This window comes from Salvelinus sp. IW2-2015, linkage group LG17, assembly GCF_002910315.2.
Source record: "Salvelinus sp. IW2-2015 linkage group LG17, ASM291031v2, whole genome shotgun sequence".
In the NCBI taxonomy this organism is placed as follows: domain Eukaryota; kingdom Metazoa; phylum Chordata; class Actinopteri; order Salmoniformes; family Salmonidae; genus Salvelinus; species Salvelinus sp. IW2-2015.
This window is the reverse complement of record NC_036857.1, coordinates 15282525-15345745: the sequence shown is the minus strand read 5'-3', so window position 1 is coordinate 15345745 and position 63221 is coordinate 15282525. Positions and strand designations below refer to the sequence as shown.

General features: G+C 43.0%; 2 pseudogenes; one reads left to right on the top strand and one right to left on the bottom strand.

The window, feature by feature from the left end:
• Positions 1-7100: 7100 nt before the first annotated feature.
• Positions 7101-40253, top strand: LOC111977159 (polyhomeotic-like protein 2; annotated as a pseudogene).
• A 10217-nt stretch (positions 40254-50470) lies between these two features.
• Positions 50471-54110, bottom strand: LOC111976896 (putative beta-lactamase-like 1; annotated as a pseudogene).
• Positions 54111-63221: the final 9111 nt, after the last annotated feature.

The following is a 63221-nucleotide window of genomic DNA, read 5'->3' as shown; positions in this document are numbered from 1 at the left end:
CAGAAAGATTGAGATCAAACATAATACTTTGGCTAGCTCAATATCTTTTTTTTAACTACAGACTGGGAACAGGAACGTTTTCATAAATAAACTCAGCAAAAAAGGAAATGTCCTCTCACTGTCAACTGTGGGAAAGAAGGAGGCAGAGAGGAATGAGTCAAAGGTAGACGTGGGGAGGTTAAAGTCACCCAGAACTGTGAGAGGTGAGCCATCCTCAGGAAAGGAACTTATCARGGCGTCAAGCTCATTGATGAACTCTCCAAGGGAACCTGGRGGGCGATAAATGATAAGGATGTTAAGCTTGAAAGGGCTGGTAACTGTGACAGCATGGAATTCAAAGGAGGCGATAGACAGATGGGTCAGGGGAGAAAGAGAGAATGTCCACTTGGGAGAGATGAGGAACCCAGTGCCACCACCCCGCTGACCAGAAGCTCTCGGGGTGTGCGAGAACACGTGGGCAGACGAGGAGAGAGCAGTAGGAGTAGCAGTGTTATCTGTGGTAATCAATACAATGAAAACTTTACAAACAACTCCTGAATATGGGAACACAGATAGAAAACCACTCAAATGAAATGTACATTTTAGGTATATTGCAATATATGTATTCTTACACAGATTATTTTGTTAGCAATTTAATTTTAATTCTCCCAGTAAAACTGACATATATTTTCATTTACATTTTAGGCATGTAGTAGACACTCTTATCCAGAACGACTTAGCGCATTCATCTGAGACAAGCACATATTGTAACGGATTTCCTCTTCGTCTGAGGAGGAGTAGCAAGGATCGGACCAATGTGCAGCGTGGTAAGTGTCCATAATGAGATATTTAATAACTCAACAGAACACTGAACAAAATAACAAAAGTACAAACAAACAACCGAAACAGTCCCGTATGGTACTAACACAGGAAACAACCACCCACAAAACACAAAAGAAAACAGGCTACCTAAATATGGCTCCCAATCAGAGACAACGACTGACACCTGCCTCTGATTGAGATCCATACTAGGCCAAACACATAGAAATATAACAACAGAACAAAACATAGAAAAACAACATAGAATTCCCACCCCAACTCACGCCCTGACCAACTAAAATAAAGACATAAAAAAGTAACTAAGGTCAGAACGTGACACATATCACTGTCATAGTAAGTACATTTTTCCTCAATACTGTAAAGCAGGGGTTTTAAACTTTTCTTGCCCAGGAACCCCCGCTCAGGCAAACCGGTGACCCAGGGATCTCCATCATATGTTAGCAAAAAACTTTTTCAGATGTCTTGTCTTATCAGATTAATTAGAATGGCAAGAATAATATTAAAGCAAATTTCCTGAAATTCTACACATCTTGCCATGCGGCGGAGTGAACATTTGGCAATTTTATAGCTAATTCCCTGCAAATCTACACATTTTGAAGGTCCCCAAGAATACAGCGGCCTCCATCATTCTTAAATGGAAGAAGTTTGGAACCACCAAGACTCTTCCTAGAGCTGGCCACCCGGCCAAACTGAGCAATCGCGGGAGAAGGGCCTTGGTCAGGAAGGTGACCAAGAACACGATGGTCAGTCTGACAGAGCTCTAGAGTTCCTCTGTGGAGATGCGAGAAACCTTCCAGAAGGACAACCATCTCTGCAGCACTCCACCAATCAGGCCTTAATGGTAGAGTGGCCAGACGGAAGCCACTCCTCAGTAAAAGGCACATGACAGCCCACCTGAAGTTTGCCAAAAGGCACCTTAAGACTCTCAGACCATGAGAAACAAGATTCTTTGGTCTGATGAAATCAAGATTGAACTCTTTGGCCTGAATGCCAAGCGTCACGTCTGGAGGAAACCTGGCACCATACCTACGGTGAAGCATGGTGGTGGCAGCAACATGCTGTGGGGATGTTTTTCAGTGGCAGGGACTGGGAGACTAGTCAGTAATGAGGGAAAGATTAACGGAGCAAAGTACAGAGAGATCCTTGATGAAAACCTGCTCCAGAGTGCTCAGGACCTCAGACTGGGGCGAATGTTCACCATCCAACAGGACAACGACCCTAAGCACACAGCCAAGACAATGCAGGAGTGGCTTCGGGACAAGACAACGCAGGAGTGGCCCAGTCAGAGCCCGTACTTGAGCCTGACCGAACATCTCTGGAGAGACCTGAAAATAGCCGTGCAGCAACATTCCCCATCAAACCTGATAGAGCTTGAGAGGATCTGCAGAGAGAATTGGAGAAACTCCCCAAATACAGGTGTGCCAAGCTTGTAGCGTCATACCCAAGAAGACTCGAGGCTGTAATCGCTGCCAAAGGTGCTTCAACAAAGTACTAASTAAAGGGTCTGAATACTTATGTAAATGTGATATTTTTATTTATTTATATATATATATATATAAAGTTGCACAAATTTCTAAAATCCTGTTTTTGCTTAGTCATTATGGGGTATTGTGTGTAGATTAATGAGGGGAAAAAACGATTTAATACATTTTAGAATAAGGCTGTAACCTAACAAAATATGCAAAAAGTCAAGGGGTCTGAATACTTTCTGAAGTACACATACACATACATACAGTGGGGCAAAAAAGTATTTAGTCAGCCACCAATTGTGCAAGTTCTCCCACTTAAAAAGATGAGAGAGGCCTGTAATTTTCATCATAGGTACACTTCAACTATGACAGACAAAATTAGGGAAAAAAATCCAGAAAATCACATTGTAGGATTTTTAATGAATTTATTTGCAAATTATGGTGGAAAATAAGTATTTGGGTCACCTACAAACAAGCAAGATTTCTGGCTCTCACAGACCTGTAACTTCTTCTTTAAGAGGTTCCTCTGTCCTCCACTCGTTACCTGATTAATGCAACCTGTTTAACTTGTTCACAGTATAAAAGGACACTGTCCACAACCTCAAACAGTCACACTCCAAACTCCACTATGGCCAAGACCAAAGAGCTGTCAAAGGACACCAGAAAACAAAATTGTAGATCTGCACCAGGCTGGAAGACTGAATCTGCAATAGGTAAGCAGCTTGTTTTGAAGAAATCAACTGTCGGAGCAATTATTAGGAAACGGAAGACATACAAGACCACTGATAATCTCCCTCGCATCTGGGCTCCACGCAAGATCTCACCCCGTGTGGGTCTCAAAATGAATCCATAAGAACGGTGAGCAAAAATCCCAGAACCACACGGGACCTAAGTGAATGACCTGCAGAGAGCTGGGACCAAAGTAACAAAGTCTATACCATCAGTAACACACTACGCCGCCAGGGACTCAAAATCCTGCAGTGCCAGACGTGTCCCCTGCTTAAGCCAGTACATGTCCAGGCCCGTCTGAAGTTTGCTAGAGAGCATTGGGAGATCCAGAAGAAGATGGGAGAAATTTCATATGGTCAGATTAAACCAAAAAATAACTTTTTGGTAAAAACTCAACGCTCGTCGTGTTGGAGGACAAAGAATGCTGAGTTGCATCCCAAAGAACACCATACCTACTGGTGAAGCATGGGGTGGAAACATCATGCTTGGGGGCTGTTTTTCTGCAAAGGACCAGGACGACTGATCCGTGGTAAAGCGAGAAGAATGAAATGGGGCCACTGAAATCGTGAGATTTTGGAGTGAAAACCATCCTTCCATCAGCAAGGGCATTGAAGATGAAACGTGGCTGGGTTTTTCAAGCATGACAATGATCCCAAACACACCGCCCGGGCAATGAAGGAGTGGCTTCTAAGAAGCATTTCAGGTTCACTGGAGTGGCTAGCCAGCTCCCAGATCTTCAACCCCATTAGAAAAACTTGGGAGGGAGTGAAAGTCCGTGTGGCCAGCAACAGCCCCCCAAAACATTCACTGCTCTAGAGGAGTCTGCATGGAGGAATGGGCCAAAATACCAGCAACAGATGTGTGAAAACCTTGGTGAAGACTTAAGGAAAACGTTTGACCTCTGTCATTGCCAACAAAGGGTATATAACAAAGTATTGAGATAAACTTTTGTTATTGACCAAATACTTATTTTCCACCACAATTTRMAAATAAATTATTTAAAAATCCTACAATGTGATTTTCAGGATTTYTTTTMTTGTTTTGTCTGTCATATTTGAAGTGTACCTATGATGAAAATTACAGGCCTCTCCATTCTTTTTAAGTGGGAGAACTTGCACAATTGGTGGATGACTAAATACYTTTTTGCCCCACTGTACACATACACACACACACACACACAATTATGTCGTACTATATTTGTAAGGACTTCTTGGGGACCAACAAATGATTCCCATTCAAAATCCTATTTTCCCTAACCCTCAACCTAACCTCAACCTGTAACCCTAAACCTAACCCTAATTCTTCTGAGGACTTCTGGTACTCACAAGTATCGTAAAACGTGAACAATTTTTAGGTCCTTCTTCTGACACCGCCTTGTATAGAGGTCATGGAAGGCAGGGAGCTCAGCCCCAGTGATGTACTGGGCCATATTCACCACCCTCTGTAGCGCCGTGCGGTCGAAAGCCAAGCAGCTGCTATACCAAGCTCTGATATAGCCAGTCAAGATGCTCTCAGTGGTGCAGCTGTAGAACGTTTTGAGGATATGCGGGCCCATGACAAATCTTTTTTTGCCTCCCGAGGGGGAAGAGTCATTGTCGTGCTCGCTTCACAACTGTGTTGGTGTGTTTGGTCCATGATAGATTCATAGTGATCTGGGCCCCGAGAAATTTGAAGCTCTCAACCCACTCCACTACAGCCCCGTCAATGTGAATGATTGCGTGTTTGGCCCTCCATTTCCTGTAGTCCACGATCAGCTCCTTTGTCTTGCTGACATTGAGAGAGAGGTTGTTGTCCTGGCACGTGTCGCTGACCTCCTCCCTGTAGGCTGTTTCATTGTCGTTGGTGATCAGGCCAACCGCTGTTGTGTCTTAAGAAAACATAATGATGGTGTTGGAGTTGTGCCCGGCCACACAGTTATGGGTGAACGGGGAGTACAGGAGGGGACTAAGCTCGCACCCTTGAGAAGCCCTGTGTTGAGGGTCAGCGTGGCGGATGTGTTGTTGCCTACCCTACAGCCCGTCAGGAAGTCCAGGATCGAGTTGCAGAGGGAGGTGTTTAATCCCAAGGTCCGTAGCTTGTTGATGAGCTTGGAGGGCCCTATGGTGTTGAACGCTGAGCTGTAGTCAATGAACAGCATTCTCACGTAGGTGATCCGTTTGTCCAGGTGGGAAAGGGCAGTGGAGTGCAATAGAGATTGCATTATCTGTGGATCTGTTGGGGTGGTATATGAATTGGAGTGGGTCCAGGGTGTCTGGGATGATGGCAATGATATGTGCCATGACTAGCCTTTCAAAGCATTTCATGGCTGCAGATGTGGGTGTTGCGGAGCAATAGTCATTTAGACTGGTTACCTTGGTGTTCTTGGGCACAGGGACTGTGGTTATCTGCTTGAAACATATAGGTATTACAGACTGGGCCAGAGAGAGTTTGAAAATGTCAGTGAAGACACTTGCCAGCTGGTCAACGCATGCTCAAAATAATGGAGCTGGAGGGAATAGCAGACATTTTACGGGCTCCTGACCAATTGGGCTATTTATTTATTTCATTTTTTTGCGCTGATCTTAAGTTTTTCTATACATCGGCAGGAAAGAACAGCAGCATCGGGTAAGCTCAGTGGTGGTGGTGTGTGTCTCTTTGTTAACAACAGCTGGTGTGCGATCTCGAGGTTTTGCTCCCCTGACTCAGAATACCTCATGATAAGCAGTAGACCATACTATTTGCCAAGAGATCTTTCATCTATATTAGTCGGAGCTGTCTATTTACCACCACAAACTGATGCTGCCACTAAGACCACACTCAACGAGCCGTATAGGGCCATAAGCAAACAAGAAAATGCTCACCCAGAGGCAGCACTCCAAGCGGCCGGTGATTTTAATGCAGGAAAACTGAAATCCGTCGTACCTCATTTCTACCAGCATGTCACCTGTGCAACTGGACATGAATTAGTGAAATAAACGTACGGTATGTCTAATTAAAGCAGAGGTCTCCCAGCTGATCAGCACATGCTCTGAGTACGAGTCTAGGTAATCCGTCTGGCCCTGCAGTCTTGTGAGTGTTAACCTGTTTAAATGTCTTACATCGGTGAAAAAACTGTAGTTCACCTTTACTCCACACAAAGAGAAGAATAAAAAGCTCCCCCTCCATTTGGCAGATCTGACCATAAAGCTCTATCCTCCTGATTCCTACTTACAAGCAAAAACTCAAACAGGAATTACCAGTGACACGCTCATATATGCATATATGGTAGTTCTTTCGCTAGCACAGACTGGAATATGTTCCGGTATTCATCCGATGGCATTGAGGAGTTCACTACATCAGTCAACGGCTTCATTAATAAGTGCATCGACGACGTTGTCCCTGCGGTGATTGTACGTACAGTACATATCCAGAAGCCATGGATTACAGGAAACATCCGCACTGAGCTAAAAGCTAGAGATGCCGCTTTCAAGAAGCGGGACACTAATCCGGACGCTTATAGGAAATCCCGCTACTCCCTTTGACGAACCACCTAAGAGGCAAAGCGTCAATACATGGATTACAAAGGGAAAACCAGCTGCGAGCTGCCCAGTGACGCGAGCCTACCAGCTGAGCTAAATGCCTTCTATGCTTGCTTCGAGGCAGGCAACACTGAACCATGCATGAGAGCACCAGCTGTTCCGGATGACTGTGTGATCACACTCTCCGTAGCCAATATGAGTAAGACCTTTAAACATTCACAAGGCTGCAGGGCCAGACAGATTACTCAGAGCATGTGCTAACCAGCTGGGAGACCTCTGCTTTTGTGGAGGGTTCATTAGATGTACCATACGTGTATTTCACAAATTCATGTCCATGGCCTCTGTTTCACTGGGTGTGTTTGTATGTGTGTGATGTACAAGGATACAACCGTGTGTTTGTAGGTGCCGTACGGCATGCACAACGTGTGTGTGTGTAAGCATCTGTGTGTGTGTACTCATGCAGGTGGATGTATTTGTCACACATCAGTAGATGTTCTGCCTGACGCACTCCTATTTGGCAGCCGTATGGTTGCACCCCCCGCTATGCAGTCGCCGTGGATTGTGAGAAATGGAGGCGGAGGGCGCCATGCCAAATGAGGCCCAGGGCCCGGTGGCCGCTAGCGCCAGGAGCAGCAGTACGACTCCCAGTAACACCAGTGTCACCACCAGCCTGGTCACCACGAGCAGCACTGGGAGGCCAACACTACCCTACATCTCTGTCTATACTGGGATCCCAGACAGACAGACTCTTCAGGTACACTAGTAGCCTACGCATGTTTTTTTTCTATCTCTCAAAATCCTGTGCAGTATGGTGGTAGTTCAACCTTTGTCTGGTAGTTGCTGTTGTTTTCTTCACCATTGCAGCTTGTGAATTTGGATGTTTTGTTGCATCACAACATCAACAAAAATAGGATTGTGGAATAAAGTGACTTTTCAAACATGTAATGCTGCCAATGTCTTCAGAAAGCAATACTGTTGTAATAGGTGGTGGAGTTTGTAAAATGTTATGAAATGGTTTTGAAATGGATTTGATCCTCAGCCCTGCTCAGTGGTGCAGATCAATCTGAATTTGCCAGGTCTTTAGTAGCCATCTAGTAGCCAGTTTAAGACCTAAGTCTTAAGATCAGGGGTAGGAAGCGAACTAATTTTCCATTCGTTTCGTTCTGAAAAGAACGCTTATTTTTTGCGTTCTGTTCCGACCAGCAAAATAAAGTTCGAATCCCAAACAATTACCGGTTTATATAGTATATATATTTTAAACCTCTGAAATCATTATTGTTTTTGCATTAAGCTCAACATTAAATTACTTCACCAATCATGCAGTGCTGATAGAGCAGCTTGCTATGGAGCGGGCAAAGTATAGTTCAGTGAGTTGTTTAGTTGGGTGATGGAAAGACAAGTGTAGGGCATGAGATGCAACAGAAAATTTTCTGGTGTGGAGAAGAGCGAGAGATGGTGGAGGAGGAGGGTTGGCTTGAAGCGCTGGGAATCTTGTGATGACATACATTATCTGAATTAGGCCCACAGAATTATACCTACGGAGGAGCGGCTTCTTTGGAAGAACTTTGAATGTCTTTGACTTCAGAGTTGGCTTAACGCTGGTCCAGAGCTAGCTAGCAAGCTAAGAAGCATGTGTGTACAAAGCGGCACCAGAATTAAAAACACGTCTTACGTTTTTGTAGTTAATAAATCCAATGTGAAATGTGCTAACTATAGTATCCATAATTAGCACTGAAAAAGTTAATCCATCCTTCTCTAATTAAAAATCTCTTTCCCTATCTTCTGAATCACATTTGTAATGTCAGTAGGTTACAGCTATGCTTTGGAGGGGAGGGGCAGGTAGCATACATGCACACACACTGGCAAAGATTTGCAGCTGTCAGGCAGACGCTGGAAGAGGTTTCTGATTGACAAAGGGAGGGCTTTGCATAGGCGCTTTGTTATATTTTATGTGGGACTGGAAAAAAAAGCGAGGAACGTACAAGAACGTTATTAAGCATCGCTTGGAACCGGTTTAGGGAACAGAACTAAAAACTGGAAAAGAAAGACTTTTTTCAAGGAATAGAATCAGAACCGTTAAAAAAAAGAACATGGGAACAGGTTAAGATAATAATAATAATCATCATCATCATCATCATCATCATCATCCTTATCATAATAGCTTTGTGTACAGCGCTTTTCAGGTAAAAGTGTTTCACATAATAAAACAATAAAACATATATAAAAGTACTACAAAAAAACTAACAGGAGGAGGAAGGAGAACTAAAAGGAGAACTAAAATCATACATTGAAATCGTACATTAAAAGCATCTTTCTAAAAGTGTGTCTTCATCAGGGATTTTAAAAGAGGCACTGAAGCTGCAATCCTGATATCCTCTGGTAGACCATTCCAAAGTCTAGGGGCCCTAATTGCAAATTCCCAGTCTACTTTAGTTTTCAACCTAGACTTTGGAATGGTCAACCTTTCCCTGCCAGAAGATCTCAGGCTGCGTCCTGGCTCGTAGAGAGATAAAAATCAGAGATATAGGATGGGGCTAAACCAAGACTTAAACGTGATTAGTACAATTTTAAAATCTATTTTAAACATGACTGGTAGCCAGTGGAGAGAAGCTAAAATAGGTGTGATATGGTTACATTTTATGGTGCCTGTTAAAAGCCTAGCTGCAGCTTTTTTTAACTAACTGTAGATGATTGAGTGATTTCTGACTGAGACATGTATGCAAAGAGTTACCGTAATCTAAGTGTGAGCAAATAAAAGCATGTATAACTTTCTCTAGATCAGTGACTGAAATAAAATACTTGACTTTAGCTATATATACAGTACCAGTCAATGGTTTGGACACAACTACTCATTCAAAGGTTTTTCTTTATTCTTACTATTTTCTACGTTGTAGAATAATAGTGAAGACATCAAAACTATGAAATAACACATATGGAATAATGTAGTAACCAAAAAAGTGTTAAACAAATCAAAATATATTTTAGATTTGAGATTCTTCTCCACCCTTTACCTTGATGACAGCTTTGCACCCTCTTGGCATTCTCTCAACCAGCTTCATGAGGAATGCTTTTCCAACCGTCCTGAAGGAGTTCCCACATATGCTCAGCACTTGTTGGTTGCTTTTCCTTCACTCTGCGGTCCAACTCATCCCAAACCATCTCAACTGGGTTGAGGTCGGGTGATTGTGGAGGCCAGGTCATCTGATGCTGCTGTCCTTCTTGGTCATATAGCCCTTACACAGCCTGGAGGTGTGATGGTTTTTGCAACTGCACTTGAAATATGAAAAGTTCTTGAAATTTTCCGAATTGAATTCATGTCTTAAAGTAACGATGGACTGTCATTTCTCTTTGCTTATTTGAGCTGTTCTTGCCATATTATGGACTTGGTCTTTTACCAAATAAGGATATCTTCTGTATAACACATAATTCTTTTTTTTACTACATGATTCCATATGTGTTTTTCCATAGTTTTGATATCATCACTATTATTCTACAATGTAGAAATAGTAAAAATAAATAAAAACCCTTGAATGAGTAGGTGTGTCTAAACTTTTGACTGGTACTGTATGTATATATATATATAAACTCAACTGCATTTATTTTCAGCAAACTTATCCAAGATGGCATAGCAGTGGGGATGTCTGTTTTGATTGTCTTGTCCCGTCCCTTGTATACATCGTTTTTCTAAGTATATACTTAGTAATTATTTGTATTATTTTTTAAATCTCATTTTCCATCTACGGACTGAACATACTCTCCTGCTAGCCAGCTAACTAGCTACTAGCTAGTAGTCAGTTAGCCGCTGCTAGCGGTCATCACCGTTAACCCGGACTGGCTGCCTCAGCCCAGGCAACTCCTGCCAGCCTGCACAGCGCGATATCTACCCAGAGCATATCGGACTGCTTTTCTCTACCACATCTCCGGATTCCTACTGCAAGGTCTGAATCTTTACTCCGTCTAATGTCTCTGTCCCGAAGCAAGCACCAGTTAGGCTGGAGCTAGCCTCGAACTAGGCCCATCTCCTGGCTAGCCGAAGAGATTCCATCAAGCAATCCCTGAGCTTCAATTACCTCTTTTGCCAATTGGCCTGGACCCTTTGCTGCCGCCACGGAGCCCCGCCGATCCATCATGACTGGTCTACCAACGTAACCGTCCGAGGGGGTTTCTGTCCCGAAGCAAGCACCAGTTAGCCTGGAGCTAGCCTGGAGCTAGGCCCTTCTCCCGGCTAGCCGAAGAATTACACCAGATAATTCCTGGCCGTCAATACCTCTTCTGCCAATTGGCCTGGGCCCTTTGCTGCCGAAACGGAGCACCGCCGATCCATCACGACTGGTCTGCCAACGTAACCGTCCGAGGGGGTTTCAACAGACTCTCCTGTTGCGACCTTCCCCTGAGGCCCATCTGCTAGCCTGCTGCTAGCCCCGGGCCTGCTAGCTGTCTGAATCGCCGTGTCTCCAGCCCGCCTAGCTACTCACTAGACCCCATGATCACTCAGCTACATATGCCTTGTCCATTGCTGTTTTGGTTAGTGATTATTGTCTTGTTTCACTGTAGAGCCTCCAGCCCCGCTCAATATGCCTTAGCTAACCCTTTTGTTCCAGCTCCCACATATGCATTGACCTCACCTGGTTTAAATGGTGTCTCTAGAGACAATACATCGCTCATCGTCTGAGATCCCCAAAGAATGGAAAGCTGCTGCGATCATCCCCCTCTTCAAAGGGGGAGACACTCTAGACCCAAACTGTTACAGACCTATATCTATCCTACCCTGCCTTTCTAAGGTCTTCGAAAGCCAAGTTAACAAACAGATCACCGACCATTTAGAATCCCACCGTAACTTCTCCGCTATGCAATCTGGTTTCCGAGCTGGTCATGGGTGCACCTCAGCCACGCTCAAGGTCCTAAACGATATCATAACCGCCATCGATAAGAGACAATACTGTGCAGCTGTATTCATCGACCTGGCCAAGGCTTTCAACTCTGTCAATCACCACATTCTTATCGGCAGACTCAATAGCCTTGGCTTCTCAAATGACTGCCTCGCCTGGCTCACCAACTACTTCTCAGACAGAGTTCAGTGTGTCAAATCGGATAGCCTGTTGTCCGGACTTCTGGCAGTCTCTATGGGGGTGCCACAGGGTTCAATTCTCGGGCCGACTCTTTTCTCTGTATACATCAATGATGTCGCTCTTGCTGTTGATGATTCTCTGATCCACCTCTACGCAGATGACACCATTCTGTATACATCTGGCCCTTCTTTGGACACCACTTAACCTCCAGACGAGCTTCAATGCCATACAACTCTTCTTCCGTGTCCTCCAACTGCTCTTAAATGCAAGTAAAACTAAATGCATGCTCTTCAACCGATCGCTGCCCGCACCTGCCAGCCCGCCCAGCATCACTACTCTGGACGGTTCTGACTTAGAATATGTGGACAACTACAAATACCTAGGAGTCTGGTTAGACTGTAAACTCTCCTTCCAGACTCATATTAAGCATCTCCAATCCAAAATTAAATCTAGAATCTGCTTCCTATCTCGCAACAAGGCCTCCTTCACTCATGCCGCCAAACATACCCTCGTAAAACTGACTATCCTAAAATAGCCCCCAACACTCTACTAAGCAAACTGGATGCAGTCTATCACAGTGCCATGCATATTATTACCAAAGCCCCACCACTGCGACCTGTATGCTCTCGTTGGCTGGCCCTCACTACATATCCGTCGCCAAACCCACTGGCTCCAGGTCATCTATAAGTCTTTGCTAGCTAAAGTCCCGCCTTATCTCAGCTCACTGGTCACCATAGCAACACCCACCCGTAGCACGTGCTCCAGCAGGTATATTGCACTGGTCATCCCCAAAGCCAACACTTCCTTTGGCTGCCTTTCCTTCCAGTTCTCTGCTGCCTATGACTGGAACGAATTGCAAAAATCACTGAAGCTGGAGTCTTATAACTCCCTCTCTAACTTTAAGCATCAGCTGTCTGAGCAGCTTACTGGTCACTGTACCTGTACACAGCCAATCTGTAAATAGCACACCCGACTACCTCATCCCCATATTATTACTTACCCACTTGCTCTTTTGCACCCCAGTATCTATACTTGCACATCTATCACTCCAGTATTAATGCTAAATTGTAATTATTTTTGCCTCTCGGGCATATTTATTGCCTACCTCCCGACTCTTCTACATTTGCACAGACTTTACATAGATTTCTCACCTTTTTTATTTTGTGTTATTGACTGTACGTTTGTTTATGTGTAACTCTGTGTTGTTGTTTTTGTCGCACTGCTTTGCTTTATCTTGGCCAGGTCGCAGTTGTAAAAGAGAACTTGTTCTCAACTGGCCTACCTGGTAAATAAAGGTGAAATAAAATTAATTAATTAATTAAAAAACTTAACATGTGTGAATATTTGTATGAACATAACATGATTCAACAACTGAGACCTAAACTGAACAAGTTCCACAGACATGACTAACAGAAAAGGAATAATGTGTCCCTGAACAAAGGGGGGGTCAAAATCAAAAGTAACAGTAACAGTCAGTATCTGGTGTGGCCACCAGCTGCATTAAGTACTGCAGTGCATCTCCTCCTCATGGACTGCACCAGATTTGCCAGTTCTTGCTGTGAGATATTACCCCACTCTTCCACCAAGGCACCTGGAAGTTCCAGGACATTTCAGGGGGGAATGGCCCTAGCCCTCACCCACCGATCCAACAGGACCCAGATGTGCTCAATGGGATTGAGATCCGGGCTCTTCGCTGGCCATGGCAGACATTCCTCTCTTGTAGGAAATCACGCACAGAACGAGCAGTATGGCTGGTGACACTGTCATGCTGGAGGGTCATGTCAGGGTGAGCCTGCAGGAAGGGTACCACATGAGGGAGGAGGATGTCTTCCCTGTAATGCACAGCGTTGAGATTGCCTGCAATGACAACAAGCTCAGTCCGATGATGCTGTGACACACCGCCCCAGACCATGACGGACCTTCCACCTCCAAATCGATCCCGCTGCAGAGTATAGGCCTCGATGTAACGCTCATTCCTTCGACGATAAACGCAAAGAGGACAAGTACATTAGAGTGTCTAGTTTGAGAAACAGACGCCTCACAAGTCCTCAACTGCTTCATTAAATAGTACCTGCAAAACACCAGTCTCAATGACAACTGTGAAGAGGTGACTCCGGGATGCTGGCCTTCTAGGCAGAGTTCCTCTGTCCAGTGTCTGTGTTCTTTTTCCCATCTTAATCTTTTCTTTTTATTGGCCAGTCTGAGATATGTCTTTTTCTTTGCAACTCTGCCTAGAAGGACAGCATCCCAGAGTCACCTCTTCACAGTTGACATTGAGACTGGTGTTTTGCAGGTACTATTTAATGAAGCTGCCAGTTGAGGACTCATATCTCTATGTTTATTATCCATCTTTCATATAATTTTGTTATTTAGCAGACGCTCTTATCCAGTGCGACTTACAGGAGCAATTAGGTTTAAGTGCCTTGCTCAAGGGGCCATCAACAGATTTTCCATCTAGTCGGCTCTGGGATTTGAACTAGTGACCTATTGTTTACTGGCCCAATGCTCTTAATCCCTAAGCTATCTGCCACACTGTTCCTCTTTCCCAACTAGAACTGACTTTGCTGATAACTTCTTTATTGAGGAGTAATGTACTTACTACGACTGTGATATGTGCTAAATGTAATGTAAAATCCTGCCTCCATATTTATTTTGCTCCTTCTCCCTCTCTTTCGTTTTTTCTTTCTCTCCCCTCATTCTTTATCTGTCATTATTTCTTTCTGTTTATCTCGCTCTCTCTTTCTATCCCTCTCTCTTTGCAGGTGATGCAACAGGCGCATCATAGACAGCCCAGTACTTGCAGCAGATGTACGCAGTCCAGCAGCAACACTTCATGTTACAGACAGCAGCCCTCCAACAGCAGCAGCAACTGAGCAACGCTCAGCTCCAAAGTCTAGTCGCTGTGCAGCAGGTGTTTGTGTGTGTGTCTGTCTGTATTTGTTGGAGCGTTAGTTGTTAAGAAGTTGATTAGAAATCGGGTGCATATTAATGACCTTAATAATAGGGGGTGCCCTTTGAGCCAAACAAACCTATTCAAAAACAAATCAAATCAAATTTTATTTGTCACATACACATGGTTAGCAGATGTTAATGCGAGTGTAGCGAAACAGTGTCATTTATAGCATTTATGGTTTTAAGGGACATTTCAAAACAAGGCATAGGTGGTGTGCGCTATTGACTTGCTAGCTGACAGACTGCCAAAAATACTTCTCCACGCTGCCTTCCTTCCCTCCATTTTTACCTGCGATGGCGATGCTTCCTGTGGGCTAATGTGGGGCTAATGTGTGGATGGATGGAGAGCCCTCTGTGCCTCTCTCTCTCTCTCTCTCTCTGAGAATGCCCCCAGGCTTCCTGAGCTTTGACAGTGATGAATGTATGTATACCTGGGAGACTACAAGGCATATATCAGTGTCAAGGGACTCACAGCACACAGCATACGTCATATACAGTACCTTGTCAGAAAGAATGGGTTTTGTTTTGTTTGGGGAAATGAGGGAAGGTCCAGAAACAGGAATACAAAGGTCGGCCATTTCCTAAACACACAGAGATGATAGCTCTCGCAGTATGTCCAAGTAAACACATCAGTTGAATGGAGTCAATGTCCTTGCCTGTGTCTCTGTCTCTGTCTCGCTATCCTGGGGTTCAAGGCATCGACTTTTGTTTAGAAATCTGTGAAAAATGACAGTGACATAGAAATGGACCTCAATAGGATGACATTGAATTGAGAGTATATCTTAAAAGCACAGGAGACWGCTGAGGGAGGACGGCTCATACTAATGGCTGGAATGGAGTAAATGGAATGGTATCAACCACATGGAAAACATGTGTTTGATGTGTGCGATACCATTCCAGTTATTTCATTCCAGCCATTTCTATGAGGTCGTCCTCCCCATTAACATTTTACTGCAGTGGGCTAAATTAGGGTCACAGTTTCTTGGTAGTCTTAAACAAATCTACTTTGAAACAAAAGTATACATCTCACACACATGGTTATGGGCTTAAAAAAGAGGAAACCTTTACCATGTCGGATATAGAGTTGAAATGTATTACATTTAGCATTTGCATCTCAACATTACACTTTATATATATCACAGAAGACTGAAATCTAACAAAATCGTTTGATTTTCAGCACTTCTTTTATTTGTATGTTTATTAATTATGAAATTATGAAAAATATGAATAACGTTACAGACATGAGGCCACTAGAGGGCAATATGGTCATTTGACTGAAGGAAAGGGCTACGGTGCCGCCGGCCGCCTGTGCCCAGTAGGGATGGTTAATAGTTAACCTCTCTGATCAGTGGTCAGTGAATCGCGTATCTATCCTCCTAACAACATTGATTAAAACAATGAACAGTCCAGCATTGACAGTAGTCATTATAGCAGTAACACTTCACAGCGGTATAATGCTTTATAACTTGCTATAAGCATGTATGAGCCCCATTACAGCTATAGCTAAAGAGAACTAGTGGTTGCTCACAACTAGCCAAGTTAAGACTCCCCTATAGTTTCCCCCAACATAACATGAATTGGTTCTCCATCAGTATGAGGCCTGGCTGGTCAACATGGGCTCTTGATGGCTGACGTGTTAGTCCCTCCCTGGTGGCACACTCATCTTACATCTTATGAAGGTCTTTACACTCCATTAGAGAAGCGTGGGCTACACTTGGAGGCTAACACTGTCCATTACTCTGGCCTGTATTGGATTTTCCCTACGTAGTGGCAAATATATGTAATAAAGTAAGTAGAGCCATTCAGAGCCAGAATAGTCCATAGAGCATTAGCCCGTGTCCTGTTTCTGTGGCCTGAGGCAGCTTACAAGTACACTCTCTGGACAGGACGCTAATCTATAGCATGGCCTACTTATAAGGGACAACATCAATGAATGTTTAGTATATTGCAGGGTGGCACAAAGTATCTATTGATGGATTTGATATTGGAACCATTTAATTTCCTACATTTCCCAGGCTACCATAGTGGCAGGACGACAGCGCTACAATCTGAATGGGAACCCTTCTTATATATAGGGCATGTTCATGAGGGGGCAATCTTACAAAACGTTCATCACATTAACATATTGTGCTGAAGAAATATGTTTGGAATTGTGTTAGTATAGTCATAACAGTACACTTCCTTCCTTCTCTCCCAGGTAAACCTGGCCACGCCTCCAGCAGCAGCCCAGCTAATCAGCAGAGCCCAAAATGTTAGCTCTGTCCCCACATGTATCCTCCAGCAGGCCATGCTCCTGGGCAATGCCTCCAGTACCGCCCTCACCACCAGCCAAGCTCAGATGTATCTGCGGACTCAGATGGTAAGGAAATGGCACACATGCACACACACTCCACATTTCTCATTCCTATTTCACCTAGGTCAATAGTCATCTCCTCTCCACATGACTAGATGGGCACCCTTCATCTGAATAGTGATGGAAAGTTTGGATATGGCTTTATTTTCTGAAAACTTTCCTTCCTCCGTCTACTCCATCTAGTTTATGTTTTCCATATGATTCAATATGATGTTTTCCTTCATGTGGCCAGGGTATAGAACTGTGGCACAGCAGAGGCTAATTTAGGTGGAAAACAAAACTCAAGACTTGAGTGTCAGTCATATTTTTCCTGGTAGAAATACTGAGGTTCCTCGTATGATTTTTGGAGTAAGGTTTTTTTTTGACAACGTTGCGATCTGAAACCATCAAGCGCCACTGAGTTGCTATCCATCTTAGATCAGAGTAACACAATAGGTACAATGCTGCACATGACTGGCTTTATTCAAAATCAAATTGCTGCCATGGAAGAAAATGCCTTAGCCATGTAGTACATGGAGTGCGAGATCCAGTTGAAAGAGCTTTGTTACTGTTGTTATTTTTTGTCTTAGCACAGTGGGATAACACAACCTTGGCTGAGGGCTTAGCTGGTCCTGATTTGGAGCAGTGTTAGTGCCAATATTTGTTGTTCTTTGTCCCTCCAGCTCATCTTCACCCCAACTGCAGCTGTTGCCACTATCCAATCAGAGGCCTCCGTACAGTTCGCCATCAACCAACAGTCTAATAGTGCACAGGTAATATTCACCCCACAACATGGACATCCATGTGCACTCACAACCTCAATGAGCACACATACTGTATGCACAGACACAGGCACACACATTATCACACAACACACATCCTCACCACACACATACCATGGACACTATATTGTCATTCTAAATCCCCTGATTCCCACAGGTGCAGAACCTTGCCATCTGTAGCCAGCAGGAGGCTCCCCCCTCCTCCTCTCAGCTCCAGGGCCTGTATCTCAAACAGATGTCTGGAGAGGCCCAGCTCTCCCTGGCTGGCCAGCTCAGGAGTCTCACCCTAGGGCCACAGGGAGCCCAGCTAGGGCCCCTGTAGGCCCCTTCAGAGGGCGGGCAGAAGTGTGAGGGCCACATGGAGCTGAGTGCCCACCTGGTGAGCGTGAGACGCAGTTTGACGGCTGTCAGCAGTCAACCCAGGTAGATAACATTCAAAGCACCCTGGTCATGACTTCCATGCTCAAAGGCATTATTAGGTTAGCATAACAGAGAAGCATAGGTTTTCATAAACATGATAACTGTAGTGCATGTAGCTGCAGCCAGAGCTGCTATTTCTGTGCCATGCTGAACATATTTGGAGAAGTGTTAAGCAACATGAGTGTCCACATTCAAAAGTGAATCATTCTGTTGTTGATTTTTTACTTTTGTGATATAGACATCGAATTTCACACCCAGTTAGCGCAAGTCTAAAGACGTGTTCTTTCATCATTTTGTCAAAAGGCACTGTTTTGCCTCTGTTTTCGATAAAAATGCATGCCACGATAGTTGCGCTACTGTTTTGCTAAAAATCGTTTGGTGGTATTTCCTTTTGATTTAGTTGCGTTTGGTGGGTTCTTTTGACAGGCTCAATTGGTTCATGTACGGAACATTGTGTGCTGGATTCTATTATTTATTGATGTGTTTAAAACCAAAAGTAGACTGCGGTCTGGACCCAAAGTCGTAATATTGAATTGGATGCAAAACAGCCTGCCCGCAGCTAGACAGTGGTATGTGAATATTGGTCTGAAGGTGTTCACTTAAAGGTGCACTCTCAAACTTTTGGATAATTTCAGCCAGTTGTTTTGAAAGTGGTGCTCACAAGGAAAAAATGGTCCACAAAAATTGTAAAATTGTGTACTTTGTTATCCATTACGTATGATATGCTACAATTTGTATGATACATTATGAATCCAATTCGTACGATATGTTACGAACTTAAAGGGGAATTTCACTCTGGGGGAATCTGGCCTTGTTTTCATCATGTCTGGGGCATTTATTTGTAGGACAGTGAAATGTGTTACACACATAATTGCCCAAGAGGAAGGTATGTCTGGGCTTCGTGCACTGATGATGGCTTCAGGTGTATTGATGGGGGGGAGGGGATGAGATCTAAAAATAAATGTAGTCCTGCTTTATGGCATTTCGCGAAGGCTCTATATTATACTAATTGCACTATACTTTTTTGTGCATGTAGATATGATTGTCCTTGTTCGATAGAGCCATTGGACGTCTTTCAGCGATATTCTGATTCATTGCTAAATATACAAGCAGACCATTTTTCCCCCAGTCTCTGAAAGCCTACAACTTGTGTTGGGCGGTGCTTCGTGGTCTGGCCCCCATCCCTCCCCCAAGGCGGGCCTTTTTGAAAAGGAGGCGGACACTAACAACAAAATCGTTTGGGCAAAACTGAAAGAACTGACCAGACGCAATGGCTTCAAGTGGTTCCTCTTATCAATACGAATTCGACCATGGAGCATTTTTTTATAGGGATGCACGATATATTGGTGAACATATCGGAATCGGACGATATTAGCTAAAAATGACAACATCGGTATCGGCCGATGTCTAGTTTAACGCCGTTGTGAAAAACCGATGTCAAAGCTGACATGCATACATATATAACGTAGGTACATGACGTTATGACGCCACGTAAAATTTTGCGCTGCACCTGCAACACAGTATTCCTAACCTAGCCCACAATGTCTGCTGTGTGGATCGAGCAGTCAACAAGTCGAGCAGTCATTTGAAAGAGTAAGAACATTTCAGTGAGACAACAAAGACAAAATCCATTAATGCCAAGATAATGGAATTCATTGCCCTTGACAATCAACCGTTCTGTCGTGGGTGATGGCTTTCGCGACTGGTTAAGCACCGGTACACACTAGATACCAAGTGCGCTATTGTTCAGATTTTGCCCTGCCGGAGTTACAGTAATAGCTCACTGCTATTAGCTTCACGACATACTATGGAACGCCATTTGGGTCTTTGTGTATCAAAAAAGATACATGTCAAATAACACTATTTGACAATAACACTATTTGACGTGTTAAATTCGCTTTTAATTTGACACATCAAATAACAGTTATATGATAGATTGTTGGGTGTTTTGAATTTGCACGTGCAAGCCAAGCCCCACCACTACTATCAGTAGCACTGTCAAAGCTGTACAAAAAAGTCTGCAAACAAGCAAACTCCGGCCACAAACAATGTGTTTACAATACCGCGTTGGTAACGAAGCATTATTTGTTTGACCACAACTTCTGGGGTAGCTAGCTAGCTTTAGCTTGGTACCTAGCTAGCACCAATACAACCAATCTGAAAACAATAGTTTTCAGTAGAAACTGAGTAGAAACTGCAGTCATTTTCACTAATCTTAGCAATGATTTAGGAATCCTTTTGAGTAAGTATTAGCTAGGTAGCCACTTGTTGTTTGACAATTGAAATGTAACTTTAGTTCATGACAAATAAATAGCTAGGCAGCTACTTAACCCTGTTGTCCAAAGCTAACGTTATAAGCAACCAGCTAGCTTCATCTGGCTAGTGAGGAGTGACCTGACCGGGTTATGTGTTGTGAAGCTAGCCACAATAAGGATTAGGCACAATAGTGGAATTGCGGTTTGCCTTCAAAATAAAAGTACCTCTTTGAAAGTGATGCAGAAGGTTACAATTGGTGGAATCATGCCATATTTAGACTGGATAATGTTAAACAAGGTTGGAATGTGAAGCAATGAAATGGGGTATCAGTATACTCGGTGACACCCACAGAACACAACTGTGAAAAGCTTGCGCAAATATTAGCGTTGTAACTCTTATCGCGGGACTGTGACTGTGTGAAATCACCTCCCCAGTCAGCCTATTGTGTGTATTGACATTCATATTGCACTGTACAGCATTACCTAAGGATTGGGAATCAATGAAATGGGGTAACAGTCTACTCAAAACCCAAGATATTTTTTTCCCAACGTCCTCCTCAGAGTTATCAGGCTTCAAAACATCCACGCAGTATTGTTTTTCCTCTGTAATACTGTTCAATATACAGAGTAGGTTGACAATAAATGTGGCTCAATTCACAGTTGTTTCAGAGTCCCGCAATAAGAGCAACGCTGCTAATGATCTCTGGGTGTCACTGAGTAGACTGATACCCTATGTCATTGATCCAAAATCCATAGGTAAGGCTGTACAGTGAAATAAGTATGCCCCCAATGCAATTCTAAAGTATAATACATCCAGTGTGATTTCAACAGATTTTTGTCAAATTAACAAATGATTGCTTTTTGTTGATTTTTATATAACAACATTCCAACTTCGTTTAGCATGATCTATTCAATTATGTGAGTGGTGATCCTAACTGACCTAATACAGGGAATTTTTATTAGGATTAAATGTCAAGAATTGTGAAAAACTGAGTTTAAATGTATTTGGCTAAGGTGTATGTAAACTTCCGACTTCAACTGTATATCAAATCAGTTCTCTAGGTTTAATTATTACGTGATTAAACTAATCATGTAAACATTAACTAGGAAGTCGGGGCACCACGGAAAATGTTGATTACAAAGTTATAATTTTCAGAGTGTAACTCTTCAGATATTTTAATATCTGATCAATTAGTCTTCTATTAATGAATTCTGAATCGTTACCCTATTAGTCTCATTCCAAACGTCAGAAAATTCATGGTTATCTGCACAAACCTTAGTTTCCATAATGAATCAGCAATATACAAATTGGCTTAATTATTTATTTACTAACTAACTAAATAATCACACAGAATTACATAACAAACAAACAGTAGGTATTGGTTACGAACAATGATAGAAAAGTCCCTAGTGGGTTAAGCTGATATGACGGCTTGGTAGTCAAAGGAAAGGGGTGGGGACTGAGAAAGAGCGGAAAAAAACTAATGGATTCATTGCACACAGTCTCTAATTATATTAATTGAAATGCTAATCCTTTGCACATGAACGGCCGCTCATTCGAGAATAATTGCAATGTATCTATATTTACGCTTGTATCTCGTTGTTGTCTTCTCTGTTGGAATCCTCGATCATCCTGTAGGGTTCATCAGAGTCTCTGGTTAACTTTCCCAGAAGTCACAATGGCTTTCGTGGTTGTAGGTGGTTGGAATGGATACTTCAGAGTACCAATCGGAAATGTTCCAATAGATAGATGCTTCGGCGGTTGTCGGTATTCTTGTTCTAGATTTACGTAATTTCTAGCTGCAGACTAGTAATTTACGTCTAAGATTTTCTCTTATTCTGTAGCGATCGATAGTCTCAGAGTTTATCCATTCCAAACTACAGCTGTATGGTCTCCGATCTTGTAGTTTTAAACCATTTCACACGTAGCTTCAGCTACATGTTTTCTAGTCTAATGTGAATTTCATCAGGAGTGGGTTTTATACACTTCAGTAGAAAAGGCCGGTTCCATGACGCCTCCGTAATCAAATCAAATCAAAGTTTATTTGTCACTTGCGCCGAATACAACAGGTGTAGACCTTACAGTGAAATGCTTATTTACAGGCTCTAACCAATAGTGCGAAAAAAAGGTGTGTGTGTGTGTGTGTGTGTGTGTGTGTGTGTGTGTGTGTGTGTGTGCTTGTGTGTGCTGTGTGTGCTGTGTGTGTGTGTGTGTGTGTGTGTGTGTGTGTGTGTGTGTGTGGTTGTGTGTGTGTAGGTAAGTAAAGAAATAAAACAACAGTAAAAAGACATTGAAAATAAGAGTAGGCAAGGCTTTATACAGTCACCGGTTAGTCAGGCTTATTGAGGTAGTATGTACATGTAGGTATGGTTAAAGCAGTGCTTCTCAATTATTTTCTGTTAACGCCCCTAGGAAGAAGTAAACATTTCGCGCCTCCAACTCTGCCGCGACTGTAAATAGTATCATTGTCTATAAAATTATTATAAGTACACCCTCTGCATACATTGCTTATCTATTAACATTAAAGAAAACAGAAAAAAGAAAGAAATATAGATCAACTTAAAAAAGAATAACTTTAATTAACATTGTTTTTTAGTCTGTAACAGAAAAGACTTAAAGAGCATAAATTTGCCTGAAATTAAACAAAATCAAGCCTTATTTAAACTGTAAACATTTTTTGACCATTTGATACTGAAAAATAAAATATAATCAATAAATAATAATAAATTCAAATTGATCAGCAACATTAACTCAGGAGCACAATATATGAAACACTTTGACCTATAAAACAAAAATGAATAAAACAATTTGTGCTGATTTTTTAAAATCAAAATGAGGAAGTCAGGATTAATGGCTACAATGAGCACGTTTTGCAGAGCACAGCTTTTCGAAGCGGGGTTTGAAGCATGATACTGCAACTCTCAGCTCCTGCTCAATGTTTAGCTGGGACCTGTACTTGGTCTTCAGTGCAGCAACAGCAGAGAAGCCAGTCTCACAAAGATAAGATGTTGCAAAAGGAAGAAGAATACCCATGGCCCTCTGCCCTAAGAGTGGATACTGCCTCTACACTCAGCCAGAATTCACTCAGTGTCTGTGATGTGAACCTCAGTCTCAATGTGGAGTCAGACGTCATATCAATGAACTGGTCCTCCTCTGCAGAGCTGAAACCAGTTGGAGCTGGTGCATTGAAAGGATCTCTCACCCAGTCATATTGGGAACTGTTTTCAGGGAACTACTTTTTAAAGAATCCCATCAGTGATGAAATATGCTCCTTAATATATGGAATCACCGAGGTGGCATCATAGTCAGTAGTGTCAACAAATTCATGCAGGTTCTCGAATGAATCAGTATTTTCTTCATCAAGTCGCCTGCCCCACATTGCAAGCTTTCGAGTGAAAGAGCTGATCTTGTCTGTGACCTGAGGGAGGTGTTTATCTTTCCCTTGAAGCTATAGATTTAGTTAATTTAGCTTTCCAAATATGTCACTCAGGTAAGCCAGTTTTGCCAGGAAGTTCTCATCACAAAATTTTTCTGCGAGGTCATACTTGTGCTCCTGCTCCGAAAACATTCTTATCTGCTCTCTGAGCTCAAAAACTCTGGACAAGACGTTTCCTCGTGACAGCCACCTTGCTTCACTGTGAAACAGCACAGCTTGATGTTCAGCTCCCATCTCCTCACAGATAGCAGAGAAGACTCTTGTTTTTAGTGGTCTGGTCTTTATAAAATTGACTACACCTACAATGTCAGTCATAACCTCACTTAATTCAGAGGAAAGGTTCCTTGATGCCATTGCTTCTCTGTGTATAACACAGTGTGTCCACTCAGCATTAGGTGAGGCCTTCTTGATGAGTGCCCAAAGTCCTTTTCTCATCCCTGTCATGGTCTGTGCACCATCACTGCAAACACCAATGCAGTTCTCCCACTTTAGCCCATTCTCAGTCAGGAAGCAGCCCAGCATTTTGAATAGCTCTTCAGCTGTGGCTCTGTCTCTGACATATTTACAAAAAGGTAGATCCTCACACAGTAGAGTTTATCAACCAGCTGTTCTTTAAGATCGTTAGCAATGTCATTTATACGTCTGGCGACAGTGTCATTGGACAGAGGGATAGTTTTTTATTTTTGCAGCACTTGTGTCATCCAGCATGACAGAGACCATGTCTAATGCTGCAGGCAGTATCAGCTCCTCTGCTATGGAGTGTGGTTTTTTGCACTGAGCAATTTGGTAAGCCACCTTATATGATGCTAACAGTGCTCGCTGGTTTACTGAAGTAGCATTCACAAAGCGGGACGATTGTTGGCAATATTCGGCACGTTTTCGCTGAAAAAACTCAAGCGACTTATCAGCGTGATTGGGGTGTAATGTCTTTAAGTGACGCCTTAATTTATTTGGCTTCATGCTGTCCGCTGCCAAAATTTTTAGACACAGTAAACATACCGGTCTTTCCTCGTCTCCCACCGTAGTCACAGAGAAGCCAAGCGCTATGTACGCGTCGTCATATTTCATCGTCTTAGCTTTCGGGAGACTTACGTTTGTCTCATTATCTCCGTCTCTCCGCCTTTCTTTTCATCCCTGTTAAATATTTTTCCATGGTGTCTCTTAAGTGTTTGTTATCTGCACTTCATATCTCCTGCTCTGTGCTGTGTGCTCTTGTTCAGTGCAAAAAAAAACTACTCCGACAAAACAAAAGCATGTTCCCCGGGGTCATGCGGCAAAAAAAAAGCATGTTCCCCGGGGTCACACGCATCGCTGGCATCGCTCCGAGCCCCCCCAGGGGGGCGCGCCCCACTATTTGAGAAGGACTGGGTTAAAGTGACTATGCATATATGATGAACAGAGAGTAGCAGTAGCGTAAAAAGAGGGGTTGGCGGGTGGTGGGACACAATGCAGATAGCCCGGTTAGCCAATGTGCGGGAGCACTGGTTGGTTGGACCAATTGGTCGGACCAATAGTATGTGCATTAATGTATAGTTAGTGACTGCATATAAGATAAACAGAGAGTAGCAGCAGCGTAAAAGAGGGGTTGGGGGGGGGGGGCACACAATGCAAATAGTCCGGGTAACCATTTGGTTACCTGTTCAGGAGTCTTATGGCTTGGGGGTAAAAACTGTTGAGAAGCTTTTTTGTCCTAGACTTGGCACTCCGGTACCGCTTGCCATGCGGTAGTAGAGAGAACAGTCTATGACTGGGGTGGCTGGGGTCTTTGACAATTTGTAGTTTCCTGAGGGGGAATAGGCTTTGTCATGCCATCTTCACGACTGTCTTGGTGTGTTTGGACAATTCTAGTTTGTTGTTGATGTGGACACCAAGGAATTTGAAGCTCTCAACCTGATGTCTACGCTCACGTGGGCGTGGCCATTGATTTGGTTAACCGTATATGAAACCCCATACTCTCATTTAGAACGTTAACATCACATTACATCTTTTCACAAATAGCTTCATGTTTAATCACATATGTTTCACAATATTTAGATGTAAACCTAACAGCTGGGAAATGTACACTTGAAGAGATGCAGTTATGTGTGTTTCCTGTCCTTCATGAGATCACCAAATGAAACACACTCGTCATAACTGTCCCCTATGTGTCCACGGACCATTCTCAAAAGTAGAAATATTGTTTAATTCTCCCATTTTGGGGTTTAGGAGTTTGGCCAAGAGAGGGTCTTTGTTCTCTTAGACTCTCTCAATGCTGCATGCCAGTTTCTACCAGGTATTTATGACCTGTCGTAAAGTCATAAAACTGTGGAGCGAGAGAGAGAGAGGGGGGGGGGGGGCTATGATCCTCCCCCCAGGGCACGTCATGACAGTGTGTTAACTATTTAACTGTAATAGAATGCTTAAAAGGATGCAACATTTTTTTTATATCGGTTATCGGTATCAGGTTTTTGTTTTTGTTTGGCAAGAAAAATATCGGATATCGGTATCGGCCAAAAATGTCATATTGGTGCATCACTATTTTTTGATGTTCTATATTCAAACAGAATACAGAGAAGAGGATTCGAAAACAAAGAGTTGGATTTAGCTAATGTTAGAATCTCAGCTACAGCCGATCAGTGGTGGAAAAAGTACGCAATCGTCAAGTAAAAGTTGAAAGTCACCCAGTAAAATTCTACTTGAGTAAAAGTATTTGATTTGAAATATATGGCAGGGAGAGATGAGGGGAGTGGTGATTGAAGGGAGATATCTTGCAACCCGCTGGCTCCACCCTCGTGCCTTATATGGACTTCCTGACCCAACGAGGCAAGCCTGTGCATCATTAAGTCATGGAGTGCTTGGGGATAAAAGAGGAAGCGGGCTGCACTTATTGGGAGAGGATTGAGAGTGTTATGGAGAGTGTGAGAAGAGAGAATTAGCTGTGTAATTACCTTGAGCCTGTTACATGTGGTGGAGAATGTGGGCAAACCAAGCTCAATAACTAAACAGATACGGAACACAATGGAAGCATTGGTGAAACAGCTGGTGGAGGTGAACCTAGCGCAGCAGGCTATGCATTGGTAGCTGCTGGAGGAACAGCGTCAGCAGACCGCTCTCCTGTGAGCTGAACTCAGCCAGCTGACAGCCGCCCAGGCTGGCATGGCTGCAGGCGCAGTAGTCTCTTGTCCCAAACCCAGTAGGTTTATACTGAAGCTGGCAGAGGCTGACGACATCGAAGCTTACCTCCAAGACTTTGAGAGGATGGCGGCTACGGAGAAATGGCCCCATGAGCAATGGGCCAGCCTGCTAGCATCCTTCCTGTCAGGCGCAGCACAGAAGACCTATCAGGATCTGACAGCTGACCAGGTGATGCATTACGAGGGGAAAAAGGAAATCCTGAGCCGGTATGGTTACACCCTAATTAGGCTGGCCAAGAGCTGGCTAACTGCTGAACCACTGACGCTCACCCCCATTGAGAAAGTGGTCATAGATACATTTCTATGCTCTATCCAGTTCAAAGCTAAAAAGTTAGCAAGCTAACCCGCAGAGCGCAGATCAGCTGGTGGAACTGGTGGAAGGTCAACAGGTGGCTTTGGAGGTCCTGCGCAGCGGACAACCACGGAAGGCTGAACCCTCCACTCGCCCAATGGAGCGGAAAAGGGCGGAGGACAACGGCGGGACCTCGGCCAAAGACCATGCCGGGACCCCCAACAACAGCCAGCTCCCCGAGACGACGCCCCTTCCTGAACCTGGACAACAGGAAGAACTACAAGTGTAGCGAGCCGGGACACAGCACCTGGAACTGTCCAAACCGCGATGTCCCGATGCCTTAGCCACTGAGGTAGCCACCGGGAGTCTCTGCGGTTTGCTGATGGCATGCTGGGCTAAGGAGAGTGGTTCTTCCCCTGTCACCCCGGTAAGAGCCAACGGAAAGGACACCACAGCACTTTTGGACTCCGGGAGTATGGTGACCCTGATCAAACCTGACTGACACTGTGGCCATCACGTGCATACACGGTGAGACCAAGGACTACCCTACCACACTCCTCCATCTACAGACCACTAAGGAACAACACACAGGGCCAGTGGGAGTCGTCCCCGAACCTGCCTGTGCCGGTCCTTATTGGGAGGGATTTCCTGATGTTCCGCCAACTGTGGACCAGTATGTCCGGAGACGTGGGGAACCAGAAGGGAGGAGGAAGCCGGAGAGGTGGGAGGGATGCCAGAAGGAGGAATGCCCGGATGTGTGGATTCCAGGAAGTGGACCCCCAGGCGTCAACAGAACCCCTCTCGGAGGGTGACTCGGGTGAAGCAAGACTGGAGGAAGGTGTGGCGAGTCTGGAAGACATGTTCCCGATGGACCATGAGGTGGTGCCAGAGCCCACCTCTCTAGCGGGCCGGTTCGGCACGGCCCAATTGGAGGATCCTAACCTGGCCAGCGCTCTACAGCAGGTGGCCGTAGTGGATGGAAAGCCCATGGAGGGGGTAAGTCAGATCGCCTACCCCCATTTTTCTATAAAGAAGAAATTGCTGTATCAGGTCATGAAGAAGAATGACGAATGTATGGCATTGTAGTTGGTGCACCGTCCCTTTGTACAATCTGCCCTGCAGTTGGCGCACTCCCACCTTCTTGGCCCTCACCTAGGGGTGGAGAAGACCTTAGACAAGATCAAGGCATGATTTTACTGGCCAGGTGTGAAGAGAGCAGTGGAAGATTACTGCCGCAGTTGCCTGGAGTACCAGCAGGTGTCTCCAAAACCACACTTTATCAGCCCCTTAATTCTCCTACCCATTATTTCAGTCCCTTTCAGCAGGATCGCAATGGACCTGGTGGGACCTCTACCCAAGAGCATCCGAGGGCACCAATACAGCCTGGTGATTCTGGATTATGCAATGGCCCGCAGTTCTCAAGTTCCTAATTCTGATCGTTCGCTTACGACTGGGAATTCCAACACAACACCTCCAGCCCCAACTACCCAAGGTCCAACGGCTTAGCGGAGAGTTCAGTAAAAATTGTCAAAGGTCTGATGAAAAAGGCACACGATGGAAAGGAGAATTTCCATCGTAAAAAGTAAAAAGTCTGATCTACCGCAGCGCTCAGCTGCAGAACGGACAAATGTTGATGGGACGTTGCATCAGAACCAACCTACCCATCCATGAGGACATGCTAACACCCAGAGGTACTCACAGGTGGGGGGGGGGGGCACATTTCACTCGCAAAGTGAAAAACAAAGACAAACAAAAACAGCGACATGACAACAGTGCAAGACATTTCTTTGAACTGAAACCTGGAGATCATGTATGACTCTGAGATATCACTACAGGAACCTGAATGCAGCAAGGACACATGCAGAGAGAAGTTGCACTGCGATCCTATGAGATCCAAACGGAGCATGGATCACAACTGAGACGAAACAGAGTGGATCTAAGGCTTCAGCCATTCACGTAAGAGACTGAGGATCATCAGGAGGATACTGCTGAAGGTTCTTTACCAATGGAGAAAAGAGTCAGAACAACCCTGAGTGACAACGACCACTGTCCAACTGTTTCAGTATGCACTTCAGCAGAACAACCAAAAAGGACTGTCTGAGCCCCAGAAAGGCTTATTGAGAATTGCTAAAAAATAAAAAAGCACCTGGACTGAATGTTTTCATTTATGTGAAAACAAATAGAGCCCCAATAGAGTATTGTTGGACAGAATGTGTTTAGTTGAAAAATAAAAATGTTTATTTCCTCTTAAATGATGAGAGCGATTTTGAAAAGAAAAAGGAAGAAATGTATGTTATTGAAAATTGTATATTATGCAGGTTGAGTAAACAAATGTGAGATTTGATATGTGACATGTTTAGTTAGAGAGAAAATGTGTTTTTTTAAAGGAAGGAATATGTGTTCATATGTGAAGACTACGTTACCCAGCAATCTATGCGAGGATGGGGGTAGTTAGAAGGCATTGGATGGCTACACAAGGATATTGCTAGCTGAAGTATCAGTTTATTAAAAGCAGTTAAATCTTTATCCCCAGATGTTTGTTTTCGTTAAGTTCCATAGACCATGACAATGTGTTAGGCCTCAGGGCTTCTATTGTTTGGTTTATAAACACTTTGAGTTTGAGTTTATTTTATTTTTACAGGGACAGTGCACATTAATCAACATTTCAGTAAAAGTGCCGGTTTCAGGCAGCCGGCTAATTTTCAACCGCAGTCCCTGGGCAGGTTATTAAAAACAATTACAATATAGACAAGCATTGAGCAGTGAGCACAAGTAGAGCAACATAGGACAAGCAAGACATAGCATACAGACAGAGCAACATAGAACAAAAAGCAGCAAACAAAATTCATAAAAGCAACAAAGTGTTTCCACACCTCCACGCTTCACCGACTAAAGCCAAGACTTAACATGCCCTGGGGTGTCTGTCTGTTTGGGAAGTTATTGTTTTGGTAACCATCGTACAATATACCTGGGGCTTTATAGGCATACACACTTGAGGCCAAATCCTAACTCAATGTGCTCAACTTATAATTGTGTACAAGGACTGTTTGTAGTTTATTGTTCGTTTTGTGAAAGAAACCTGACATTTCTTAGTTTAAAGCAAAGACTAATGTTGATTTGTGTTGTTTTTACAGAGTACACATAAATCCAGACACACCAGATCCTGCAGCAGCATAAACAGCAGCAGTTTGTTCCAGCATCACCAGACCCAGCAGCTTCCTCTGAGGGGCCAAGCCCTAGTGCTGTACACATCCTCCATCCACAGCCACTCTCAAGCCCAGATGCTACAGGCCCTGTTTATCCAGCACCAGCACAAGCAGGGCCCTGTCCCTGTGTTGTCCAAATCCCCTGTTTATGCTCCTGTTCCCAGCCAGCAGGCCACTATCTCCACTATCAGCTCCCAGATCCTTACACACAATGTGCCAGACCCAGGCTGCCCCTCTGCCCAATGCTAAGCTAGGGAAGCTGGCTGCAGTCAACCTCCAAATCCAGCCAATAGCTTCTGCCCCGGACTCTCAGCTGGTTCAGGACAGTGCCAGCAAGGAGCTGCCCACATCTGAGGTAGTCACGGAGAACAGTTTCACTTCCCTCGTACAGCAGCCAACAGCCCCTTGTACTCTTGAGGTCATCACTACTGAGCAATACCCATCGGACCCCAGCAGCCACACCACACACACTGGAGGTAGATATTACTGTATATTTTATATTTCACATAAGGTTGCATCTCAAAGTCATTGGACTTATGGACGACCAGAAGCCTTGACGCTGTTCAATTTGATACATTAATGTGAAGGTCCACCCACATGGCAGAGAGGGGTTCACACTCCCTCCCTCCCTCCCTCCCTCCCTCAGACTCACTCCGTCTGTAGGCCTAGGCAGCCCAGGCACAATGGCCATCCCCACTCCAGCACTCCCCTCAAGCGGAAGACTAAATCTGTCACGCCCCAAAGTCCATTGTTCTGCCCTGCCACTTGGGGGAACGCGACAGCTTTAGCCATAATTAGGGGAGAGGGGCCGGGCTTTGTCATTCTCCCCATGGGCTAGGGGGAAGAAAGGAGCACTTGTAATGTCTGGCAGGTGTATACGCGCAAGGCCCATCCACATTCAAACATGAATAATATACAGCAGTGGAGGCTTCTGAGGGGAGGATGGCTCAAAATAATGACTGGAACGGAGCAAATGGAATGGCATCAAACACATGGAAACCATGTTTCATGTATTTGATACCATTTCACCTATACTGCCCCAGCCATTACCACAACCCTGTCCTCCCCAAAACTTGCCACCAACCTCCTATGATATACAGTACTTTCAAGAGGCCAGGAGGCTGTTACTCAGCATATACTGAAGTGTCCAACAGTGCCACTTGGCTGCTTTGAGTTAGAACACCATGTGATCAGGGCACTCCTCCTCTAAGTGTTATTATTAGGTGGTCCATATTATAGCCTTGATCTAGCAAGACCAGTGGTGCCTTGGACTAATTCTCAAGGGCCAGCATGTCTGCTTGTCTGACATACAATGAACATTGTCTTTACCATTTTTGTCATTTTTTTAAATAATGATAAGATATGAAAACATTAGAGGCCCTAACTCTAGGGCCATAGCTCAAAAGTTGAGAAAATCCATATTTCAACATTTCCCATTCCAATGATTTGTCTCTAAATCAAGGAAAATTGTATTTTTACATAGACTTTCACTTCTGTTTTGCCACTTATATTTCTCAAATAATGTGGTAGATTAAACTGGAAATGAGTGGGAGGTGAAAATAGTCAGCCAATCCAACCAATCAGAGAGGAAGTCCGTTTGAGATACTCGCCGCCATTGGATCACATTCCAAATAGCACGGGCCAATGGTGGGGGCGCTTTATTTCCTATTCACTTCCCGCATACAAAGGGATTAAAGAGTGTACTGTGTATTTGCTGCAGGGGTAATAGCGACCGAACAAACAGAAGAAAGCACGTTAAAACGTTGGAATGATTGCATTGCTTGTGTAACTTCTACTAATGTAACGGGTGCGTATTTCCACGGAATATTTGAGTTTTTTGAGCACATGATTTGTTTGCTTCATGCTGCCTAGGCAGAGAGGATATGAAAGGAAAGGTTGTTTGGAGCAGTGGAACAAAAGGGTGTTCTTTCGCTCCGTGTTGACCATTGTCAGGGCGTTTGAATCAGTTATCAGATCCCCTATTTGTAATTTCTTGTGGCAGGTTTCTCAATTTAAATTAGTGTTCAAATGTGGTCACATTTACTCTTCTTTGCTTTTTGTTATTGATTAACAATACGAATTTGGGATAATCAACTTGCATAAAATCATTTAGTTGTTACAGTACACATTCATTGTATGAAATACAACTAATTGTTTTTGTGTTGGCCTAGGTGTAGAATTAAGTGGGAAGAAAAGTAAACAAACAATTTCCAAAGTGGTCCAGATATTCTGCTGAAATTATTCTCCACTGCATAAAATGTTAACAGATTAATCAACGACATGAGTGGTCATTCACTTTTAACTATTTTATTTTTGTATACATCAGTACCGACTCTTGCATGATGTCAGTCATTTGACATATCAATATATAATTGTATTTACTCGCGTTCGAATATTATTATTCCCAGCAGGTAAGGGAGACGCTGAGGGGCTGAATGCGCAACCAGGTGCAGGCTCGCTTCCAGTCATGACCTCGGGGAATGGGAATAATGCGCCCACGGTGACCGGCAGCACCCCTCATAATGGCGAGAGCAAACCGCCCCAGGCAATAGTGAAACCCCAGATCCTCACCCACGTCATTGAGGGATTTGTGATCCAGGAGGGAGCCGAGCCTTTCCCAGTAAGTAGTAGGATAATGAAGAAGCTTTCCACCCACTGGGCACATGGCTGTTCAGAAACACACAACATATGTAAGGTGGGCTTTCAACTGAACCATAAGGACACAGTTAGCCCTGTCCACGAGAAGGAGTGCACTTCCCTCTAGTGGACAACATTTGACTAAAAACTCCATTCTGTACTGTTCAGCATTTTACTATGGGGGTAAAGCAGCATGTCTAAAGTGTCTGTCCTTTCAGGTGGAACGTCCGTTGTCGTTGCTGATCGAGAACCTGAAGAAACACAAACAGCAAACACATTCCGACTCCGAGAAAAATACCTCCTCCAACAGCACCACAGACTCTGAGATGGAGGACTTATCACACCAAGGTAAAGGGCCGCCTGGAGGACATAGGGCTGCACAATGAATCAAATTCACATCAAAATTGCAATATTGACATGTGCAATATCCATATTGAAAGATCGTATCGCATGCAATATTTTGTTTACTCCGTTTGTCGTCTCTCCCTCTTCTTGCGGCTGCTTCCCACACATACAAAGCCCTGCCCACTGTCACTCAAGCAGTGCAGTTCTTCCTCACTGTTAGATTCACTATAAATTTGCATGATGTTCTTATAGGTCAAATGCAGTCAACAGATTGTCCCAAACAAGAACGATTCTACATTTTGTTTTAATGTAAATGGCTATTTTTATGACTCCAGTTCATCCAAGGTCACACATCACACATATCCAGGTCACACATATATTTACGAGATGTTATTGGGGGTGTAGCGAAATGCTTGTTTTCCTAGCTCCAACAGTGCAAAGTATCTAACAATACACCAATCTAAAAGTAAAATAAAGTAATTAAGAAATGTATAAATATTAGGACTAGCAATGTTGGAGTGGCATTGACTAAAATACAGTAGAATAGAACACAATACATACATATGAGATGAGTAAAGCAGTATGTAAACATTTATTAAAGTGACTAGTGTTCCATTATTGAAGTGTGCAGTGATTCCATGTATATAGGGTAGCAGCCTCTAAGGTGCAGGGTTGAGTAACCAGGTGGTAGCCGGCTAGTGATGGCTATTTAAGTCTGATGGCCTTGAGAGAGAAGTTGTTTTTTGGTCTCTGTCCCAGCTTTGATGCACCTGTACTGACCTCGCCTTCTGGATGATAGCAGGTGAGCAGGCCGTGGCCCGGGTGGTTGATATTTTTGGCCTTCCTGTGACATCGGTGCTGTAGGTGTCTTGAAGTGCAGGCAGTGTGTCCCTGGGGATACGTTGGGCAGACCGCACCACCCTCTGGAGAGCTCTGCGGTTTCTGTACCAAGTGGTGATACAGCCTGACAGGATGCTCTCAATTGTGCTACTGTAGAAGTTTGAGGGTCTTGGGGGGCCAAGCTAAATTTCTTCAGCCTCCTGGCACTATTGCGCCTTCACCACACTCTGTGTGGACCATTTCAGATTTTCAGTGATGTGTATGCTGAGGAACTTGAAGTTTTCCACCTTCTACACTGCGGTCCCGGCTATATATATATATGGGTGCTCCCTACTCTGTTTCCTGAAGCCCACGATCAGCTCCTTCATTTTGTTGAGGGAGAGGTTATTTTCCTGGCACCAATCTGCCAGGGCTCTCACCTCCCCTGTAGGCTGTCGTCATTGTTGGTAATCAGGCCTATTACTGTTGTCGTCTGAACTTGAGGATTGAGTTGGCCACGCAGTCATGGGTGAACAGGGAGTACAGGAGGAGGCTGAGCATGCATCCTTGTGGGGCCCACGGTGTTAGGCATCAGCGAAGTGGAGATGTTTCCTACCTTCACCACCTGGGGGCGGCCCGTCAGCAAGTCAAATCCCAATTGCAATATTTTGTTACTTTTTTTATAATAATGATTTTGCCCTTATCGTGCAGCCCAAGGAGGACATCTTGCTTGGCCCACTCTAAACCCAGAACTACAAGTTTCTCATAGTGTCATTGGCTACCTGGCTTAATAATCTCACTTTTGCTGGAATTTCATTGGCTCATTGTTGGCACAAATTGGCACTTTAAGTGCCTTGATATTTGGCACATACTGTACGAATGTCTTGTATACCTTTTTTATTTATGTGTCAAATCAGCCAAATGTCTGAGCCATGTAACCATGCCACTCACTGCCTGCCATGTCAACTGGGATTCAGTGTTCATACCAACCATATTTTTTACCACTGCATCCCTGGTTCCCATTTGTTGATGTGTATCTGTTTTGCTGGGCAGAGCTGAAGCAGCAGGAGGAGCCCACCCTGACGTGTGAGCTATGTGGCAGAGTGGACTTTGCCTACAACTTCAAGAGATCCAAGAGGTTCTGCTCCACAGTATGTGCCAAACGGTAAGGCCTGGGTAGAGAACATGCTGGGACTGAAATCTGAGGTGTATTCATTAGGCACCAAATGGAAGGACACAGACTGCAACAGGTAGGGACTATTTGAACCAATTTTCTTTTCCCATTGTAAAACATTTTGCTACGGTGTGGTCTAATGCAGTGGTTCACAAACTGTAGGGGGCGTGCCCCCTAGTCCAGCTTTAAACTTACTCTTGAAAGTTGCAATAGTAGAATGTGCAATTTCAAAATTGGCTATTGCATCATTTCCTCTTGTCATGTTAGTCATTGTATACGTTAGAGCTATTTAACTTATCAGAAATGTCCAGATCAACTAGCCCATGCCAGCTTTTTTTTTGTCAATTTTTTTGTCACTCAAATACAGTATCAGTTGAATACACTATAGAATTGGCAAAATGTATAGAATTGCAAGAAGAAAAATGTGTACAATTGCACTAAATAACCTTCATACTTCCAAATCTCAACATCAACAAGTTGTCATGAACAGTGCTTGTGCCCATAGAAATAGGCATGGTGGAAGCAGGATTTTATCCAATGCTGGACAGAGGGCCTAGAGTGAAAAAGTTTGGGAACCCCTGGTCTAAATAATACAACTCAGGCTTTCTAAATGACATGTTTGTCAGCAGTTGTTGCTGTAGTAATTATAGCAGTAGTACACATGTATATGTGCAGAAATAACAAATAAATGGCTTGTTCTTTACTTTAGCCTATAATTTCTTTCTCTGACAAATGTAGACCCACAATTTAATGGCTTGCTCAGCTTCTGACATACTTGATTACCCAAGCTACTTGTTGATACATTGTCCATTCTCCACCCCCACACACAATTTCATTTTTGTGCAGGTATAATGTGGGATGTACAAAGCGAATGGGCCTCTTTCCAAATCGACAAACCACCATGGAGAAACTGAAGAAGCAAAGAATGTCAGATGGAAACCAACAGAACTCAAGTTCAGAAACCAAAAAACGGGTGAAATGGCACTGTTCAAAATATAGAGAATAAATGCATAATGACTTTAAAAACTGATTTCCATTGATGCCCTCTTTGCAAGGCAGGTTGAAGCAGACCTGTCCTATATGATCACTTAAAAGCTAAACCCTTCCTGTGTTTTCAGACTCCCACCACTGGACAACAAACTGGGGGTGGATCGTTGACGTCCAGCCACCCCTCTCAAGGGGAGTCCAGCCAGTGTTCGGACATGTCTAGCTATGAGGGTCCTCCTTCGCCCCCTCTGTCTGCTGCCAGCTCCGGTGCTCACAGGCCTCAGGTGGGTAGAGGGCCCGAGCACGTGGAAGGCTGTGGACAAAATCTGCCCCTCACCCAGCACTTCCTGCCCAGCAATCCATCCAAGTGGAACGTGGAGGACGTCTATGGGTTTATCTGCTCCCTGCCAGGTTGGCACTGCCACATTTTCCACGTACCCCAACAGATGCTTAATATCAGCCAAAATGGCAGAGTAGCAGGCACATACAGCAGTGGTCACCAATTTTGGTATTGGAGATGTGCAGGCTTTTGTTTTAGCCCTGTAGTAAAACACCTACTTCAGCCAACATACTTAGTTAAAATCCAAATGAAATCAAACTTTATTTAGAGGTTGAAGGTAACGTTTATCTTGCACATGATACAGCAGGTGTAAAACAGTAGAGTGAAATGCTTCCTTCCAAGCTCTTTCCCAGCAATGCAGTGGCTGTTTGATTTGTTCCCAGGTTGCCTGGCGATAGCCGAGGAGTTCCGCTCGCAGGAGATCGACGGCCAGTCCTTGCTGCTGCTGAAAGAGGACCACCTTATGGGCACAATGAACATTAAACTGGGGCCCGCGCTCAAGATCTTTGCCCAGATCAGTGTGCTGAGAGACTCGTAGCCCCTCTCTGGAGTCGCTACACACTGTCTTTTCCTGCAATGTTCTCTGGACCCCTCAACTCAGACCATGCTCAAGCCTACTGCTGTTGCAGGTGCGTTCCAGGGTGGTGGCGGATGGACGAAGCTTGTGTCTGTCCCATAGAAGATGATGGTGCACAGGATATTGACAGCGCTATTGAATTTTAGAGCTTTGACTCTGGACTGTCTCCAATGCCAATGCAGGAACTGTTAGCTACTGTATGAGTTGTACTGTGGATGTTGTACTGTGCACAAGTAGCTCACCCAGCCAGACTCCAAGTGGACAACAAGGTGGTACTTAAGTACAGAATTGCCATTACTAGTAGTCAGTTTCTAACAATTGTGAGGTAGTTGCATCGTATAACTTTTCCATAGATAATATATTTTTGGTTCTTGACTGGAAGTTGGTGTTTAGAGCATTTTGGTCTTGGTGGAAAGTGATTGAAAACCTGCCTAGGACTGTATTTTACAGTTCATGCCTTGAAATGTTGTAATTAAGTGTTTTATATATATATATTATATATATATACACACACACACACACACACACAAATCTCTAATCCGTAACTCCTTGTCCGTCCATCCGGATTGTATAATGTGTGGATATCTGTAAAGAAACCCTCACCTACAGTGGGGAGAACAAGTATTTGATACACTGCCGATTTTGCAGGTTTTCCTACTTACAAAGCATGTAGAGGTCTGTAATTTTATCATAGGTATACTTCAACTGTGAGAGACGGAATCTAAAACAAAAATCCAGAAAATCACATTGTATGATTTTTAAGTAATTAATTTGCATTTTATTGCATGGGATAAGTATTTGATACATCAGAAAAGCAGAACTTAATATTTGGTACAGAAACCTTTGTTTGCAATTACAGAGATCATACGTTTCCTGTAGTTCTTGACCAGGTTTGCACACACTGCAGCAGGGATTTTGGCCCACTCCTCCATACAGACCTCTCCAGATCCTTCAGGTTTCGGGGCTGTCGCTGGGCAATACGGACTTTCAGCTCCCTCAAGATTTTCTATTGGGTGCAGCTCTGGAGACTGGCTAGGCCACTCCAGGACCTTGAGATGCTTTTTACGGCGCCACTCCTTAGTTGCCCTGGCTGTGTGTTTCGGGTCGTTGTCATGCTGGAAGACCCAGCCACGACCCATCTTCAATGTTCTTACTGAGGGAAGGAGGTTGTTGGCCAAGATCTCGCGATACATGGCCCCATCCATCTCTCCCTCAATACGGTGCAGTCGTCCTGTCCTTTGCAGAAAAGCATCCCCAAAGAATGATGTTTCCACTCCATGCTTCACGGTTGGGATGGTGGAGAGTTTAGACCAAAAAGCTCTATTTTTGTCTCATCAGACCACATGACCTTCTCCCATTCCTCCTCTGGATCATCCAGTGGTCATTGGCAAACTTCAGACGGGCCTGGACATGCGCTGGCTTGAGCAGGGGGACCTTGCGTGCGCTGCAGGATTTTAATCCATGACGGCGTAGTGTGTTACTAATGGTTTTTTTGAGACTGTGGTCCAGCTCTCTTCAGGTCATTGACCAGGTCTGCCGTGTGGTTCTGGGGCTGATCCCTCACCTTCCTCATGATCATTGATGCCCCACGAGGTGAGATCTTGCATGGAGCCGCAGACCGAGGGTGATTGACCGTCATCTTGAACTTCTTCCATTTTCTAATAATTGCGCCAACAGTTGTTGCCTTCTCACCAAGCTGCTTGCCTATTGTCCTGTAGCCCATCCCAGCCTTGTGCAGGTCTACAATTTTATCCCTGATGTCCTTACAGAGCTCTCTGGTCTTGGCCATTGTGGAGAGGTTGGAGTCTGTTTGATTGAGTGTGTGGACAGGTGTCTTTTATACAGGTAACGAGTTCAAACAGGTGCCGTTAATACAGGTAATGAGTGGAGAACAGGAGGGCTTAAAGAAAAACTAACAGGTCTGTGAGAGCCGGAATGCTTACTGGTTGGTAGGTGATCAAATACCTATGTCATGCAATAAAATGCCAATTAATTACTTAAAAATCATACAATGTGATTTTCTGGATTTTTGTTTTAGATTCCGTCTCTCACAGTTGAAGTGTACCTATGATGAAAATTACAGACCTCTACATGCTTTGTAAGTAGGAAAACCTGCAAAATCGGCAGTGTATCAAATACTTGTTCTCCCCACTATATATATTCACCAAAATATCCTCAGAAAACAATTGCATCCTTAAAAAARAAAAGAAAATGTTTGTCTGGTATTTTCTCTAAACAACCAGTGTTTTGAGGATTGTAAATTGGAATTACTTTGTTCACTTTCTCAATATTCTTTCTACTTCTGTGAAGGCCATTTTCAAAGGGACAAGCCATTACAAAATGTAATTGTCCTAACTGGACTCAAAGTAGTGTCCCTGGCCTCCAGAAATCAGGGCTAATGGAAATGGATTTACTGTTATGAACTCTGTGTGAAAGCAAGAAAAAGTAACTCATTCCAACTTTGAATTATTCTGTGTGATGTACTATTAGAGGTTTAATTTGGCAGGAACATTGTGGAGGGACGTTCAGTTTCCCTCACCTGTTGTGGATGAAATACCTCTGACATTTTGAATAGATTGGTGGGTTAAAATGATAAAGGAATTGATTTACCAGACCATCACCATTCCCAATAACATTTGGTACTCAGTATTGAATTAAAGGGTTAGTTCACACAAGGAAAAGCAGACGTTATTAGATTTAAATCGCTCTGAATTTAGTTTTTTTGGGTCATCACTGCAACATGTCTAGTAGGCATTTATAGACTTTATTGAAGCCTGTTGTAACGCTTAAACCAAAGCAGCATCATGTTTATCTGATGTTTAGTATTAGAAACTCACATTGTGTTTTTCAAGTTCTAAACTTGGTGGTTGAGTATTTGTATTTATGGAACTAGTTCTCTCATACCACATTTTGTACTTCAAAAATAAAACATTTAAATGGTATGTGTTTACTCTTCTGCACCAGACCATACTGTCATTTATTACAAATGTATTCAATTGTGACAAATCCAGATGGAAAAATCTGACTGTTTGTGAATGTTTCATTGAAATACATTTTGAGTGGTGTATCCCATACAAATAATCAGTTAATAAGACCTATTCAACTGGCTGATTTTAAAAATAGAAACATCTTTCACAAATATGCTCCTCTACTGTATAAACTTGAAAAGCCATGACCGATGTACAAGAGTACGAAGCTTATCAAAATAAGACGTGAGAAAACAGCAATTGAAGATCAATATTTTTCAATCAGACATATTATGGAAGAAGCTGACAATTTGTATAGAAAAATGAAATATATCTAGAATGTCTTAAGGTTGGCAGCTGTCTATTTCAACAGCCAGTACAAGCAGCAAACATGCAGATATCAGTCATGATGGGCAGTCACAAATGTTGTTCACAACCATTCAAATTACCACTGAATATTCTTAAGTATTTACACAAGCATACACTATTTATCGGTGCTCACAAGATTACAGTAAGAATCCACATCAGCAAATGGACTAGACAACACTATTATCCTTTTGAAGAGAAATGTGAAAATACCAATATTTTCAGCCAATCGATCCTCGGGTTACCTCCTCTTCTCGTGACTCCCTCAAACGTCCTTTAAAATTAGTCTGGGAGCTTAGTTGCTAATCAGCATGGTTCCCAACCTGGACCCCAAGCCGTGGATCCCTGATCCAGTTTTAGTCATGAGTGCTCCTAGTGGAAAATGTTATGGAGTGCAGCTTCAACTCACCTAGCCTGGCACAAAGGCATGAATTATTCAGTTAGAGAGGACTTGGCACACACAGCCACTGTGTTGGTCTTTGCCAAATGAGGATTCTGCACCAAACGAGGATTCTGCTTAACGGTCCCTTCACTTCCAGAGAGAATATGAAGTCTCCTTCCTATGGAGAAAATAGAATACAAAAATGGATCATTGCAGCAGCTAGGCACCATGTGCATAGTAGTGCCCAGCTCACTCTCTAGGAGTGCTTTTGGAAAAACCGCAACAGAGAAATACAAAGCATTTGGAAAGTATTCAGACCCCTTGACTTTTTCACATTTTACGTTACAGCCTTACTCTAAAATGTTCCTCATCAATCTACACACAATACCCAATAATGACAAAGCAAAGACAGGTTTTTAYATTTTTTTGCAAATTTATAAAAAATGAAAAACAGATTATTTGTGTAAACACTCAGACACTTTGCTCATTATCGAGTCTCATAGCTCAGGTGCATCCTGTTTCCATTGATCATCCTTGAGATGTTTCTACAACTTGATTGGAGTCCACCTGTGGTAAATTCAACTGATTTGACATGATTTGGAAAGGCACACACCTGTCTATATAGGGTCTCACAGTTGACAGTGCATGTCAGAGCAAAAATCAAGCCATGAGGTCGAAGGAATTGTCCGTAGAGCTCAGAGATAGGATTGTGTCGAGGCACAGATCTGGGGAGGGTACCAAAAAATRTCTGCAGCATTGAAGGTCCGCAAGGACACAGTGACCTCCATCATGCTTAAATGGAAGAAKTTTGAAACCACCAAGACTTCCTAGAGCTGCCCCCCCAGGCCAAACTGAACAATCGGGGGAGAAGGGCCTTGGTCAGGGAGGTGACCAAGAACCCAATGGTCACTCTGACAGAGCTCCAGAGTTCCTCTGTGGAGATGGGAGAACCTTCCAGAAGAACAACCATCTCTGCAGCACTCCACCAATCAGGCCCTTATGGTAGAGTGGCCAGACGGAAGCCACTCCTCAGTAAAATGCATATGACAGCCCGCTTGGAGTTTGCCAAAAGGCATCTATAGGACTCTGACAATGAGAAACAAGATTCTCCATGATCRAACTCTTTGGACTGAATTCCAAGCGTCACGTCTGGAGGAAACCTGGCACCATCCTTACGGTGAAGCATGGTTGTGGCAGCATCATGCTGTGGGGATGTTTTTCAGCGGCAGGGACTGGGAGACTAGTCAAYGKAGTACAGAGAGATCCTTGATGAAAACCTGCTCCTGAGTGCTCAGTAGCTCAGACTAGGGCGAAGGTTCACCTTCCAACAGGACAACGACTCTAAGCACACGACCAAGACAACGCAGGAGTGGCTTCAGGACAAGTCTGTGAATGTCCTTGAGTGCCTAGTCAGAGCCCAGACTTGATCCCGATCGAACATCTCTAGAGAGACCTGAAAATAGCTGTGCAGCGAAGCTCCCCATCCAACCTGATAGAGCTTGAGAGGATCTGCAGAGAAGAATGGAAGAAACTCCCCAAATACAGGTGTTCCAAGCTTGTAATGTCATTCCCAAGAAGAGTCGAGGCTGTACAAAGGTGCTTCAACAAAGTACTGAGTAAAGGGTCTGAATACTTACGTAAATGTGATATTTCCATTTTATTTATTTTTTATAGATTTGCAAAAAAATCCCAAAACCTGTTTTTGCTTAGTAATTATGGGGTATTGTGTGTAGATTGATGAGGGGGGGAACTATTTAATCCATTTTAGAATAAGGCTGTATCGTAAGAAAATGTGGAAAAAGTCAAGGGGTCTGAATACTTTCCGAATGCACTGTCTATACTCATTGATTTGAGGTTTCCAGGTTTCTGCTCTGTTGTCTGCGGGAAGAGGTAGCCATTTGCATAGTTGATATGTAGCTACCTGATGGCTGTTTCACTTAGTCTTTTTCCTCTAATTATTTTAATGCTTCTTTGTGGACGCTGTTCAGGTGAACTCTATACCACACAGGCTACCATCTAACCCGACAATACATTTACTTGTGTCTCTCACATCAATGTACTCAAAATTATCCCATATGGGGTTTTGTCATTATTGACCGAACACTGGTGGTTTAGGGTTTGCTGCTGCCATTGTTCACGCTCTGTGCGCCCTTTGGCTACCTTAACTACCTACCAGATTTCTTCACTGTTAGCTAGTGGTAATCTACTATTTTTTTTATTTTATTAAACAGTAACATGCAAAACACAAAAAAAAGAACACCCAGAGGGATTACCAAATCAAATACAGACATGTAGGGATTACATTTTTTTGACATTTTGTTTTGCATACGTTTTAATGATTATAAATGGTTTTCCAAATCAGATAATAAAAAAAGGGGCTTTTTTTTCATACATTTTGATTTGTGTATGAACATATTTCCTAATAAAATAAAGAGATTTATGACATACTGACATTCAATTGTGGAATCAGTGTTGTAAAATAATATGTCAAACTTAGATATTTCAATGGTTGTAAACCTTTTGTTGCCAAGATAGAGTTTCACATCAGTCCAGAACACCTCACCATGTAAACAACTACAAAATAAGTATTCAATAGATTCAGTTTCTAGTTCACAAAAACTGCATTCACTGGTAACATCAGGTATATATTTAGAAATCAAGCTATTACACGGGAAGAATCTATGGATAATCTTAAAGTAGATCACCTTTACTTTATTGGTCACTTTAAATATGTGTGGAGTGAGCCAAACACGGCACCATTTCACATCAAATGATGAAGCCCAACAAAGTATAGCAAAAGGAATAGAATTCCTGTAGAAAATATCCCTTAATAAACAATTGTTGAATTGCTTATCTAGTAAACCTATGCCATTCACCTCGATATTGCTTACAATATATGTTCCAGAATATGCATTATCCCAATCAGAGGCAGCTGTGTATCGTTGTCTCTGATTGGGGATCATACTTAGGCGGCTCTTTTTCTCACCTTAGATTGTGGGATCTTGTTTTTGCACAGTTGCTGTCTAGCCCTGCAGAACGTTACGTTCAGTTTTGTATTTTGTTGTTTTGTCGGAGTTCAGTATTAAAAATCATGAACACTTTCCACGCTGCGCTTTGGTCTCATTCATCTAACGACGGACGTAACAGATGTCCATAATGGATAACTCTTGACAACAAGACCGATTGAATGATTTACTAACCGAGTTAACATTCTCTCTAGAATCAAGGAGATCCTTAGAGTCACTGAAACTGTTATCTATGGAGCAAAGATTCTCATAAAACTTAGTGGTAAAGTCTGATAACAAATCTCTATCCTCAGAGTTTACACCATTAATCTTTATTTTCCAAAGTGTGTTAAATTCCCCACTCCTCTTTAAAAAAGTATTTTCTGGACCTTCTGAAGGCTCCTCTAGCTTTTTCCTCATAAAATGTATCTAGTTCTTTCTGTAAATCATTCAATTTAGCTTTCTCATTATGATTAAAATGCTCAATCTCTGTGATATCAGCAATTTKATTAGAAAGCTCAGCTACCTCACATCTCCTTTTTATTAAGGAAACTGTTTCCCATAACTGTTTCCCATTTTACATTTCTGCAGTTCCCAATATTTCCCATATTCTGCATTAGAGGTAGCTAATTTCCAATAAACAGAAATTATATTCTTAATCATCATTAAGAAATCATCATGCAATAACAACAAGTTATTCAATTTCCAATAACAACTAGAGTATTTCTTACCATCATTACTGTACATTATTACAGACAGCCATATGACGTTATGATCCATCAGGACTGCAGGCAGTATTTTTACCTCTACAGTGTTGGGCTCAAGGCTAGAGGTTATCACCCATAAGTAAATTCTTGATTGTACTGAACAATCTCTATTACTACATGTGTACTGTTTCTCTCCAGGGTTTTTAACTCTCCATATGTCAATTAAGTCCAGGCTTTGACAGAAATTCACCAATTTGTTCACACCAATGTTAGGCCTATGGGGCAATCTATCAGTCTCATTAGAATAAACCATATTAAAATCCCACCAACTGTATTCTAACTGGATGAGTATTTTCCCAGAAGACTTTTCTCAATTTCCTATAGAAGTAAGTCATTTGCAGGACTAGAACATTATACATATACAGTACCAGTCAATGTTTGGACGCACCTACTCATCTTTATTTTTACTATTGTAGAATAATAGTTAAGACATCAAAACTATGAAATAACACATATGGTATCATGCAGTAACCAAAAAAGTATTAAACAAATCAAAATATTTTTTATATTTGAGATTCTTCAAAGAAGCCACCCTTTGCTTTGATGACAGCTTTGCATTCTCATGGCATTTTTATTTAACCTTTATTTAACTAGGCAAGTCAGAAGCATTGAGCAATCTCTCAACCAGCTTCATGAGACATGCATTTCAATTAACAGGTGTGCCTTTGTTAAATTGGAATTTCATTCCTTCATAATGCATTTGAGCCAATCAGTTGTGTTGTGACACGGTAGGGGTGGTATCCAGAAGATAGCTCTATTTGGTAAAAGACCAAGTCCATATTATGGCAAGAACAGCTCAAATAAGCAAAGAGAAATGATGATCCATCTTTACTTTAAGTCATGATGGTCAGCCAATCCAGAAAATTTCAAGAACTTTGAAAGTTTCTTCAAGTGCAGTCACAAAAATCATCAAGCTCTATGATGAAACTGGCTCTCATGAGGACCGCCACAGGGATGGAAGACCCAGAGTTACCTCTGCTGCAGAGGATACGTTCATTAGAGTTACCAGCCTCAGAAATTGCAGCCCAAATAAATTCTTCACAGGGTTCAAGTAACAGACACATCTCAACATTAACTGTTCAGAGGAGACTGCATGAATCAGGCCTTCGTGGTCAAATTGTTGCAAAGAAACCAAACCTGGGCCAAGAAACACAAACAATGGAAATCTGTCCTTTGGTCTGATGAGTCCCAATTTGAGATTTTTGGTTCCAACCGCTGTGTCTTTGTGAGATGGAGAGTAGGTGAACGGATGATCTCTGCATGTGTGGTTCCCACCCTGAAGCATGGAGGAGGATGTGTGATGGTGTGGGGATGCTTTGCTGTTGACACCGTCAGTGATTTATTTAGAATTCAAGGCACACTTAACCAGCATGGCTACCCCAGCATTTTRCAGCGATACGCCATCCCATCTGGTTTGCGGTTAGTGGGACTATCATTAGTTTTTCAACGGAATAATGATCCAACACACCTCCAGGCTGTGTAAGGGCTATTTGACCAAGAAGGAGATTGATGGAGTGCTGCATCAGATAACCTGGCCTCCACAATCACCCGACCTCAACCCAGTTGAGATGGTTTGGGATGAGTTGGACTGTAGAGTGAAGGAAAACCAGCCAACAAGTGCTCAGCATGTGGGAACTCCTTCAAGACTGTTGGAAAAGCATTCCAGGTGAAGCTGGTTGAGAGAATGCCAAGAATGTGCAAAGGTGTTATCAAGGCAAAGGGTGGCTACTTTGAAGAATCTAAAATCTAAAATATATTTTGATTTGTTTAACACTTTTTTGGTTGCTACATGATTCCATATGTGTTATATCATAGTTTTGATGTCTGCACTATTATTCTACAATGTAGAAAATAGTACAAATAAAAAACCCTTGAATGAGTAGGTGTGTCCAGACTTTGACTGGTACTGTACATTACACAACAAAAATGATATGTCCACTAGCCAATGTCCATTGGTTTCCATTTGAGTAAAAAACAACAGTTGAAATTGTGTGCTAAAATTGCAACCCCAGTTGAATGATTAATTACGTGGGCCAAGACAATTTCACTGCCTTACTGATTTTTCCCCMAAAAAATAGAAAATCTTTCCACTTCAACAAGTTTCGTATCCCCCTGGCATTGATTTACAAACTTCAAGTCCATATATACAAAATAGAAAGGAAAATCATATGCAATCTCAACTCTACCCTCTCTATAGAAAGATGCTTCATAAATGTATTAACAGAAGTCAACTTGTAAACCATAACACCACAATTCAAAACTAGAACACTAGTTTATTGTGGAGGAAGGGGCTAACTTGTAAGCCTACCAGTGGAGCAAATCACCCCCAGTCGAGCCAATCAGAGCCTTTTCCATCTGCAAAAAAGGCTCTGATTCCCTTGTAGTATCCACCCTTTCCTTGATTTCGGGCCTGTTGGACAAGAGGCCACAACTTTGCCTTTGCTGCCTTGTCTGCTGCAGTCAGGTCCTCACCACTTTCCTTTGTTTTCTTCCAAACTGCATCTGTCGCGGTGCGAAAGCAAACTGGATGAGGATCGAGCAGCTGCCGATGGCATCTTGCTTCTTCCCAATACTATGAGCGACATCCACAGCCATGTCCATATATCCTTCTGGGAAGTCCGGGGCCACACGGTTACAGATGTCACTTACTTTGCGCATCACATTCTCACCTTGGTCCTCAGGACACCTTAAAGCTGTAGCCCCCACCTTCTCCGGTATTGCTCTGCTTCTGACAACTGCTCTTGGATGATGGCAATGGTTTTCTCCTGTGCAGTACATTTATCAGAGGTTGCAGTGTTTGCAAGTTTAAGATCTTTGATACTCTCCTTTTTATGTTTTCAAGTATCATTTTCTCCAGACCATCAGCTCTTTCATTTATCTTTGCAGTGACTTCATCGATTCAATTGACCTGGAGTTCGCACAAAGACAATTCTTTGTATTTTTGGGTGCAGAACTACTGACTGGAGAATCAGAATCAACCGAATGTCCAGATTCCTCCATTTCTTCTCCTGAGGAGTCTGGTGGCGGTGTCTCTCAGGTGTATGGACTGGCGACCTGTCATTCAGGGCAGAAAATATACGGAGAGTTGCACCGTGATTGGCTCAGGGCTCTGTCATTCGTGGGGACATTACGTCACCGCCATGTCTAAAGGCAGAGCTTGAAAATTCAAGCCCCTTGGGTGCTGCCATAGAGTTACATTAGAAGTGCCCATCCAAGAAGGCTCAGGAATATTATCTGAGTGCTTTTTCACACATATTTTTCTTCCCTTTTGCCAAGTTTCAGATTAAATTAGAAGTCTACTGAGTGTTGTTCTCTGTTGTGTTAACTATAAACTGAGTTTTGTTACATTTAAGTAAGTTTGAGAAGGATAAAAGTTTAGGTTACTCGGAGTAAGATAAATTACCGTCTGCACGCATCGCCATCTTCTCTCTTCCCGGTAATTGGCTATTCTGATAGCCACGCTAGCTTCACCCTCTTGTGGGTTCTAGCAAGCTAGCTAGCATGCTAGGTAGTACTATTTATCAACAGCCAATCCAGTAGGGGCTTGAAGCTATAGTGAGCTTCGATTTGTCATTGAAAATGAATGGGCTTCTGTTGTTTCATCACYCCCCAACATGCTCTACTGATCTCGGCCATTATGCACAAGCTAGGCCTATTTGAAACATCGCCAYCTCCTGGCAGAATTTACCCACCAGCTTCAGAAGCCTTTTTTTAGCTTAAAAACGCCATTAGATTTTTGCCCAAAACTAAGATGAAAAAAATACTAAAACTGAATCTAATTGATTATGGGTTTTTTTTACGTAGTTTTTCTTATTTATTTATTTATTAAACAAATTACCCCCTTTTCTCCCCAATTTTCGTGGTATCCAATCGCTAGTAATTACTATCTTGTCTCATCGATACAACTCCCGTACGGGCTCGGGAGAGACGAAGGTCGAAAGTCATGCGTCCTCCGAAGCACAACCCAACCAAGCCACACTGCTTCTTAACACAGCGCGCCTCCAACCCGGAAGCCAGCCGCACCAATGTGTCGGAGGAAACACCGTGCACCCGCCCCCTTGGTTAGCGCGCACTGCGCCCGGCCCGCCACAGGAGTCGCTGGAGCGCGATGAGACAAGGATATCCCTACCGGCCAAACCCTCCCTAACCCGGACGACGCTAGGCCAATTGTGCGTCGCCCCACGGACCTCCCAGTCGCCGCTGGCTGCGACAGAGCCTAGACCACTGCGCCACCCGGGAGGCCTATTTTACGTAGTTTTTCAAACAGGTTTCTTAATTATTTTATGTCCATTTAAAACATATTTTTTTAATGATTAGTTTTTGTTTCAGTTTTCATTTACTACAATGACCTTGCACTACATTTTTATTAAAGCTCAGTTCTCTCCAAGTAGGATTGGTACTTACCTGGGCAAGAACAGCATTAGACATTTGGCAAAAAGCCACAAGGAGCAGGGCAATAKATATGGCAGTCTTCATCTTTCTCTTTCTCTGTGATATGTTCTGTTTCTCTGTCTAGGTTTCTCTCTTGATCACAAAATCAGTTTGTGGACTGCACTCCATCTGGGCTCTTATAAAGGATATGGTTGGTAATAATTAGAGCATGTTATCTCTAAATAGCATGTTATTGGCATATATGGTGCCATAAAGAACTTGTCCCTACTGTTACAAAACAGGAAGATAAACCAAGAGAGGTATCAGTTATTACTTTTTATTGGGTTAATAAACACTGATATTTTTCTTGTCTCTAAATAATACATAATGTACTGTACGCTGTGTTTATAAATAACAAAGTGTCAGTGTCAGAAAGATTAACTTTATTTTCCTGTTCAGCGTCATTATGAGGATTGTTTTAGGACAGAGACTCAAGTGGACACTATTTCAGAATTTCTTACAAATGAATAAATAGTGTATTAAACTTTGATTTTATTAGGAAATGTTTTGAATGAGTTCTGTTAGTCAGCCACCAACTCAATAGGGCTGACCAATTTTTACAGTGATTCAGTCATTCAGACACATGACAGGGACAAACATAGTAGTGACACTTATGGCTCAGCCTCCTCGAATGAGACAGGGGTTTCTCTAATTGCAACTTTGGGGGGGCTCTATAATTTAACCATGCTCATACTGTATTTGTTTAAAATGCAATTTTGTTGGTACAGTGGTAAATATGAAATAGCTTATTCCAAATGAAACTAACACCCCCACCACTCTGTCATGGTTTAAACCATCTTCTTTCTATTCTGCCTGTCTGTCTCTCTCTCTGTCTGTTTTGAGCTTCCGCTAGCAAGCTTGCAACATTGTTTAAACTGGCCATTGAGCTCGGGACAGACACAGACAGCTGTATTTGCGTCCTGTATTTCAGACCCTTTTCAGGTGTCCCAACTTTTCTTTTTACAAAAAAGGTTTATTTGTCAGCAAGACGCTGATAAATTAATTCAGACTACAAGTGTGTGTCATTGCACTTTTTGGTGTAATGTCATTACACTTTTTGGTGTTTTGTAACAGATGTCTCTTTCTGTTCATCTAAGCGCAAGCGCATGCTTAAATAGGAAGTCCTGTGAAAAATATACAGCCCCCCCGAATGTCAAGCTATAATTTACACCCTGTTCTGAAATGATACACTCGAAATTCAGGATTCCATGTTATTCCTCACCATAAAAAACAGTTCAGTGTTCAGTGTTTAACCGTTGAAGATTGGCGGCGAGCTATCCGGAGCATTTTGTAAGTGTTGAGTCCAGGGGAGTCAAATCCAGATGACACGCCCTTCTTGTTGAAATTGTAAAAGTTAARGAGTTGCCTGTCCTGGCTCTCCAGAGACACTGACATGCTATTGACCTTCAGCTTGCAGTGGTACTCCCCATCGAACACCACCCTGAACACCCTCTCCTGCAAGAAGTCCAGCCTGATAGTCCTGTACTTGGCTGGCACTGTGGTGTCCACCTGGGACCCAAACTGCTGAATGACCAGCACCCCATCCAAGCCGCCTTGAGCTCAAAGAAGGTTGTGTTCTGGTAGTTGAAGAGGCCCATGTGGGGCGTGGGGTCGGGGGTCGGGGGTCGGGCGGCAGGGAGAGTTTGCGCTGTGCGTCTCTGAAGGTGCTTTCCATTGCAGGGATGAGGTGACTGTAGGCCTGCATGACCAGGTCCCTGTCTGCTGCTGGCGGCCTCACTCCGGCCATCAGCACCACCAGGCCCACCTTCAGCTGGAGAACCAGGGAGAAGGTGGCGGCATAGCCGTCCTGTTCTCCGTCCTTACGGACCACCTCATAGCCCAGCTGCTCATTGACCTCCCAGGGTGTGCCAGTGTAGTTGTTGAAGTAGCCCTTGTGACAGCGGAACAGAGGGGTCAGCAGGGTCTTTAGGGTGTCTTGTTAGAGGAGGGACCGGCTGTAAGCCCTCATGCTGTGGAGTACATCTGGCCAGTGATGGCAAAGCCTGTCTCCTCCATCCTCAGCTGCTCCAGGATGTTGTCAGGCACCCAGCGCTGATAGTCCGAATACGAGAATTTCTCGGCCAMGACGTTAGCCAATAAGGAAAAGGCCACGTTGTTGTAGTGACATGTAAGGGAGCAGGAGGAAACGTTGGTAATGTCTCAGTCACATGAAATCCCCACCACGCTTTACAAATATGTACTGGATAAGATGTTGACAGGAAGGGGAATTAGGTGTACCCTACTTGGTGCTTGGGTCTGCCACTAGGACATCATCCCATAACAGATCTATAGCAACCTCTGTGTCTCCACCCCACAGTAGATTTGTTGCCCGAAGCTGCCTCGGTAACCCTGAAATGGAAACACAAATTTGGGAGTCAAACGCTATGGTCAAATGAATGACAAAACTGAGTTCTGGAGTCAAAGGAATGTACAAGGGAACTTTCCTCAGGTTTAATCCAGTGAAAGTACAGCACAGTACAATACGGCACAGACAGAGGGATCTGGTCAGGAGAAAAGGCTAACAAGCCATGAGCTCATTAACCTCTAAGTATAGCCTCTCTCTTCTCTAATCACGTAATGGCCAGGGTAAGCTAGTCATGAAGAGGAAGAGTGCCTTTACAAGAGAGCTGTCCGGCAATCAGGGTGACAGAGGTTTGAGTGAGGCTGGGTATCTCTGAACCAACCTTGACATCCACATCATCCCGCCGCTTCCCCAGCAGGTTTTTGATGGTGAAGTTTGCTGCATATTTCTCCAGAGAGTCATCCAAGAAGGCCACCTTCCCTTCCTCCCATAGCTTGTACAGCATCAGTGTGGGGAAGATATTCGAGAGACTAGCGATGCTGCGGGGAAAACAATTGCCTAGTGTTATTCCTCCTGCAACCTGTGGATGGAAAATACATTCAAGTTGGTCTCCAGTTATTTTACAGATATTGCACCTCTTAAAGTATTTTCCTCAATCAAAGACTTTACCTAACTAAGCATTCCTTGGCAGATGAGGATAAAATGATTAGTGGACAAGAAGTGTCTGATTAACGCAACAGTCCCTAATATCTAGCAATACAATACAAGCCAATAGCAATACAAACCAGAACACTGTCAATCCCAGGTGCTAATGCAATCAAATGTACTACCCATTGCTATCTACCCACACTTAATCCCAGCCGGTGATCCCTGAACGGGTGATTCTATTCCCTGTCCGCCAACTAGGGGCTGTGATGTCATAATCTGCAGAGATTCTGCTGTAAAGCCATGTTGGAGAAGGTCTAGGAGAGGAGGGAACCCTTAAGCTCAGCTCTCATGCTCAGCAATCAAATCAGTTCACGACAAACAGGGGGAGGGCAAATTGATTCACTACACAAATCAACCATCTATACCATTATCTTAATTACACTTGGGATTTAAGAGCAGACACATTGTTGGTGTGACCATTAGAGATCTATGGAGAAATACTTGTTGATGATTGTAGATGTGGTCTAATTAGAAATTGGCCATGTACGTTTGACATGTAATACTGTCTCTCTGTAACACTAATCTATCACACTGTCTCGCTCTACTTCCACCAAGCCATTAGGTTTGCCTCTGGTTGAAGTGATGTATTTACAGCATTGAGGACGAGGATTTACACCAGCTAGAGACAAATTAGAATTCACCTCTTCACGTGACAGCCACTGTAGCTGAGATTTGGTTTTGGGTGCCAAGATTACCACTGCCTGTATATGTTGCTATGGAAGAAGGATTACATTTGTATGACATATGTAATATGCACTCAATTCCAACACATATTTATTCAAGGGTAATGTTGCATCTTTCCAAACTGATTATGATAACTGGGTCACTGTATGGGCAACCAATTACTATCTTAAATATATATATATATATATTCCCCTAACACAGATACTCCTGCTTCCATGTTGAAAATGATAACCCTGTTCAATGAGCATTGTGTTTCCTTTGATGTGCTGGTTGGAGATTTCAATTGTACCCTCAACCCAACACTGGACAAATCATCTCAAGTCCCCACCACAAACCCCAGATCGGCAAAGATGTTGAACTCTTTTATTATAGAGATGGGACTGATAGATATCTGGAGAGAGAATAATGGCTTATCTATGGACTATACATACTATTCCAATGTCCATAACACCTACTCTCGTATAGATTACATTTTTATCCCTAAGATTTTCATAAATTCTGCCACTTGTACAATCAGACCCATAGCACTTTCAGATCACGCCTTTCTCTGCCTCCGCTTTGACCTCTGTAAAAACATCCCGAGGTCAAAGAGCTGGAAATTCAACATCTCCATGCTATCAAACAAAGCGTACCATACATTTGTCACTACATGGATAGACAACTACACACAAGACAATAAAACATCTCCTGTTTCTCCAGCCACAATGTGGGGCTCTGCCAAAGCCACACTAAGAGGTCATCTGATTGCATATGCTTCCTCTAAGAAAAAAGCAATGGAAGCACACAGGTTAGATCTTGAGAAGGACCTGGAACGCTGTGAAAAAGTACATAAACAATCCCCAAACAGTGCCTCCTGGAGTCAACTTAAAACAGCCAAAGCCAAACTAAACTTGGAGTATTCTCGAGAGATAAAAACCCCTGTTTTCTTTACTAAATAGAATACCAYGAGTATAGAAATAGGCCTAAAAGATCGCTTACATACCAATTTCAAAAATGTAGTACAATCACGGCCATCAAAACAACAGATGACGGGGTCACATATGATCCAAATAAGATACATTTAACTTTTCATGATTTTTTTATGCAAATGATATATTTCTGAGAGAAAACATACAGATGCAGAGACCAACCAAGAACATCTCAACTCCCACTTACTCCTGAGAAGGTCCTAGAGGCAATTATCTCCATGCCACCTAACAAGTACCCAGGCCCAGACAGATTTCCCAGAGAGTTCTACAAAGCCTTTTGGCCCCAGCTTAGACCTANCATATGCTTCCTCTAAGAAAAAAGCAATGGAAGCACACAGGTTAGATCTTGAGAAGGACCTGGAACGCTGTGAAAAAGTACATAAACAATCCCCAAACAGTGCCTCCTGGAGTCAACTTAAAACAGCCAAAGCCAAACTAAACTTGGAGTATTCTCGAGAGATAAAAACCCCTGTTTTCTTTACTAAATAGAATACCACGAGTATAGAAATAGGCCTAAAAGATCGCTTACATACCAATTTCAAAAATGTAGTACAATCACGGCCATCAAAACAACAGATGACGGGGTCACATATGATCCAAATAAGATACATTTAACTTTTCATGATTTTTTTATGCAAATGATATATTTCTGAGAGAAAACATACAGATGCAGAGACCAACCAAGAACATCTCAACTCCCACTTACTCCTGAGAAGGTCCTAGAGGCAATTATCTCCATGCCACCTAACAAGTACCCAGGCCCAGACAGATTTCCCAGAGAGTTCTACAAAGCCTTTTGGCCCCAGCTTAGACCTATGTACATGCCAATCCTGGAAAACGGAGCTTTGCCAGACCCTATGTACACAGCCTGCATTAGAGTGTTTCTCAAAAAGACAAGGGCCCTCTCTCCTGCTCGTCCTTCCGGCCAGTAAACTTGTTCGACTTTGACTACAAAATCATTACCGAATTGCTCACCAAAAGACTAAACACCCTTCTTCCCAAAATAATAAAGGCGGAGCAAACTGGATTTATTAGAGACACGTACTCTTCTGATAACATTCACTGTCTTTTTGATATTATTGATCAAGTAAACACACAGAAGACCCCTGTCCTGCTGGCTTCACTGGATGTTGAGAAGGAGTTCGACAGGGTGGAGTGGAGCTTTCTGTTCTCARTCTTAGAAAAGACATTTGGCATTTCATATGCTGACTGCAGAAGGTTTATGAAAGCACTAGATATAAGTACATATGTATGAGGAAGAGTTTATGAGTTATACAAGTACAGGTATGAAGCAGATGGGTAGGAAGCTCAAATACGTAAGAGAGACAGATACAGTAGCTTCCTACATAATGTATCWGGCATGACGCATTCGAGTCATAACGCGTTCCAATCAGACCACAAGAGGGCAGTAGATACTGTGGCTATAACCAGGCTGCGGCACACTCATCACATCATGAAAGATTAAAACTGGATTTGGTAATAACAACCATGATAGCAACATTAAGCACCAGTAAGGATTGATTGGATTTCTCCAGGATCTGAGTTAAGCCAGCAACAATATTATTAGGACAATATTATTGTGTCTAACAAAACACATTTTCCTCTATTAGTTTACTCAGAGTAGGTTCTAGATATTCCATGACAGCTCTTACAAAATCTAAACTGATGTATGCTTTTAGTGCAGAAATTGAGGAGGCCTTATCAAAATAATTTAAAGTTAGAGTAACTACAGTAGTCATGTGAACTGTGTATGCTCTCCCATTGGTCAGTTTAAATGAATTGTTTCTGTGCTCTGACTGGTTCCAGGTGTGACTATGAACAATGCACCTCCACCTGTTCTCTCAAAATGGTGGTGTATTTCCTGAAGCCAGGAGACGGCAAGCCCGGTACAGTCCTGCTGTCTCCAAAGCCCCGCTCCAGCTATAGTCCATGAACATTCCGTTTGCGGTTGACAATCCTTTTTCAGTCTGTGTTTTTTTTGTAAGGTTAAGGAAGGAAGTGCTGCTCACCAGAACAAAGGACCTCCAACTTCCTAACATAACTTTATTATTATTCGTTTGGAAGTTAATTTGTATCACAGGCATTCGGCCATACAGTAGCTACAGACAAAACACAAAGTGAAACCACACCCTTAGAAAAAAGGGTTCCAAAAGGGTTCTTCGGCATTCCCCATAAGACAATACTTTTGGTTCCAGGTAGAGCCCTTTTGGGTTCCATGTAGAACCAACAGGGTTCTAGCTGGAACCAAAAAGGGTTCTTCAAAGGGWTTTCCTATGGGGACAGCCGAAGAACCTTATTAGGTTCTCGATAGCTCCTTTTTTCCCATTCTGAATCCTCAGAATGGATTACTGCATGTGAGTGTAGTATGAATTCCTAAGTCTCAGAGCCTGTCTTATATTCACAATTTGTGTTAGATATGTGCTTATGTGAGTAATTATGGACTGTACCAAAATGCAAAGAGAGAGAGAGAATGCAAATTAGAGATTTTCTAGACACCTCTCCACCCTCGCTCCACAAGCCAAGCCACTTGCGGAAGGAGTGAAAAGAGGAAGATGCTATTTGCTGCTGTCCATTTCTGACCCCTCCTATCTCTGCTGTGACCTCATCACTGCAGCCAAGCAGGATAAAGTGGAAGGTCACTGACAGACAGGACTGACAGACAGATAGACATTAACCCCATGCAGCGTGAATAGTTTCTCTTCACATTGCCATCATACAGGAGTCAAAGTGAGATGTCAGTTACAATCATCTTGACATTTATATGTTCTATATCATTCCTTAATTAATATGGACTTTTTAAATTAAGATTTTGGATTATGCAAAAATGACAGAATATAGGTTTTGGGCACAAGTCATGCACGACTGACTGCCTATTTCTGCTAGTGTCTTCTAAACAGCGTTTATGGAAAATCTCAAATAAAAAGATGGTGAATTCTCAGAAGAACAATGTCTGGCACAAGATATTAAAGTACTTTTTAACTACTGTATTTGCTTCTTCCTGCAGCTGCGAGGCAGTCTTTGTAGAGACCATTTAGCTCCGGAAATGTCTTCCAGAGCAGGCTCGTGTCACCTCCATCAGCAAGGTCAATTTTTTCAATTTAGTGCAGAGGCCTGAAAGGCCAGACGCACTTCAGTACGCATCATTATCAAGGACAAGTTCACTGGGTGCGTGGGACTGGAAATAGTCAGTGTAGTGTTTACTTACTGTACTTCTCATTTCAGAAAACAGTTAGGATTTGTGGTGGTGAAATATTGAAAAAATATATATATTGAGTATGGCATTAAGTACGGCATCCATATTAGGACCTCTTCGGATATCTTCAGACATCCACCATGTACCTTGTCACCTCTTCACCTCACGCCTCACTCTGACTTATCTCACTCTGCCCTGCACTAGTCAGGTGTCACCGAAAAGTTACCTTGACCATTTCAACCTTGTTCTTTGCAATTAATTAATTATAATAATTTTTTGTCTAGTAAATACTTATTTCCCAAGCACTGGTTTTTGCCTGGAGGCCCAATTTTTCCACATAATGATCCAATCCCTGATGTTTTTGTTTTGTCATTACAGGCAGGAAAAGGTCAGGGSTGTTGTTTGATCATAGTGTGAGTCTTCAGCATTTGCCTCGGGGAAAATCAGGGAAGTGAGTGGGTGTGTGTCTTTTCGTAATGCATGATGTAAGTCCGAAGACTATTGAATTCTATAAAAAGACCTTTATCCAAGACCACGCTAGTTGTGTAGCTCTTTGTACACCGTGTTACCATGTGTGAAAGTATCTGTCTGTGTGTGTTTGTGTGTTTGTGTGTGTGTTTTATCCCTTTGTATTTGAGGGTATGAGCTGACCATGGATCAGTTTTATAACATTCATTAAAAAATCTGTGGCCGACTTTACTTCCCTATCTAGTCAGGTTGTGTTGCTAAATTTGGCTGTGTGGCAGGATCGACATTAATTAATAAAGAAATGAGCGTTATCGGTGAAGGAAGCCAGAGAGGGAACCAGCTTCCAAGTTCAATTTATGACCCATAAATCAAGACAGATTAGACCTGACTGGATTGTTGGTGCCATGTGTGACCTACAATCTGTGCTCAGCTCGCATTGTCAGACTAGAGGGTGGCTGATCTCCCTGTGCAAAGGTTTCCATGGGAACGACCTCTGGCTCCTCTAATCTGCTGTTTTCCAGCCCTCACTCATCTTGAGACTGAGTTATGCTGGATCCCTTTATGTCAGTCCCATAATCTTCTGCTCTATTTCCTCACCCTAGACCCACTCCCTCTTTGCCTCCCCCCGCCCCCCTCCTCACTTCCTCCCGCCCTCGCTGGTTGGCAGGCGCTCTGTTTTATCTTCCTTACATCTTTATCTACCGAAGCTCTACTGTGTTTTGCTGTGAATCAGCCTGGTTTTCCAACTGAAATCCCAGCAGCATGTTTCACATTCATCTGCTATATAATTGAATTGAAATACCCGAAAAATATGCCAGATATCAATTTTTCCACAAAATGCATTGTATGATTAATGTATGCAAATATTCTAGATGTAAATTTGAAATACACAGAAGCGCGACTGAGATGCTTTGTCATTATTTTGTTATTTCTCTTGACATTGAGCGGATCTCAGCTGTCCACAGGCAGGACAGGAACACAGATCCAGTGCCAGCCTGCTGCGTACTCTCTGAGAGTGTACAGTGACAATAGACATGCATGTGGTTTTGATCAGCACATCAATGTGTTTGATGTGTCCCTGTGCATCAAACATGTATAATTCAGAATCCAAACAGATGTGATGTGGTAGATCCACCTAGCCGCTAAATGATGCTAGTACATCAAGGCCCATAGTATACAGTATTCAGGTAGGATCAACGTTCAAATTATTAAAGCAGTGGCCAGTGGGTGGTTTAATTGTTTTCATTCTAAATCGTTTTTTCTTTGGTTGTATTAATCTGTCTTTATGCAATATGGAAACAGAAATAGCCRGTGTTTTTTTTACTACAAAATATAATCTTAAATACATATTTATTCAAGCTATTAAATTAGGACTGTATCCAACAATCTTATCATTATTTATTTATTTTATCATAATTATCTCATCATAATAAATGTATTGATGGGCAGATCTTACGTAATTAAGGTGTTGTTGGGAAATGAATGTACTGTTCTTACAGTAGGGGGTTTTAAGGCTTGATATCAGGTGCCCTGCGCTCCATGTCTGTCACATTACTTTAAGTCTTGTTGATTAGAGAAATGGAAAGTGTTCATCCATGACTAAATAGGGGTTAATTCCAGGATGCATTGCTTTGTTGATGTTCTCAGGTTAGGGTCAAAGACCAAGTGTGCACTTGACAATGAGCCACTTGTTTCTTACTGACCATACCAAATCCTAGCATTCCAATTGGATGATCCATCACACTAAGCAGACTCAGACAATAGTCTACCCTCTCTATGATTTTAAAGCCCCTGTAGTCAGTCAACCTGACTCMCAACCTCTCCAGAAACCATGTCTAAAAAACACAACTCATATCATGTCGTTTCTATTTCCTACTCAGGGTGGCACCCTTGTTCTTGAAGGATACTGTACATTCAGGAGAAGCGCCAAAGATGTCTGACCTTTTCATGTGAAAATAGGTGACATGCTTTTCTTTGTTTATTATTCACCTACAGATTATCATAAGTATAAATATATACATTTATAAAAATGACATTTACTGCYGAGTCATTTGAAAAGTGATAATATTTGAGCAGAGAGGTGTAATAATGTCCATGCAGCTGCTTCAAAGAGCCATTGGCTTTAGTTTTTTTCAGTTATTTAAGCACAATTTTGAAAACAGGGCCCGGTTTGTCAAAACACTAAACACAATTAGCACAACCCTACACCAAAGTAGCACAACACTTCAGATCATTTACAAAATGGAACACTTGTCAAAACTATACACGACTCCATAAAAATAATATTTTGTTACCATACGAAACACACATTTCATATGACTGCAATCTTTTTGAACCAGTTACACTGCTGTTGCTAACCTAAAACACTTTTAGCAAGTCTAATTGTCAGTGATTAGAGTACTGTAAATGAAGTACACAGAGAAAGTGCAACTATACAAACACTACACAAGACCAATGCTGCAGACTGAGGAAAATATCATTATTTCTCTCCATATACCCAAACATGTCAACATGGAGAATCACAACAAAACATGTCCCAGTTTTCATGCTACTACAGTAGTGTGCATAACACTGTTAGCTCAGCAAACAACAGACAAACGTAAAATACTGTATCCAGTACAGGTTACAATTACAGTAAATAACAACAAACAAAAAATAATCTGAAAAAAAGACAATATTGTACTGAAAATACTACAGTAAACATACTATACATTATCTCTTCGCCTAGCTGGATCTGGCCAGAGAATTTCATCAACATCACAAGCAATATCGTCATTAGCAAGACAACGCGGGAAGAACCGTCTTGAATGTCGAATCCATCCTTGCACAGCTGCGGCGTCGACTTGGTCACAGGCGTCCTCCATGGACTGAATGAGGGGTACCTGAGCCTGGGGCTGGAGATCGTAAACCTTCCACCGCCATGCAGAGAAACTCTTCGATAGGGTTTAGAAACGGAGAGTATGGTGGAAGGTATAGTACTGTCAACTGTGGATGGTGTTGAAACCAGTTCTGGACCAAAGCAGAGCGGTGGAATGACACATTGTCCCAGATGACCGTGTATTGCATCTGGTGCATTTCATTACCTGCTGTGACGATGTGGTGCAATCGGTCCAAAAATGYGAGAATGTGAGGTGTGTTGTAAGGGCCCATWKTGGCATGACGGAGGACAACCCCATGCTGTGAAATGGCAGCGCAAAGGGTGATGTTACCCCCACGTTGCCCTGGATTATTGATTGTAGCCCTGTGGCCAATTATATTTCTGCCTCTCCTTCTTGCTTTTGTGAKGTTGAATCCTGCCTCATCAATATATATATGAATTCATGCAGGATTTCCTCAGCATCCATCTGCAAAACTCCCTGAAATACAGTGAAAGACAAGATTGTGTAGTTCAAGATAGGTCTAGTATACAGTCAATGTAAAAAAGTCATGTGTGCAGTATGCAACATCACAGTGCTAAAGTGAACAATACAAACCTCCACATACTCATGCCGCAGCCGTTTGACCCTCTGAATTCCGCTCAAAAGGCACTCGATAAAGTTGTTTAATTTGAACCTGATGTCTTTTCAGGATGCGTGCCAGTGTTGACAGAGACCCGATGGACATTATTGAAAATGGCCTGGTCACCGATAATGTTGGCTTGTAGTTCTCTGAGCCTGATAGCATTGGCCAAAACCATGTTTATTATCTCTCTCTCTTGTTCTTGCGTGAATATGGGCCCCCTTCCTCCTTGTCGTTCCCAACCCTCAATCCTATGTAGAGAATACATGTAACTTACTGTACAATGTCACAGGAAGGGGTATCACAAGTGCTGATATGGTGCATACAATAAGCGGCTGATTACTGTAACTGTAGACAGATCTTTTACCTGTTTCTGTCGAAAAGTCCTTATGACAGATGCCACTGTATATCTGCTAAGATTTGGCTGAACTCTGTCCAGCCTCCCTCAGCGTCAATCCGTGGTTCACAACATGGTCCACTAGTGTTGCACGAATGTCATTTGATAAGTTTGGTCCTCTTCTTCTTTGTGCACGTTCTCCTCCTGCTTCAGGTCTGCCTCTGCCTCTGCCTCTGCCTCTGCCTCTGCCTCTGCCTTCTGCCTCTGTCCTCTGCTCTGCCTCTGCCTCTGCTCTGCCTCTGCCTCTGCCTCTGCCTCTGCCTCTGCCTCTGCCTCTGCCTCTGCCGCTCTGCCTCCCTCTCACCCTCCTCTCCTTCTGACTCCTTCCATTTTGGTTGAAGGCAGGTGAACCTACCTGCTGCATTTTTAAGTGCTTAAACCTGATTGGTGTGTCTACAATTTAGCAATCATGTGTTTGTGCACTGATGGCTGTGTTTAACAGATTGGCTCACAGGTGTGTGTAATTTGACAGTCAGTGCTTTGGAATTGCAAGGAAGTGACATCATGATATACTTCTGTGTCTTAATAATACAAGTGTGTTTAGTGTTTTGCAAATCACTGTGTGTAATGTTTTGCAAATAGTGTGAAGCTGACAATGTGCTTACAGTTGTGCAAATCTAGCCTTGTGTTTTGCTCCTTGAGTGTAAGGTTTTGCTAATTGTGGGAAAAGTTCAATTTAGTGTGTAAGCAATCGTAAAAAAACTGTAATGACCATTAGTTAAGAACACTATGCAGCATCTATCTCCACTCAACAGTGTGATCCTAACATGTGTGTGTGTGTGTGTGTGTGTGTGGTGTGTGTGTGTGTGTGTGTGTGTGTGTGTTGTTGTGTGTGTGTGTGTGGTGTGTGTGTGTGTGGTGGTGTTTCCAAACATGGTCCTATAAAGACAGGCTCAGTCAATCAACAAAACAAACAATTGAACAACTTTATTCATATATTTTATGAATGTATGCTCTATGTAATTGTAGCTACAACTGGTGGTAGGCTATTTATAGTGGTGGTGGTAGTATTGTTGCTAGTATGTACACAAAAAAATATGAAATCCACCGTATAATAGTGTACATTGAGTTTATTTAATTACAACAATTATTAAAACCGCATATCAGAGGAATCTTGCAAAGGAAGATTGCAGCCATCTCCAAATTACAGATACACTACAAAAGTATGTGGACCCCTGCTTGTCGAGCATCACATTCCAAAATCATGGGCATTAAAATGAAGTTGATCCCCCTTTGCTGCTATAACAGCCTCCACTCTTCTGGGAAGGCTTTCCTCTAGATGTTGGAACGTGGCTGCAGGGACTTGCTTCCATTCAGCCGCAAGAGCATTAGTGAGGTCGGGCACTGATGTTTGGTGATTAAGTCTGGCTCGCAGTCAACGTTTCAAATCATCCCAAAGATGTTGGATAGGGTTGAGGTCAGGGCTCTATGCAGGCCAGTCAAGTTCTTCCACATCGATCTTGACAAACCATTTCTGTATAGACCTCGCTTTGTGCATGGGGGCATTGTCATGCTGAAACAGGAAAGGGCCTTCCCCAAACTGTGGGTCTAGAATGTCATTGTATGCTGAAGCATTAAGATTTGCCTTCACTGGAGCTAAGGGCATTAGCACGAACAATGAAAAACAGCCCAAGACCATTGTTCCTCCTCCACCAAACATTACAGTTGACACTATGCATTTGTGTAGGTAGCATTCTCCTGGCATCCGCCAAACCCAGATTCGTCTGTCGGACTGCCAGATGGTGAAGTGTGAAGATCTATTCACCACTCCAGAC